Source organism: Epinephelus fuscoguttatus, linkage group LG14, assembly GCF_011397635.1.
Source record: "Epinephelus fuscoguttatus linkage group LG14, E.fuscoguttatus.final_Chr_v1".
In the NCBI taxonomy this organism is placed as follows: Eukaryota; Metazoa; Chordata; class Actinopteri; order Perciformes; family Serranidae; genus Epinephelus; species Epinephelus fuscoguttatus.
The window spans coordinates 22608224-22680312 of record NC_064765.1 but is presented as its reverse complement, the minus strand read 5'-3'; the positions used below and the strand labels follow the sequence as shown (position 1 = coordinate 22680312).

Below are 72089 nucleotides of genomic sequence, written 5' to 3'. Positions count from 1 at the left end.
CTCGACTGAAACTGTTAAAAAAAACCCATTGATATCTGCACTGCAGGAAAAAACTCATCTCCCCCCGTGACTGACAGTAGGCTATATCTAAAGCTTAGCATTTTGTCTTCCTCAAATCAAGTGGAAAACTTTTTGCCAGTGGGGTGAGATAATTCCACTTAACGGTAGATCCCTGTTACGAGAATTTGAGCAATGAAATGAGGCCGATCAGTCCACTAGAAAAAAACCTGGTTTGAGGAACAAGTAGAAACATCTTGATTTAAACTGGAAACGAATTAATAAATAAATCTGTCTTTTTTCTGTATGGATTAACAAAAATTGGATGTTATTTGCACTGGGGAAAAATAAGCCTTGTGTTATGGGTCTATATATTCTTAGAGTTTGGGTTTTATTTGCACTGTAATTAGGGGGATCTCGACAATCACATGTACCGTTGTGTGACTCTTCCAGGTTTGGTTTAAGAACCGGCGGGCAAAGTGTCGCCAGCAGCAGCAGCAGCAGCAGAACGGAGGCCAGAACAAGGTGCGACCTGCCAAAAAGAAAAGTTCCCCAACCAGAGAAGTGAGCTCAGAGAGCGGGGCCAGTGGCCAGTTCACGCCCCCCACCAGCACCACCACCGTCCCCGCCATCTCCACCACCACCGCCCCAGTGTCCATCTGGAGCCCGGCGTCCATCTCTCCGCTCTCAGACCCCCTGTCTACCTCCTCCTCCTGCATGCAGAGGTCCTACCCCATGACTTACACCCAGGCCTCGGGCTACAGCCAGAGCTACGCCGGCTCGACGTCCTACTTCGGCGGCATGGACTGCGGCTCTTACCTCGCTCCCATGCACCACCAGTTGTCAGGCCCTGGCTCAACTCTCAGTCCGATGAGCACAAACGCGGTCACAAGCCATCTGAACCAGTCCCCGGCGTCCCTCTCCACCCAGGGCTACGGGACGTCCGGCCTGGGCTTCAACTCCACAGCAGACTGCTTGGATTATAAGGACCAAGCGGCGTCGTGGAAGCTGAACTTCAATGCCGATTGCTTGGATTATAAGGATCAAACTTCCTCGTGGAAATTCCAGGTCCTGTGAACAGAGCAATCAGCTGTCAAAAAAAGTGCACAAACAGTGACGATCACATCAGACACGGCGCTACCATCCCTCAATAAAAACACATCGGACTGGTTAAAATGTGAGCCGGGCTCGGCGAGGCAGGGCTCTCAGGGGCCTCCGGTTATTTTGGCATGATGGTCTTTGGTCCTCCTAGAGGAGAGGTTTAATTTATTTTAGCACTGGCAAAGAGATTTTTGTTCCCGTTCATTCACAGGTTGTAGCCCCTCATCCATGTCTGTCAGTGTGTGCCTCTATGCGTAAAAAACACCTGTTGAGGGCCAACACAGAGTGGACTCGAAAGAAAAGTACACCACAGCCACGGAACTAATGTTTATCCAAGAACAAAACTCAAGTTAATTCTCCTGGTGAAGTGCTCGGGCTGGACAGACCTCCTTTAAGCTTCTTACACAACTTTGCCTACCTGCTGGCAGAGAGACATGAGGATGGTGTGTGGACATGGATGCACTACTTTATTTAAGAAAAAAAGTGTTTATAAGGAATCAATATGTAGTTTCTAAGAGACAATCAGTGTGTGTCTTATATAAATGGTACATATGTGTTTTTTTTATCTGTGCTAGCCTTCGAAACTGTGATCTGTTGTATTGTATGCAATTTGTGAGCCCCCCTCGCATCAGACTCTCTGCTGTGATTTTAATAGATTTCTAACTTTTTTGGAACAACGTAAAGATGCCGAATGGTTCACACGAGCCGCGCATCACAAAGAGAGACGAGACTTTCCAAGCACATGGTAGTAATAATCAAGAGTTAGCCATACTGGAAATGACTCTCGGCTGCTGAGAGCTCCACACTTGCTCCCCTTCATTGATCTCAACACACGGTGATTGTGGATCCTTTACTGGCTCCAAAGATGGTGTGACCTCACCGCTGAAAAGACATGAATAAAGGTCCTGTGAGCTTATTCTTTCATCAAGGAACGATCTGTGTGTGCGTGCGCGTGCGTGCGTGCAAGTGTGTGTGAGAGTGTGTTGGTGGGGAGACAAAATGGAGAATGAACAAAGTGACAGGCAGTGTGTGCAAAACTACAGGTGCATCATTTTCCACTACAGAAATATTCTTAAACACTAAAATTAAAATTTAATAATGGGAAAAAAGAAAAAAGACACATTTTACCAACTAAAATAATAGTGGTTTAACCGACACAACGTATATTAATTAGGCTACTTTTTAATTTTAACTTTAGATAGGTGCATCTTAAAAAAAAAAGACTTAATATTTGGGGAAAATAAAAATAAAAAATCCACTGAGAACAAGGGTTTTTTAAAAGTGGACTGCAGTTTTACGCATATATTAATTGGGCCAACACCTTCCCATACTTCCTAATGCATAATTAGTTACTCCAGCATATGTGATATTATCAGTATTAACGTAATATGGATTTTAATCACATTGCTTGTACCTATTGTATTATATAAGAACACAGTAATATGGGAAGACGTATCCAAAAATCTGCTACAGGTCTGTTAACGAAAAATAATCGAATTAGACAAACAAAAAAATTAATTTGTTTTTCCCTTCCTAGTTTCCGGTGGTTCAATTCTCAGCAAAGAGAGTGTGCGGTTAGAGAAAGCAGTGTTTAATCCCGGCCTCCAAGAGATGTTAATCCCAATATTTTGCCGGCGGGGGTTTCTCTGGGGCGCAGGGGCAGCAGTGGTCCCATTCAAAGCCCACCGCATGGGTTTACATGCCTGATCCCCAAATGTGCGCTCTAATATGGAATATTTCACCTAACAGGGAAAAATGTAAACATGTCATTAATCTATCAGGAAGCTGCATCACTTTGCTTTAATTACATCTTGTGTAGGCCTCGGAAGGAGAAGCTTTAAATCCTGAGGGATATTACAGCAACAAAGTACAAAAATGAACTAAAAATCACCGCAGATATTCTTTTTGCTGATGATTTTTAGGTAGTTGGCAGTATAGGTGATCATTTCTGCAAATATGAAGCTGGGTCGTGCATTTAAAAAAGTCATCCAAAGGATAAACCTGCAGAAACTCGGCACTGAAACCTCCAAAGTTACTGCTTAAAGCAACACTGTGCGCTTTTGAACCCGAACTCAAGAAAAAACTTGCCATAATATTCCTGTAAAATTATTATAGGGGCTCTAAAGTGTGCAGATAACTCTGAAATGCTTCATACAGGATTATAACTTTTTCACCTATATGCTGCACAAGGTGAATGGGTTTATTTGCACACTGCTCGTGACGGTAAATAAGTTGTTCTCCAACTCCACTCCAGAGAGGTTGCAGCTGCTCCAAATAAATCTGAGGAGTCAGAAGGTTAAGGATGCTTATTTTAAAAAGAACAGGGTTTGTTTGTATTTACTTTTCTTATGGCTTCCAACTCTTCAGTCCAACGTTACTGTCAGCTTGACGACAGGAGACAATAAAGTCAGAGCGGCTATGGGATCTGTAATGAGTCGACATGGCTCTGCAGTGGGCTAATTGTTAGAAGTCCAACATTCAATTAGCATCCTTGACATTGCCAATAATCTCTCTTTCATTGGAGTCTCCGCTAAAGGAGCACACTAATTAAAAGCGTTGCTTGAAATAATCGAAGCGTTAAAGAGAGAAGAGCTACTTTGATTCCACTCCTGCGTGGACAGAAAAATAGGTGTGTGCGCGTCTGTGTGTGTGTGTGTGTGTGTGTGTGTGTGTGTGTGTGTGTGTGTGTGTGTTGTACTTTTGAAAGACTTAATTACACAACAGCCCGTATCCATAACTTATTCAAGGGTGAAGCAGAAATAGCTGTTTATAATGTGTCCTGCTGGTGTCTATGTTCCTTTTTAATTTATCACACAGGCTGATTTTAGGCGTTATAATATTCCATAATCGATTATAACATCGCCACAATAAACAACGCCAAGTATAGCAGCATGCATATGCATCGTTATGGCGAGAAAACAATGCAACAATTGAACTTGGAAACAATAGGGCTGGGCTGACAGAAGCCTGAATATTCATGAGACGCGTCTCCTCTCAGTGTCAACAACTCCTCCATCCAGACTGCTCGAGCAAAAGAGACAAAAAAAGTGTTGCAGGCTGCGGGGTCACTTTTAAATGTCAGCTGCAGAGAAAAACCCCTGTTTCTAAGGGCTAGAGATGCATCAAGTGAAGACTCAAGAGAAAAGTTGCACCAAAAGAAGAAAAAACATTCCACAATCATGCGTAAAGTTCAAGTCAGTATTAAAGGATATACGTAAGGCCCTTACAGATGTAACACAAAGATTCACAGTCCGTGCCACTTCAAATTTCCACGCTCAACACTGCACTTTTGGCCCTAATCAATGCCTGCACCGATACATCCAATATCAGCTGCAACACAAAGGCTGCACCCCGCTTGCTATTGTAACCTTGGAGCCTTCAAAGTGCACAAGTCATGAGGAGGATTAGACATCCGGCCTCCACAATGCTTCATACATACAATGAGTTTTAATCAAGACCAAAGCAGCACTAAGGAGCATATGGGACCAACAGACGCTGCATTAATCCCTCTTGGTTTTCTGTCTAACAGCGGGCTGCACACCGCCCCTTGTCCCCTCGTCCCCCCGGCCTGGATGCTGTCCGGTCGGTCACAAACACGAGTCATCCTCCGCTCGGCCTGTTCAGAAGTTGGTGGTTAAAGGCCGCAGAGCCTGCAGGAGGGGAACGGGGGGATTATGCACCGAGTATGTGGTCTGATCATCAGTTGTGAAAATGATATGAGAGCAGGTTGAACATGCGATCTTATTTATAATATATCAAAAGGAATCAACCAGGCTATCATAGTCAAAATGGGGTGATCATGACAGCAGCACTCTGTCAAGGTTTTTCCTGCAAAAATCTGCAGATGTTTTCTCCTTAAATCAAGGAATCCAAGTCAAACTACGATTTAATTTTGCTGGAATTTTCAGTGGATATAAAGTGTAAGTATTGGAGATGGAAAGGCAAAAAACAACTAATTTATTTATAATTTATTATTGAACATAAAAGAGATAAAGAGATTATAAAAACTGCAGAAATGTGAAGCAGTTTATTAAAATTATACAAATTAATTTATGGCTCTAAATTAAAACAAACAAAAAAATCACAGTCGTTTAGACTCAAATTAACACACTGCTTTTAGATCTTCCAACTTGTTTGATAGCCTGCATGGTAGGGTGCATGATGTGCATGTGTATTTCTTGCTAGATGTTGTAATGGAAATAAAAATTAAAGCAATATCATAATGATGTGGGAAAATGTGCCAACAACTAATATATATAAAAAAACAAAAATAAATAATATTTTTTAAGCTAATCCAGCAGTATCCCCTTGAAAGTGCTTATCCAGGCTTAGTCGACATTTTCTGAAATTATTTAAGTTTGTGACATCATCAATGAATTTGATAATCTTGTCAAAGATTAAATTAAAAGGGTTTTGTATAGCCTACATAATAACAGATTTAGATGTTTTAAAAAATGAAGTCTAAAGAGATTTGAAGTAAGCGCAGTAAAAAGCATGTTATTTTAATTTCTCAGACTGCTCACACAAATCCGTGGATTTACAGAGATCCAAAACTGATAATGATACTAGCAGCTTGACTAGCTGGAGGTCTGATGAAGCAAAGGGCCACACATTCTTTCTACATGAGATAAATCAAAAATACTCTAAATATTTCACTGTTTCCTTCCATAACCTGCAGCCATTTACTCTCACACTGTTGCAGCTGTAGGGGCTATTTTTTTTTTTCAGCAGGGTCCTTTGCCCACATAAGTGCTCTTTCAAAAAACGGTCTCACCAAATATGCCTAAACATTTGGCTTATGATGTTCATAAGCCCCACAGGACACAGAGGGCTTATCAGTTCATTAGCCACTTGATGGCCTATTTCAAGTTATAGTAGGAGGGAGGAGGGCGATGGATGAGGATACAACCATCCATTACTGAGGCATATTTTGTTAAGCTATTCAGGAGCGCAGGAAAAAAAAAATCAAACCCATAAGAAGATTACCAGATCTCAGCATATGTTAAAAAACACATTATTACTATGCTTATGGGGTCGAGTTAATACCTAGTTAGTTAAAGCTCACCTAGTTAGCAATGAAGGACATTTTTACTGAAGAATTTACTTTTGATTTTCAGAATAAATCAACTTATTTGTTCACAAATGTTAGAACAAAAGTTACAGATATAGTCTGTATATTTATGCTGGATGACCACATTGTTCTTGGAGACGGAACCAACATATTAAAATGTTGAAATTTAGTGGTAATGCACACTAAGCTCGCAGGTCTTTCAAACTCCTTGGATTAAATATTCGCTGACCATTAATAAAAATCTCCTTACGAGACAAATGGAAATATTTTCATAGTGGATTATGCCTCGTCCTAATGGCGACGTCCCACACACAGCGGGGTAGTAAAGAGTAAAGTGCTGAAATATTACAAGTATAATCGCCCCTAACTGATGACTAATGGTCATTAATAATGCTCGAGGCCTTCAAACAGACAATTCGGCCACTCAGTGTTAAACGGAACCACATTAAGCTTCAAAGCAAAGAACAGCTCCTATTGTGGCATGTGAAGCTGCAATATGAGAAAACACTTCTGCCATATGCAATGCAGTGGTTAAAGACGAATCAATTCCCTCAACCTTTAAAAACAAAAAAGGTTATTTCTGCAATGACAATATGTGGGGAAAGCAACTATTCCTGACAGTACAAAAAAGCAATTTAAAAATTTTCAACCACATCTCACAGCCTTGCTCAGTGGATGGAAGACGTCATGAAGATGCCAGTTCCCCCCAAATTCAGTTGGACAGGAGGTCACAAGTCGTGGCTGAAAGCTCCGGAGGCAACAAGTAAGCTGGACCTTATGTACAGATATATATTTTTTGAAGCTGCTGTTTCCAAGGTCAAGAATAAACGCCCACATTCAAAATATTTCTGCATGGTTTAGCCCATGAAATGTACACAATCAGGGCGTGTGGTCCGAGCCAAAGCACTGACGGACGTATCCCACTGTAATCCCACTTGAAAACCCAGAGTCGAAGCAAAGTGAGGACTCTGGGCATCAAATGTGAGTCAGAAACAATACAGTATATAATAAACTTCAGTTGTGGTATTTAACAACATTTACATAGTAAGCTTTTGATATTCTCCTCTGGCTTAACACGTACTTTCAACTTAAATTGGGGGGAAATAGCAGGAACAACTGACATTTGACATTGCATGTAAGCCATGATCAAACTCCATAGTTAATGGCCTCAAACACACCTTTTGATCACAAATAGCTTACAAATTTAATGACTTCATGGTGAACGGAGCCAATTTCTCTCCATTCTGCCAGTGTTCTCACCACAGGCTACACGGTATATCAAAAACAGCTACAGTGTATCTCAAAAGAGGAGAAGTAAGTGCAATAATATAATTTACTCATTTCACATTAATCCCTGGCCCCGTGAATTCAGCAGTGTCAATGAGTTAATTCATAAAAGCAAAGATTTCACTGTGTAATTCACTGTTACCTGCCACAACAATGTTTAATTTTTCTTTAGCATGTTCACACTATATAAGTACACAGGGTCCCAATGTCTCTGCAGAGCCACATGATACTGTAGTTACCTGTGAAAGACCCACTTCTCTCCTCCTCACCAGGCCGCTGCACCCACGAGACTCCTCATTATAACAATTAACACAGGTGAACGTGATGAGGCCTCACTGATAATTTACACCTTTCTAACAAACACTCTATCTCTTAATCTCCTGCAAACACTATTCTCTTGTGAGACAGTGGGCCTATAGGAGGAACCAAAAATTAATTAGCTGCATCAAACAGATTAGAGCCCCCCCTAGATGGACAGTTAGTTCGACTGCAGTGCAGAGAGGGAAGAAAGGCAAATCAGCCCAAAGGCGGAATCTCTTCTTTGCTTATTTCAATATTTCATTGAGTGTTATACATCAATGAACTGTTTCAGGGTGTCATCGCACAGAAGCTAAGCCTTTTGAATTCACGGCCTGCAAGTGTATGCCTTCATCCAACGTGCCTTGAATACATGAAAGCAGGCGTCTCTGTCGTATAAGTTCGAAATATAGTTCAACTTCGAGGAACACAGCAGCCACAAAACTAAGACACTTTTGCACCAGCAGCACAGAAACAACTCTAAACTCAAAAATCAAGCCAACATAGCACATATATTGACAACACTGAATACAGGTAGTCACTTTTCTAGTGTGAACGCACAATGTAAATACTGAACTTAAACCCCAGTGTGAATATGCCTGCAGTATGGACCAGGGACAGATGCAGAGGAATGGATATAGGACATTTTTACACGTAATAGCAGGAAAAGCATAAATATAATGATGGCTGCAGGGTCCAGGCATTGAACTGACCCTTTGTTAATGTTACTAATTACACCCGTGCACATCCTGTTATGAAGAACCAGTCTCGCTGTGAAAAAAACGACTATTACTACTTTCAGTATGCACACTACTTCTTACCACTACACTTCATGGATCTTGATTATTAAAGAAATATTTCACTACTGGAAAGATCGTCTTTTCATGAGACCAGGCAGTCTTTATGTGAATACTTTTGAAATTGGTGCTACATGAGAGAAAACGGCGAAAAAGGCGGTGGCATTTGCTTTTGCTCAAGATGCAGAAAACCTACAACTACCAGAATACACTGCACTGCACTGGACCAATAAATGCTCGTGTTGATGGGTGAGTTAATGCAAGCTTAGCCGGAAAACAAAATGGCAGCTGGCTGGTGACAAACGATCTTGAATTACAGCTAAACAGTACACTAAAATATGTTTCTGAAAACATTTTAGGCAAAAAATCGGCAACACAGTGACAGAATCTTGGTATATATTTGATAAGTACTACAAGCCCTAGAGCCAGCGAAAATCCAAGCTGAGAGATAAGAATGGTTGCTGGTAAGATGGAGATAAGTTACTGCATTTCATTTACACATACTACCCACTTTTTTATTATACAAACCTGGTTGAAAATCAGCAAAGTGTCCCTTTGATCAAGGGTGTCAAAACTTTTCTGAATGGGGGCCAGATTAGATAATGTGCAGCTGCTTCTCACATCATATGGGTTATTAAAAAAAAATCCAACACAAATGAGACAAATGCAACGGTTTCATTTTCCACTGAAAAAGTATTCAAATTTTTCACCACCTCTAAAAGCGGTGGCCATCACTGTCGACTTTACGCTCCTTTCTTTGTTTGTTTACCATCTGTTCATGAAGACAGATTCGTTATGCATGCATATTACCTACTTGTTGCCTGTCTACAAACTGGATGCTAGTCCTGCCATCGTGTAGTGAATGGAAAAATGCAAAGTGATCTAGCTTGATTAACCAATATTGTATGGCAGGCCACATCTAGTATATTTCAAAAGACAAGCCGCGGGCCACAATAGGCCCCGGGGCCAGACTCTGGACATGCCTGCCTTAAATGATTTATTATACACAGTGTGTACCACAAGCTCCTGTGTTTACACTTGCAACCCATCGCTACCATTGCCAGCATAAGACTCAATAGACCTTTATCACAACAGACATTTTGGCTCATTGCAATAAAAGAACAGGTGTAAATGATACCATTAAAAAAAACACTTTCCATTTAGGTGAATAGTTCCAAGGTGTCACTGGCATGGCTCACTGGGACACGTGATAGCGCTGTGCCATTGTCAGATTCGTTTCATTTGTGCTTTCAGTGTCATGAAGAGTCAAAATGTCTGCTGTGAAAAAGGTCTATTATGTTTCTGTGCCCCACACACTGTATGCTTCCCAATACATGCTGCTCACAACTGAACATGTGTCGGTAGTCTAATACAAGTTAAAGGCAAAATTACAAATCTCTGTAAATCTAGCTCTAGTGTGGTTTGAATTATTTGTCTGTAGAGCAGCAATTGTTTCTCTACTACCATCTGTAAGTGTTTGCAGCTGGCACCGGACGTCAATATGATGTCAGAAAGACGTTGGACATTACATTGCACGGATGTTACATTTTGGTTGGAATGAAAATCAGGTTGACAATGTTTTACTGACATTAGAATTTCACATGATGTGGACGTCAACATTATGAAATTTTGCACACGTTGGATTTGTTCTCCACCTTGGAGACCTTAAATGTCGTTATTCTACATCAAGATGACGTTGGCATGAGACATTTGGAAGATGCTGGATTTTGGTTACTTCACAACTTAAAACCAACAACATATCAATCTCATCTGTCGTCAATATTCTATGTCAAATTGGTGTTATTAGACGATGTCCTGACATTTATTTTTGGTCACCTGGTGTCACAACATAAAATTTACCAAGTATCAACACCTAACAATGTTGGTGACCAGCTGACTTAGTTAGCACTGATCTACTCACAAATGCCCTAACACACACTGAAGAGATACAACTCAAGGAGGACGTGCATAAAACACAACTTAATGTGAGGCTGTTAAAAAAAAGCTTCACATTTCACAGTACAAAAGAGTTTCTGGATTGAAAACAGAGCTGGCTGCACAAACACAGCAACAGTTGCCTGTTGAAGAGACAACGCTCTAGGGCCTGAGAGCCAATATGGCCGTCAGGCAGAGACAAAAAGTGCTTGTCATAATGCAGGCCAAACATTTAATGTGGCTTAAGGGTTAAGAATCTCCTCTAAGTGAAATCTTCCGGGACGGCCAAATCTCTCTCTTTCTTCTCATACAGCTAATTTGACAGTTTCAAAATCCCTCTATGATCAATTTTACCTCCGGTAATCCCCCCTTTCCCCCCTCCACCTGTTAGTCTGAGTCTGCATGCGTGCCTCCCTCTCTCCTGAGAGCATATGGGGCAGTGGCTGACCCAGGGAGTCGTTGAGAGTGGGGACAGATGCAGCCTCTTCTCTCCCCCTCCCCTCCCTCCCCGCTCCTCGTCCCCCCTCTTCGTCCACCCGCCACAACCAGGCCTTCCCTCCTATCCACCTGTTTAGGTCACGGACCAGGGGGATGAGTGGCTGTGCGCGTGCCACACCAGCGGCTTGGCCACTGCTTTGTTATCCCACCCAAGACAAAAGGGTATTTAGGGAGGCCGGCTGCCTGCCCAAGGGGAACACAATGCCATGAGGCTGGCAGGCCCGTGGACTCGGGGCCCGTCGATCACGTGCCCGCTTTATGTGAGTGAGCGTCAGGGGGCATCTGTTGAGTGTGTGTGTGCGTGTGTCTAACCTGAGGTCTTATGCCAGACAAGGGGGCAGGGGACAAAGAATATGACGAGTGTGTGCATTTTTGTGTGTGGGCGAGAGCGAGGCAAAGGAGGGGGGCACTTATAAACAATTGCATCTATTATAATTAAATGAGGTCCACACTTGAATACACTGTGGTCTCGCTAATAACAGGTCAACTTCCACTGCTAATGAAATTCATACTGGAGCACTTACAAACTTGTGCTTCATAATGTATGATTTTAACATGCAAGAAAAACACACACAATATACTGGCTGACCCTTAGAGTGAACAGGGGTGCACTTGGGAGGTATTATAATGTGTCAGAGTATAAATAAAAGCACTAAGCAGGGTTCCTACAGCTTAAGGGAAGGAAGATTTAAGACTTTTAAGACTTTTTAGTGCTACTCTGAATGCAATTTCAGACAAATTTAACAATAACCAAAACGTGAAAAGAAAAAGAAAACATGAACCAACATCACTTACTTAGGATTAGGGATAAATTTCGCCCAAATGTTTATTGTAACATAAAATATGACTTGATGGTTTTGTGTTTCTCATTCTACATGTAAGATTCAATACTTATTGTGCCAAGTTTGAAAAACTTTTTGCATATAATACATCAAACCTAATGTGCATTGTCTTGTATCGCTTTCAGCCATGTTGCAGAATCTTGGTTAAATAGCCAATTTTCATTGAATTTGCACTTCCTCATGTCATCCAGGGTGCAGTGACAGTTAGCTAGCAGACAGTGGATCCTCTGCTCTGAGCATCCCCGCTGAGATGGTTCTGCTATCCTGATCTGTGTGACATTAATGCAAGAGGCATCCTGAAAACTATTTTTAAAATGGTAAATGTTGCCTAATGTTTTGAGATTTTACAATGCAATTTCAGAGAAAGTATTCATAAAATTCTACTTCCCACATCTTAGCATTTTTTAGACTTTTGAAAGATTGCTTTAAGACATTTTATCACCAGTTAATGCCTTATTTTTAGAATAATGAATTCAGTGCCATTTAAGACTTTTTAAGGATCTGCGGAAATCTGACCAAAAGTCCCTGCACAACATTCTACAAGCTGATCCCAATCTGTAGTCAAATATTTACGATTTTTGAAAGCAGGTCAAAACATGAACTTTATTTTATAGTGGCCTCTGTAATGGGAGTTAAAGAATACTTAGGCTATAATACTAATAATATAACAATTAGAATACTTTCCTGTTACTACTATATAGTTAATGTGCTCTGAAATTTTAACTACATTTGGTCTCAGTCTGCACTTGCAACAATCCTTGCTTACTTGCCTCTCAGATCAATACAATTGATCAGTTCTAACAAGCAATGATGAGCTGCTCCCATCATGTGCTGCTGTGTGATTTATGAACTCCAGTGGAGAGCAGCATTTCAATCAATCCTAACTGACCTCTGTGGGTCTCTGTTAGATGCCTGACTTGCTTCAAAATCTTTATTAAAAACTGATGATTATAAGACCTCTTTACAAGCGTCACATATCATCAGCAGGCAGTTTCGTTAGAATCATCCTAATAGCTGTATTTATAATTCTTCTCTAATGTGGTGTTCCTATTATTTTGTCCACTCTCTGCACACCCGCTCTGAAAACTCATTAATTCATGCGTGTGTTTTTGTTTAGTCTAGACAATGTTACATCATCCTGGCAGGGGTGTTTGTGTGTTATTGTGTCTATTGTGGCTCACTACATCGTGTCATGCTCTCTCGTCAGGCACGGTTACACATGGCTTGTGGCGCCCTGACCTACAACTCCCCCTCTTGTTTGTCAGAGGTTGTTTGGCCTACTTTCATAAAGACAAACACGGCCATTTGTTTTGTTATGCATTTCCATGAAAATGGAATAAACAAGTGGCAGGGAGGGGGGACAGTTGGAGGAGGTTTTCTTTTCTGTATGGGGTGGGGAATAACGGGGCAGAACAACTTCTGACCAGTCATGAAAAACAATAATTGCTGGGAAATTATAAAAACAAGAAAATATAAACACCAAGAATAAGCTGTCTGTTAGACGTTAACGCTACAGAATGAAAAGCTGGTTAATAATGAATAAAACTGAAGTCAAAGAATTAAAAAACTTGTCAAAAAACTACAATTACCCAACATGTATATAACAGTCAACAAAAAAATATTAATTTGCAAACTTTATTTTTCATCTCAGTGGTTCCTCCCTGACCTTCTGGACACCAACTGAACAGCCAGCCACGAGGCCAGCAGACCTTCAAACTGCATCAGCCCTCCCTCCCCTCTCCTCTCACTCACGGACAGTAAGGATGCTACAGTTCATTAATGAGTGTGCTTCATAGCTCTTTAAGAGTCCTTAATTAGTGGCACATTGACACTGGCCAGCCATGCACCAGGAGGGGCATGCTGGGAAGTTGGGGGAGGCGCACTGGGGGAGGGGAGTCAAGCTTATAAACCCTGTTGGCTTCGCTGTTATAAAAATATATCTGGTTAAAAAAACAAAAGGACATCTAACCTATTCTGAATTATCAGCCCTCCAATTGGATTCCTAAAGAAAATCAATTGTTTTGACACGAGGAACTTGATCAAACAAAATTGATTAGGTCTTTGAAAGGGTGTGACATGGATAGCACTCCAAGGCTAGGCAATGGACTGTAGCAAACACATGTGATTGAAAAGCTTTAAATGGGTGTCAAACAAGCGGGGACATAATGTTTGACTTAAATTATCAGCAGTCCCACAGGGGGCTTCTGGGACCGCTCCCCGGAGCCGGGCGTGTGTGTGGAATACAAACAGGGGATTCACCAGTGACCAGTGGGTCAGCGCTGGAAGAGGGACGGGTGCTGGTTGCTCCTCTGGGACTTGGCGACATTCCTACAGCAGCTTTTTTAATTTGCTGGACATGACCCCCCTTAGCAGGCGCTGACGGGACAGACAACACTTCGAACATACAGCCACAGTTGCTGTGAGTGTGTGTGTTTGTGGAGCAGGTGGGGGGGGTGTGGGCTGTTGTAGGGTCCCAGATGGGTTAATGGGGAGTTTAGCATCAGGATTACAATGCAACAGTGTGGCTTCAGATTGAGTAGTGATTACCCCAAGCTCACACCAGCTACCCCCTTCTGATGCTCACCAACGCCACCGCTGGGCCAACAAGACAGGGCGTGGTTAGATGTACAAATAAATATTATACTGGCCAAAATTATTACAAAAAACAATATTAGCAACATTGTTTTGATAACTACAGAAAAGGGATTGAAATATACAAAATGTTTTGAACTTAAAAAAAAAAAGTACACTTCAATTTTTTTTTTGTATGAACAAGTCTGTCTTGTGCATTGCAAAGGAATATACTAAAAAATGGCCCAATTAAAGACCAAAAAACTATCGAATTATCCAAAAATAATGTGCAGAAAACAGTGTTCCTCCACAATACCAAAAAGTATCTTCGTTTTTCTTTTTTAAATGACACTAAAATCTCAATTTTAGCTATAATTAAAGTGGAGCTAGACAAGTATTTTGCTTTAACTCATCGTGAAGTAAATGTTGATTGCACAATGTAATGGTTACTTAATGGTGCGATGATTAGCGTTTAGATTAGTTCCCTATAAGCGTCAATTTCACTGCGCAATTCTGTCTGCCACCAGGTACGATCTCCTGAACCATAAAGGCTTGCTTTATGGAACACAGGAAGTGTGTCGCATTGCACAACTACAGCAAGAAGGTAGCACTTTTGTTTTCCGTGGTAGCTATCCCCAGTTACCTAGGCCTTTTCACACATGCACAGCAAACCTGAAATCATCTAGACACTGCCCTGAGAAGCTGTGAGAATATAAATGTTCAGATCAGTTGGATCAGACATTAAATGGACTTCTCCTGCCGGCTGCCTAGTATAAAGTCAGTGTGATGTCCAATTGAGCCCATTAGCGAATAGAGAAGATAACTGTCTGTAGAATTCACAGCAAGCAAGTGGATGTGTGGATGACATTTCTTTCATGTGGAACGCCCAAAATTGTAAGGAAAAAAAAAGACACCCAATGGTGGGGAAGAAGGGTCATTTACACAAGACAGCATCAAAATTGTCTAACAAGAAAGATTACAAAATTCGGGAATTCTGGTTGGTAAGGGCAGAAGCGGAAATTGTCAGACAATTTCAAAGAACAGCAAGAGACCCTGTTATTTATGACCAAATTATGAACCAGCTATGTGACTGTGGTATAATCAGCGTCATGTCCTGCCTCCTGCACGCTCTACCCATACGCCAGTAGCTGAAAAAGCTTTTGACATGGACAATCTTCTGTTGTGTGCAACATGTATGAAGAAGAAACTCTGGACAATGTCTGGATCTGATTCTCCGTACACTGTTCGGTACTGATATGAGAAAATGGCTAATGTAAGTTCTTTGCAGTTACATTCCCCATTCGTGAAAATGGCGGACAGTGGAACAACTGGAGTAACTTTGGAAACTGGGGTAGTGTTCTTAGGAAAATGCAAAGTGTTCTGGTCATCTTTGTGACAGTCGCCCCAACAATAATGCCACTTGGAAATGGTTGGGGGTAAAAAGTGAAAAAAAGTTTTCTGCTTCCACTTTAAGTGATGAAAATTAAGATGTGCTCCCTTTCATGGCTACAGCTGGTTATTATGATTTTCAAAAGTTAAGATGTGTAGTTGTAATAATGTTCCTACTAGGTGTGTTTAGGCCAAAAAACAGTCTTTACGCTCCATCCTTCCCCCTTCTCCATCACCTCCCCCCACCAGGAACACTCCACCAGGGTGCTAGACTAATCTGTTTGTCAAACGCGTGTCTTGCCTCTGCACCCTACATCACCCCTGCTTCCTTACCTCCCTCCCTCCCTCCCTCCCTCCCCAGCTGCTGGCCATCACAGGTCCAGCTCCAGCACCGCCAGCCAGCCCAGGGAGATTGAAATGTTAAGGGCAGGGACGACAGCTCCACTAATTAAATTCCCCAGGTTAATCCCTGCCGATCCCCTCATCGCACTCTCCAACCAGGCCCTGCAAGGAGACAGGGGGCAGAGACCGGGGGAACAGCAAACAAACATTCAACACTAACAATGGGCACGAAAAATTCAAAAACGAAAAAAGTAGAGGCTGAATGTGAAAATAAAAGGAGTGAAACGCTGCATGTGGTGGGGATTGTTTAAACGAGCAAATATGTGGACAAACAAGCATCTGTGGGAAGCAGGAAGGACACACTAACATCTCCGAACAAATGTCATCTTTGTCCTATGTTTTCCTTATAGATGGTGTGAAAATATTTCTGGAACACATGTAAACTAAAACAATGCTTCTGCTGATTTCAGCATCTTCTTAAATATATATAGACTTATTAAAGTCAACCACCAGCAGCTCCTGTGTTGACTGCCTGTGTGGCTGAGTCCTCACATTCCCAGGACTTCCCTCAGACCTGTCATCATCTCAGCATGTACAGTGGCCTTGAGTCTGACCCTGTGCCACTGTACTGACATGCTGACCAACCACTAGCAAACTATGTGACCTTGGCAGCATCAGAGGAGGCGATACATTCCACTTCCTCATAAGTGCAGGGTGCAGAAATTACTTTCAAACTGGCGTGAGAGTAACATCTCGCTTTTTTATAGGGCTTTTATTCTGAAGGAGACCATCAATAGGTCATGATATCATCATCAGAGTGAGCAGACAAACTTTGTCCTTTGTGCACATCAACATGTTGTTATGTGATATCAAAATATACTAGAATGACAACATATGTTTGCCATGAATCTAAGTTCTTATATACATAGCAGATGCATCGTGAAAAAGCAGCGCTACACACAAAAATAATTCTGTCTCAACAGATCTATGGTAGAGAGTGGATGTATGGGTACAGGGAAGTAGATTTAAAAGGCAATGAATAGAGCAGGTGATTTTGCACATAGTGGGTGTGGTGTTGGGGAAGACGCGGGTGTATCACACAGTGTGGGCGTGCTGCGTCACAGACACCACGCGCCTGCGTTGTGGCTTTGCTCAGAGGTGTAATGCCTGATTAGGGGATTACAGGAAAGTGCTTCTTTGCAGTTCTGTGAGAAACAATTATTAACATGTTGGTGTCTCTAATCCTGGATAAACACAGCTTTTCAAGAACAACAGCGAGTCTTTCTTCCCCCCCTTTTTTTTTAAAATCCATGTTTAAACCCCGTAGTCACTTGAACTCCAAAGCCTAACTAATACCAGCGGAGGAGACAGGCCAGCCGTGTGGAACACTGTCATTACAGAGGTTGTGCTCTTGGTGGAAGACATAGCTGGCCAGCAGGCCTTCACATCAGAGGGGAAATCCAAATTTAGCTCGGGGAGAGAAAAGCATTGTGCTGAGCACTGCTTGTTGAAAGGGCATTAGACTGAAACATGTTCACAGCCTGTAATCTTTTATTTGTTTGTACACTTTACTCATGTAATCTGCTTTCTACTAATACAGAGACGGTTTCCTAAGTCATGCTGGGGAACCCGTGGATAAGAGATCCAGGTGGGGTAGTATCATAAAACGTATGGCAGGTTGACAATGCGGCGTACTACTAAATTTAACATGCACATGCTTTTGTCAAACAGGCCTGCCAGCACGAGTAGGGAACTCTAAGGATGGAAATGTTGATTGGCTAGTTCAAACCACTTATTTTAGGTATGACAAGCAGCACAACATCTATGGGATTTAGCCTCGGACTTCCTCTTCCATGGACCACTCATCGTTTACAGTCCAACTAGCAAGTTTAGATGCTATATACACAGTAATGACACTCTATAAACACATATCTGCATAACAATGCAAAAAAATAATAAAAAAATAGCCAATAAAAAGCTAAATCATCATTAGCTTATGGCTGATGGGTTCCAAGTTTGCATTTCAGCCAACGCTTTCCACCTCTTTTGCTCTTCACTCACTGTTTACCTGCACGAGATCAAACCTCACTAATATGTAACTGGTCAATACTACTTGGACTACAAACAGACTCAGGGTGTCTACAGATATCACACTTAAATTTTATGCTTTTAAAGACCTTTTTACGTTCATTTTTAACCAAATTTAAGAATGATTTTTGGATTTATTGATTTTTTTATTCATCGCAGGGAAGAGTATATGTGGTTCCATGCAGAGGCAGATTTTAAATAGGAATATGGTTATTAGAGTGAGTTAGGTTAATATAAATTTTGCCAATAGGTAAGTGCAAGTACACTGTAAAAATTCAGTGGTAGGTTTAAAGATTTGTAACAGCAGAAATGTGGACTTTCATGCAGAAGAGTTTGACTCATTTTGACATAAAGAACCTAAAAGATGGACAAATGAAATTTAGATTAAATGCTTGTGACAGTTAAGGCCTTACAAAATTGAATTTAAGACTATTTTAAGGCTGAATATTTATAAAATTGAATTTAAGACTATTTTAAGGCTGAATATTTATAAAATTGAATTTAAGACATTTTAAGAATTTTTAAGGACCTGTAGATACTGCAGGACTACCAACGGAAACCAAAGCTTCTGATACAGATTCTGCATATGTACAGAGATTACAGCAGTAATAACCTGTAGTGAAACTGACCTGAAACTGTATATGGCAACAGGTTACCATAATGACTATCACACCTTCTTACAACCATAAACTCCCAGTTTATGCCTCTAATATCAAATGAAGTGTGGCTGAACATGAATGTCTTCCAGATCATAAATGTAAGCATAAATATACTAAGAAATAAATACAGAAAACCTGCAATTCATGAAGTGAATTGGAAACTATTTAGAGCCAGTTGTGTGCGATAAAAGTCGAGCAGGAAGCAATCAACACACTGCTGATTCCTGAGCCACCAATCTACCCTCACACATGTACACCTGCACATACACACACACACACACACACACACACTTTATCATTTCAGTGTTGCCTGTGGCTCTGAAATACAGCACATCAAAACAACCTGTAAGTTTCATTTCCGATACCCTTGAACCTGCTGACTGGCCATACTGTCCACTAGCTGACACTTTGAAGAGTACCTCATCTCAGTCGTCTCTCTCCTGCTGCCATTCTGTGTGGTCCTGAGAAGAGACGATTGATGATACATTCACTAAACAAACATGTCTTGTTTAGTTAACCAATCCATGTCTATAATAAGATATAACGGCAATTTTAAACTTTAATTAATTAGGAAAAGGAATATTCTTTAAATTAAACAACTGAGGATTTCTTTCAAATGCAAAACACTGGGTAGACCACATATGTATTGTAGCTGAGAGGCGTACCAGTGAGTATCAACGTGGTTCCAGTCGCCTGGTTTCCACAGAGGAAGGTGCTGGTGTGCAATGCTGGGGATGTGCTGTGCCCATCTGGCAGGGCAGGGTTTAGCCCTAATCCCAGAGCCCCTCGGCAGGGGTGCCCCAGTCTGTTGATCACTGCCCCCCTGCTGGCTGCTCCACACTCCTGACCTCCTCAGCACACAAACACACAGACCCATGTTGCAAGAAAACAAGCCTGCACACAACATCAGCACATAAACTGAAGGGCGCTATGCAAGATTAGTTTATGAGACCTTCATTTTCCACAAACCTTCTCTAATCTTTCTAGGCATATATCAATATTGGGTGAAGAGTTGTGAAGTCCAGCAGAGACACACAGACTCAGCTAGCAGCTCCGGTGCGCAAATACAAACCGACACTGTGAAAGACAAGAAGAAAATATGACCTCGACCAACAGAAAAACACAGAGAAACATATCCCCACACATGCAGAGGGCGCAGAGACTTGTTTTTGTGAGGCATTGTAGAATAACACATTTATCACACACACACAAGTAGAGACCCGAGTAAATATACACACACATAATTACAAAAACATAGACAGATAGGCAAACACACAAAGACACCCAGAAGCAGTCACCCAGCCATACACACCACACACCTAACCACTGATAATCCCCTAGACACAGGAACACACTCACACACACACACACGCACACATACAGAGCATCATTATGTTTATCACTGTGAACCAGCCCACCGACACCCATCACTCTAATTCCATTTGTCTGTTTAGATTCGTTTTGCTTTAATCCTCCCTTGTTTGTGCACATCTGCAAGCACTGCAATAGTACAGACACAGCGAGCCCGGGAACGAGAGGGAGAGAGACAGACGGAAAGAGGCAGAGAGTGAAAAAGAGAGAGGGAGAGAGAGAGAGAGCACTCACAGGGAGTACTCTCCCTCCTGACATACTGGTCCCTGTAGCTCCAGCAGAAGGGGCAGACAGGCGTATCTCCTTACCCAGGGAGAAGCTCCCTGTCCCAGCCACGGAGCCGCCGCCAGGCCCGCAGGCCCCTGTAATCACTGCAAACAGTCAAACATCCAGTCACACAGGCTCTTACACCAACACAACATTACAGGCTTTTTACACAGTATTACACCACATCTTATTATCCCATTCAAGTCCCTCTATTAGCTCAATTGGATGGTGGGATTTTCATTTGTAAATTGGGGGATTTTAGATTAGCTTGTCTGTCAGCGATGAAATGCCCCCTGAGACTGTGAATTATGTGACCAATCACATATGAATCAATGCTTACGCATACTGTAGTACATGAATGGATGGTGTCAGCAGGAGGAAATGAAACAACCTTAACCTAGATTATGTACTGTACATATACGACATCACACATTTTTTATCAATGTGAGCATCACAGCTGTATGGCTGCATGGTCACAGATTAGACACACTATAGTCTTTAACTTCTTGAAATGCTAAATGCAGGCGTATGATTTAGCCTTAATGTACCAACAAAACGTGAATGACACCATTTTTGTGTAGCTGACAATAAGCAGTGTTGGCTTTTATAAGGCAAATAATATTCAGGTCTAATAGAGAATTATTAAAGAGATAAATATTAGATGCAATACACACCTAGCAGCAACATTATGCAGAACTGAAGCCGGTTGGTTGAAAGGAGGCGAATGAATTACCCCTCTTCCTCCCCAGGCCTTCCATTCAGACACGGAGTGAGAGAGAGAGGGAAGAGAGAGAGGAAAAAAGGCACCCCGAGCTAGTCGAGAGACCCGGCAAATTATGAAAATGCCTCTCTGTGTCCTAAATGGAGGCCGAGCTCTTTAATGTGGCACAAAATTAGAACCTGGGGGAGGAAGTGTGGCCCGCTTGATTGGCGAAACCCCTCCTGGCCCACTACCCTCCTTCCCTCCTCCCTCCCCCTCTCAAAGCACAGAGAGATATTATCCTGTGGCTGGTGGCACTCTCTTGTATTGGGGAAACTGAAGGACCCCAGAGAGAGCCCAGGGGCGTCCATAAAGGTGCCTAATTTGTCAGTTTACTCCTCAATTATTTAAATAGATCTAAGAAGGGAGCGGAGAATGGGGCTTTTTCTGCCTCTTCGCAGTCAAAGGCAGAGAGAGACCTTTCTCCACGGTAGCCATTTTCAATTGCGCTCTGCACTGCTGTCTTTGATATACAGAAGTGCTGTAGTGGAGAGGGGCTGTATCAAATAAACAAATGTGTGTACACAAGATAACAACGGGAACTTGGGGATAATATTCAGTTTGCTCTGAAGAACTCAAAGTTATTTCGCATTTACAAATTTACAGATTAAAACAAACTTTACGAACGTGTGCCCACAAAGTACACAGGACACGATAACACTGTGTCTGTGTCATACATGGGCAAACACACACACACGTGCATTTATGCATCTATCTGTGAGGATTTAGGTGAGGTCTGGATACAAAGTGAGGACCCCTTGTTACTCATCCCTCTGCTCCTCCATCCATCCACACTATCAGGTTTTAACCCCACCCCCCACTATCCTATCAGCACTCCACACCCAGCAGGGGTACCAGCTCACACAGCCTGGCAATGCCAGCTCTCAGCCAGAGAGACCACTGGAGGTATGTGGGGCCTGGGGCCAGAGATTACCAAGCGGTTGAAGATTGATCCTGGAAATGGAGATGTCGCATTCCCCAGCCCTCTGACCTCTAATCCCTCACATATCTGCGTCTATTGTTTGGTTTGTTTTACTAGATGGCTGAGGTTGTGCGGGCTGAGGAGGATGAGGATGCTGTGAAGGTGGAGGGGGTCCACACAGGGTCCTAAGGTGACCTTATCTCTTATATGCGTCTGGTGGAGGCAGGTAGAGGATCCACTCTGTGTCTGAATGGTTTGCCGCAGACCCCTATTGAGATGAACTCTCATCTGTGAAACAACAATCACTTTCAATAAGCTCTATATCAGCAGCCATGCCAGCACCGGGTCCAGTGGCAGTAGGACAATAGTCTGGGTGCGCCTACACAAAGACGTGAGCACCAAGACAATAACATAGTCCTTTAAATACAGGAAAGACACTTACAAACAGCGAAAACACTCTGTCCATTTTGGCACAATAGACGCATAGCAACCCAAACAGGAAACACAATGGAGCACACCACAAACACCTGTACAAATAAACTCAGTAAACCTGCAAACATACTGTACCTGGCATACAAACAGTGGCCACCACACACTGAGAAACACACACATCAAGAGTGATGGCAAACAAAAACCTGAGACAAGTCAATCATGACATCATGCCAACACAGACTGGCGTTAATGGGCCTAATTCTCCCCAATACACATCACTGAATTAATGGGTAAATATTTAGTTTAGCCAAAATAACAATAGCATAGTATGTTAAAGAGATTTTTAAAGTTAAGGTTTCACCGTGTTGACAATCTGATATCTAAGTCGCTGCGGTCAACCAAGTGAAAAGAGTTGCCATTCTGGATAAACCTGCAACTTACTGCACAAGAATAACAACAATCCAAAGCTAAAAATATGTGTGGACTTTGGCAGAAGGCATTGGCACCCTCCACAAAGATGGGTGGCACCTCGTAAACATCCTTGAAACAGGTTTCTCATGCTTAGGAAAGGGATCTGCCGGCAAAGTTTTTCAGAGTGCAAGATTCTGCAAAATCTGCGGCCAGCTCAGTATATCATGCCTCTCACACCCTCTATTCTCTTCCCAAACACTAACCAACACACCCCGGCCCTCCGCCTCCCTCCACTCCAAGCTTCCATCCAGCCAGGGAGAGGAGAGGAGAGGAGATAGGCCCAGTTGCTAAAGCTGTCTTTTCAGCCCCTGCTCCCGCTCGGTCTATCTGAGATACACAGCAAGCGGAGGTGTCGCTTTTCCGCTGGCATTTCGGACAGTATCTACTTATAGACGGGAGAAAAAGAGAAAAGAAAAACAGAAGGGGTATTATCAGGGAGGGATGAGAGCAGCAAAGGCATTTTGTCTTTTTATTCCCCTCCTAAGCCCTGGGCTTTGCTCCCAATCCGATTGGTCGATACGGCCAGGGATGTAAATGAAATGCAAAGAGGAATAAGGCTGGCTTCCCATCTCCAGTGTGTGCCCCCCTAAGTCCTCCGCCCCTCTTTCTCTGTCTCACTCTGTCTTGCTCTCTGGGCTGTTTATGGTGTTGTGTTTCTGTCTCCCCATTCACAGACTTGCTGCTCTCCCTGTTTCCGTCTCACCCTCCTCACTCTGCCTCGTCGTCGTCCTCCTCCTCCCCCCCTCGCTCCTCTCTCGCTGCATCCCTCCCCTCTCCCTGGCTGGGCTCACAGCTCTTATCTCCTCAGACGCCCCACATTCCAGCGTTGCCGTGGCTCCCTGCCTGCATCCCTGGTCACGGCGATTCCATGGGTTCCCACAATCCTCGGCAGCTTGCTGATTTAGGGTGGGCAACTGACTCTCAGAGACAGGGGAGAGGAGAGGAACAGAGGGGTTAGGGAAAGACAGGGTGAGAGGGGATGAGAGGGTGGGAGACAAGAGAGGGATGACAAAGGGAAGGACAGGAAGAAAGTAAAGTAAAAATAACAGCAGGGAATGAGACAAGAGAAGAGAAATGATGTGGTGTAAACACAAAGACATGAATATGTAAGTGAGGTTAAAAATGGTTGAAAAATATGATCAATACTTGTGATCTGAAAGGCCTCGTCTACCTAGGAAGAAAGGCTCAGAAATGTAATAAAATAAACAGAATCTTTATTGAAATATCTGAATCTGTAGAAAGCAGAGTGACAGTTTTCCCTTTTTTTTTTGAGAAACCAAACCATCTGTGCTACAGCAGGTCGAATCTCATCATCCAGCCAGCTGACTGCCGCTAATCAGGCCTGCGAACAGAGAGGGCAGATTATATTCTGAGAAAACTACACATGCACTTACTGTCCTTCGCTTTCTAGTGGCGTCTCAAAAAGAAAGCTCCTCCAAAACCTTATTGTAATTGACCGGTTTGACTTTGTCCAACAAATTTTATGGCCACGACGTTCATTAAAATCAGCAAAAGCATTGACGTTTCAGACCCTGAGAACACTCCAAAGACAAGTGACTCTGGTCCACTCGCTGTGTTTGCATGCTACGTTGTCTCTCCAGCACTCATCACAGGGGTAAAAGTCCTGGAAGCTGGGAGGCTGATGGTCCTGCGTGTCTACATGTGTCCCTGGAGGTTGCATGACTTTGTGCTTGTATGATGATCAAAGTGCTTTTCAGTGTGCCGATCTGTTTATCGACTATGTTTATGTGCAGTTCCGGCAGGGAAAAGGCTTGGGTGGAGATTTAAACGTGTTCACACACACAAATACACGTCAACATGCAAACACACAAATCAACACACGGACACACAGAAACGCACCTCTAAAAGGGTCCCTGGCATTGTGACATTTCACATTTCATTTAAATCCATGAGGGATTACAGCCCTCCCGTTAGGAAGGAAGAGAGGGGAAAAAAAAAAAAACACTCATCGAATCCATTAGTTTTAAACATTTAAAGGACCATCTAAGATAGACTGATGGAAGGATAGAGGGGTGGGTGGGTGGGTAGTGCTGGTTATGCAGAGTGAGGACTGTGTGGCACAGCACAAGTCTGTCCTAGATTAAACAGCCGCTCTAATCCCCCATTTCTGCCCCCAAATTGGTTTTCCCTCAATCTCGGCCTTGCCATCCTAATGTGAGAAAAAGAGAAGTGGAGCAGTGGCTGAGGCAAAATAATCAGCACGTTAAAAGCTGTGAGAGCAGAAGAGGAGAGGAAAAAAAGAATGAGATGTAACGATAAAGCAATCGAATGAGTGTTTTTAAGGGGTGCACGCACAGTTTGACTGGGGTCAGTCAAGGCTCGCTGGAGTCAAGCTCTGTCCCTGGTCAACTGTGAACATTCATCCAGTGAAGCTGTCTGTCCTTTATGCAGAGTCCTGCTACCTCGCAGTACTTCCGCATCAGCAGTCCTCTCAAGTCCCAACTCAGAGGTCCAATTTGGCCAAAACTTTACCTAAATGTCATTCTGTCCTTCTGGAGCACCACCATTAAACCATGAGAAGAGGCACATTGGCTCAGACTTTGTCCCCAGTGCCTCGCACTTCGGCTGGGCTCGCGGTACACTCGGCTCCATGTAGGTCTCTCTGGATCTTGTCATGGGGTTGGCCTCCGGCTCTTACGGAGCTCGCCTCTCTCTTTGAGCAGATGACCAATGGCCAAGCGTATGGCGGGTGCCTGGGGATCTGTGGGTTCCTTCTCTAAGTAGAGACTAAAGTGCTGGGTGCTGCAGGTCAGCAGGCTGTCTTGACTGTAACCTCGGTGACCGGAGCGGAGGAGCCTCTCACAGGCCAGTGCCAAGTTCTTGTCCCAGTTTGGAGGGTAGTCTGAGTGGGCCTCCACAATCTCCTTATACAGCTGCCCAGCGAACACACACATTTATACACACAGAGATACACACATAAAAGCAGATGTTACGGCAAATAACAACAAAGCCCCTGAATATGTCGTACTTTGCTTTGTGCAGCTCTTAAATCTGCCCCATTATGGTAAATGAGGGTGTTGTTGCATGTTTGTCGAGGTCAGACTCACAGTGTAAGACAGCTCAAAGAGGCGAGCTTTCCCCTCTCCCTGCATCCTTTCTGCCAGGTCAAACAGAAAGAAAGCCGTCTTCATCCTGAAACAAAGCACGCAGGCTCAGGGCTAAGTGCTGGATGGATGAGCCATGCAGATCCACACTCACAGACGCACCACTCCAATGGAGTGATTTATGTAGATGCCGCCACCAAATAGAATGTACATGTAGATGCTCTACCACACAAGACTGGTTTATGGAGATGTTCTAGCGGGCTGGTATGCATCGTGACGCAGCTTTTTATCTGCACACTAAAGTATACAACCTCTCCAAAGAGGAAACCAGCGTCTTTTGTTGAAAAAATAAATAAAAAAGTTCAATATACCTGGCTTGCCACATCTCCTCATTAGCGACACGTTCCCAGGACGCAGGATGGAAACTGTTCACACATGGAGAAAAAGAACATTTCTTTATCTAAACAGCTTCAGGCGTTGGCTTGTGCACAGTTCCACTAACTATAAATGATTATTTATGTGAATATATTGTTCCACTCGACTGTGCAGGTTTTGATACACTAAACATCAATGTTTGCTGCATAAACATTAAATGACTGAGCAACAATACCAGCTAGCACATTAGACATGGAGTAAAACCACATCTCCCTTTTTTCACTTTGTTGACTGTAAACACTTGACCTCTTCTTCAAAAGAATATTTTAGCAGGTTTCCCGAGCTAATATTTGGCTTGTGGGCATCGGCGGACACGCTTGTCGCGAGAGTGCGGGAAATAATGTCACAGTATTCAGTCGTGGATATCTGAGTGAATGAAGGGCTGCTGGCAACAGCAACAGAATATGGAGCTTTGACTAATTCTACTTTTGACACAGTTATTGACAAAATGCAATAAAAAACTCATTATTTTTCATCTTCAGTTTCATTTTCAGATTGCTGAGGGCCTAATGTCTTGCTCTGGTTGAATTCACAAAGAGCTGGATCACAGCATGGAGAACAGAGGACAACCTCACTAACGGAAGCTCTGTGGAGTCTGTGGAAGGATGATTGAGGAGACCACAGACAGACGAGGGGGTACAGAAGGTGTTGGTGATAAAATACATGGCAAGGACTCATTAGACATTAGATGGGGTTCATTATCTTTCTGAATATTTCTAGTTTCATCTAAAGATCATGGGCTGTTTTAAACAATATGCAAAATGATTCATTGAGTAGGCGTCCTGGAAATCACATTGTTAATTTAACCCCTTAAACATCACTGACTTAAATCTGGGCCAGCCTTTACAAACTCACTGTCGAGCTTAACAGTGTTTAAACCAACAGAACTTGATTTTAAATTCTAGTCGAGATCCCAAAGTTTCCAAAGATGACAAATATGTAAGGCTGAACTTTGGAAAACTGTGTATTAAATGATTCACAAAACAAATAACATTTCTATTTAATAGAATGCTGCTGCCGTAAACAACATGGACTCCTGTGTTTGAATATTTCACTCTGTGTTGAAGAGGTGGAACAAGACAATTCAGGGGGACAGTGTTATTGTTAACAGTGTGGAAAAAGGTGATTATTTTTGCCTCACATTGCCGTCATATTTGCTGAAACTGTCACTATGTTCTGAAACGAGTACATGAAACAGATAATCTGTGTAAAATATAATGTCCCTCCTCCTCTTCCTACTGCTGCCTTCACTAGAATCTCCTGCAGTGCACCGAAAAACAGACAGTGCCGAGGAGTCTCTAATCGCTGCTTGTGGACTGCGGTCAACCTGTCAAACTAGGCAGAGCAGATCAAATGTGAATTGCGATTCTGTTTCTGCATTGCCTATTTTTGTCTCAAATGTTCTCAGAAACATATTTTAGTGTACCGTTTAGCTGTAAAATGAGAACATTTGTACCCTTGCCACAAATAGTCGAGGTGAGTACTAAGCAGCAAACACCAACTGCGCCACCTTTCTAGCTCTACAACTAAACAGTACACTTAAATATATTTCTAAAAACATTAGAGGGCAAGAAATAGTCAACACAGTAATGGAGTCTTGCTTCATATTTGAGTTGCGAGTCTTGATAGGCATGATTGGCAGCTACTTAGAGACTCTTCAGCACTGATTAGTTGTTTATTTTCATGTGCAGTAAGGCAATTAGAAGCACAACAAGGCAATAAACTAGGCAGAGGAATATGATTTTTTTGTCTCATTTAGTGCTGTGTGAATAAAGAGACAGTTTCAACACATATATAAAAAGTTACTTTTTTATTAGAAGTTACCGACTACAGCTTTAAGAGGAGGAAAAGGGTAAAACTGTATGTTTAGGGGTTAAACACACACCTGTGGGGAGGCATTAGTTATTCTGTTTATTTGTATATGCACCTGTCGTGTGGCTCACTCCAGTTGTAGAGGTTGCGAGTTCGATGGGCCCACCTCTCAGGGTCAAACTGCCTCTGAACAGGCACCAAGTAGTCACACACACCCATTGGCCAACGAGAGAAACTACGTTCCCAGCTTGGGTCTCCATCAGGCAGCCCGATGCAGGCAAACACATGCCTCCTGCAGGAAAGCAATCAGTTAAGAGGCTTGCTTGCATCCTCAATTATTATCCATGTAAGCACCCCATTTCTCCTCGCAGGTAACTGGTGATGATGTTGAGACACACAGGAACACCATGCAGACAAACATTACGCACATCCCAAAACCTTCTAGCTTCCCTCCAGCCAGGTGCTGCTCACCAAAGGCTCAGGCCCTGAGGGTTAATCCCACAGGTCAGTGTTGCCCCACTGAGAGACAGGCATGTTGGCCTGGCAAACACTGCCCCCTGGTGGGCTTGGTATTAACAGGTCTCCAGCCAGTTTCTGGCTCTCAATTCCTCTTGGAGGAGTGAGTGATGAGAGCAGGGAGCAGCAATGAGTCCGCCTGAGACTGTTTAACCAAATCAAGTAGATTAGTCGACTTCTGTAGTTCCTCAACAGTTCTATAGGCTTATCTTCTCCCTGCACTCACCGCTGTGCCGACCATCCCACTGATCTCTGCCTCATTAGATCACCCACTTGTTCATTTGGACCATTGTTGCCCTTCCAATTCACTCGCTCTCCATTTTACACTCTCTATTTATCTGTTCAGACCACCCTTTCATTCTCTCTCAGCTCTCTCCCTGTGTCTCAGCGACTCACTGCGTGTTGTGGGACAGAAACTGCTCCAGACTGAAGGTGTCTTTCACCTCAGGGTGGACCGGGTCCCACCAGCGGCCGGGAAAGTGCACCCCAGGGTGGTGCTGCGCCAACTTGGCCACATACCAAGTGTAAGTCATCATCTAGAAAGAAGACAGAGTAACACCACATCTGTTTAATTCTTTATATTTCTGTGATTAACAGTTAAATTACCACTCACTTTACATCCACTTAAGGAAAAGGCTTTATTGACTATTTCAGTGGGTTTCACTCCATATTTCAAAGGGGCTTTTTTTTCTTACTTAAAGCTAGTCAGTGTTAATAAACACAGTCATCAGCAAAAATAAATTTGATTGCCAACCCCAGATTCGCTGTCGTTTTGGAATGAGCTTTTGTCAGCCTGTTTTTTTGCCTCACTATATTTTCGTGTTTTCAGCACTCCCAGTAACATTGCGACAACAGAAAAATAACAACAAAAGTAATAATATACAGGCAGAGTAAAGGGTCTCTGCAGATAAAAACACTGCCAAACACTTCTAGTGGGGCATAAATGATGACTAAATGAGATTATTTCTGTATTGATTTGTTTGATCAATACATTGTTTTTTAGAAAATTCTACATACTATAACTTTATGGGCTCTTGTTTAATTTAAAAGCTATTGCTTTCACTTCTCATTTTTATTACATTGCTGTCTTAATGCCCTTTATGATTTTGACATTGAAGAGATGTACCAACATACGATGTATGTAATGACAATGTACCCACTTTAGAAAGCCTGCAAGAGACTTACGGACATCAGGCTGTATCTGTGTATCTTGTATCACTTTAAGTCAGTTATTACACAGTCAAGGTACATTGTTATTTTGTCCATAAATAATTTGCCAGACATTTATTTCTTTTTAAAAAATAAAGAAATCTGTCTTTTCTGAATTCTATCTTTCCTACTTGACATCCAAATGAAACTGAAGCATTGTGTTAGAAATCAAATTTAGCAGCTTATATCATGAAGGACAACGAAAGACCATAAAATGTCAGTACCATTCACACAATACAATAATGGCAAACTTTCTTTTTCTAAGATTATTTTTCAGGCTTTTGCCTTTTTTTTTTACAATGCAGCTGGAGATTGACAGGAGAGTGGGGAGAAAGACGGGGAATGACACCTAGTAAAGGGCCACAAGTTGGAATTGAACATGAGCTGCTGCAAAGGACTAACATTCTACAAGGTGAGCTAGAGGTTGCCATTTCTTGCTCCGGTTGGCCAGTGAGTCATTCTATTTTTGTACCTGCGTATATAATTTGGGACTGTGTTCAGTGGAAACTTTTACTTCAGTTTATTTTGGGTTCTGAAATTCAACTGTTCCTAAAAATACTTAATTGCCACTAGAGTCACAGCCATATATCGTAAAACTCTAAACTGTGTTTTGAAGACCAACAGTTGTCATATCGTGAACATTTGCCTATCTATGGTACTGAAAAAGATATGCAACTGGACATAGAATCCCACCTGCATGTTAGCACCTCCTTTCCTCCCCCGCTGCCTTTAAGACTTTATACAAATGCTTACATAAAAAAATGGTTTGAAGTTTCAACTATGGTAAAACATTAGTTCAACCAAAAAGAAACCTTCTGTTTTAATTCCTTTAAGAGTCACTGTGACTTCTAATACTAATACTAATACTAATAATCATAATAATATTGTGCACTGTGATTCCGTGAAACCAGGATATTTTCTGAGATGATTAAATCTCATTTTGTTGCAACCCTAAATCTTACTTTTGATTCATATCAAAACTTTAATGAGAACACTTCAACACAGTAAAGAGAGTGGAGAAATGAAAGCTCTGACCTCCTGGTCGACCAGACGTGCATCAGGCCGTACACCCTGGCAGTAGTATAAGTAGCGCATGGAGTTTCCAGGCAGATCTCCCCTGGTCAGGATGATTGAATCTGTTGGGACGGAGGCCAGAAGCTCCCTGCCGAACCTCTCGACCACACTGTTCCTGCTCTGATCGCACTCCCTTGAGATTATCAGCACATACACCATCACACTTTATAATATCATCAAAACACAACTTGTGTTTACTTGAATATAAAAAGGGCGTTGAGCGCATCCTTACTCGCGCTTAGAAGTGTGTGTGATGTGTACATCCGTGTGTATGCGAGTGTTTGTAGGTACGCTTTCAAGGTGCTCTGAGGGTAAGTTGTCAGTGCCCCCGCCCCATCCCCTCTGCAGAGCGCTCTGGCTGCCTATCTAATCGTGGGGAGACAGGTGTGATGGGTCTGACAGCACAGGCCATGCTCTCCCCTTGATCAAAGCCGCTCAGTGATGGCTGTCTGGCACTCCCCAGCACTACGCTGGTGTAATCTTCCTTCTCGGACAGCTAACATCTCAGACTGAGCTCTGTGAGTGGAATCTATGTGCTAACCGTGCCTCTCTTTAGCCCCTACCATGGGGTGAGCAGAGAAAAACCTGACATGTGGAGTTCAGACCTGCGGTATGAAGCGCAGAGGAGAAACAAATCAGGTTGACTCAGGGAAAACTTATGCATGGGGATTTTAGAAGGAACTAGAATGAGAGGGGAGTTTTTATTTCACTTTAACTTTACCAAACAGAAGAATTTTAAAAAGTAACTTAGGGCACATTTGGTTTTAGCGTAGTTACTACAACAGGGATATTATAAAGTAAAACTGAATCCACAGATTAATTCACAGAGATTGTACAGAGTGCTTTTTGATGTCAGAACAACCAAGAGAAACTTGGTCACTAATAGCCTGTAGAAGTACGATACAATGCAACTACAGTTATGAGTAACTTTTTCTTTTCATCATTTTGTGTGTATTTTCTGTCAAGTTCACTGCCATACTGTGATCTCATTTTTGCAGGTGTAGAATTTGATTTTATAATTGTCTCTAAAGTGTATGTTGCAAACTGTCTTTATGTCTTAACCCCAACAAAGTAAAGACTCTTATGGCAGCTGCTTTTTGGGATGGGCTCTATTGAAATATAACAACCCAAGGACAAAACGAACTATGAGTCCTACACTGTGAGTCCTAACCCAAAGGTTAACACCAAAGGTTTCACCTGTGAGAAATAATCGCTGAAAACATGATAAAAGACTGGGGACTATAGAGTGCTGAATTGTGGAGTAAGACTGTGAAACAGAGTTCACCATTTTTGTGTTCAGGATTTTTCAGGAAGGACTGAAATCATGGCTCAATTATGCACTGGAGCCATCCTTATCATAACCACTCATCTACACTACTATATCAACACTAGAGCATCGGTGGTTCTCCCGTTCAATCGCGACTTACAACACTTACTTCCTGCAGCCTACAGTTTGCTAGCTAGCTATTAGCTAATGTCAACACAAACTGTGTGTGTGTATTCTATCCTGTATCTATACACCCATGTAAACCATATGAGAACCAATCTGCAAAAGTATGTGTTAATGAACCACCTGAGCCAGACCAGCAAGCCACAAACTTTATGCATTATATTAGCACAACTATCAGGACTGAGACAGATAAATACAAAGGACTGAATGCCGCAGTGCTGCTCTGTGTGTGTGTGTGTGTTTGTGTGTGTGTGTGTGTGTGTGTGTGTTTGAGAGAAAGAGAGAGTGAGACGGAGACGGAGATGGGGGAGAGAAGGTGGAAGGCGGACTGTTGCACACAATGTTTCTGTGAGTTCTTACCAACCTATGTGGACAGCTGCTTTGTCACTTTGTTACACATAACAGCTGCACTGACTGCTTTGGCTCTTTACTGAGAGGCGTCAATGTTGCCACCATATTGGACGGGCAAGACTGGCCTGTCAGACACACCCCCAGCATGTCAGAGCCAAGAATACTGCTCATTTTTGCATTATTTTTAAAACGAACTTTATATACTTGGCATGTTGGCTGCGTGGTTAATGACACATTTTTCTGTGGTGTGACAAGCGTCGTTTTTTAAACATGGGTTTTCCTATTCCTTTTCCTTTGCCAGTAGACCAGAGCTGTGTGCACAGCTCTGCAGCAGATGAACATGCCTTTCTGTGAGTGGGTTTGTTTTTCTTTTGGTGTGTCATGTTCGACATTATGGATAGGCCGGAGAACAGGTAGAGACGGTAGAGAGAAGCATGGAAGCCTGTGAAAACTTTACGATGGTTATTTCTTTTTCTCAGATCTCTTACTAATTCAGTCTCTCTGTCAAACTTGGTGTACACTAATTTGGATCGATGGTTAAGTGCTGCCTGGGCAGAGACAGACGGTAATTTGTGGCGGCGCGTCATTGCATCTTGCCGGTAAAGGAGCTAAAATTAGAACATTTACCTGGGTGTTGTGTTCCCATTAATGCTGATCAGAGCCAGAGACAATAAATACCTGTGACTACACAGAGTCATTTACACGGGTGTGAGTGCTGATTAAAACCTTTCCCATTGCATCAAAGAGCCAGATGTTAGCAGGTGTTTGTGGGGGTTTTGTGCAGTGGGAAGGGGCTTTATAGTCATTGTTTGATTTCAAACCCCATGTGTTTTACCCAAAGAATGGAAAACATATCAAAACACTGTTCAGATATTTGTGGACTACGGTGCATGTTTTCATCACACCCATCAGGAAGTTTATTACTGTAACTGAGTGCAATGCTCACCTGTGATTGGTGCGCACCATATGTGCCAGCAGAGCCATGGTGAGGACCCAGCCTGTGGTCTTCCACACCCCCCCACGGCCCAGTCTCCTCTCCAGCTCAGTGTGTGTCCGGCTCAAGCCAAGGCCTGCCAGCACACACACTGCAGCATCGCTCTGCAGCCAGAAACGCTCAACCTGCAGGAAGTGAGTGTACAGGTGAATACAGACAAAAACACACACACGTCAGTGTTTCCTGTAGTTTTTTTTAGTTCAGTCCTGGGGTTACTAATGTACCTATTCCAGGATCTGCACCATATATACTGCTGTTTCAGTGCTTTAACTCCAAGATGTGTGTGCTGCCTACTGTATATAGATTTCTTATATGTTGAAAATTGCATTGTAAATCAATGTATAGCACATATAGATACATTAGAAACATTTTGGCTTTTAATGAGAATGTCAAAATGGGTTTAAGTGTCATAGCTCACCACTCCAAGCAGAAGGGGTCTGCTGATGTCCAGGTTGGCTCTCCAGGCAAAAAACAGTGAGTAGACCAGCAGCATGGCAGTCAGCAGCCAGGACACTGAGCGACACGTCCTAACATAGGGAACGCCACTGGTTATTCAACAGTGTTCCTGCAGCTTGTGGTTAGTTTTTAGATGTTTTTAAAACTTTTAATGCCACTTGCCATGAAATTTAGGATCAATTTTACAATCATCAAAACAGAAGGAAAAATTAAAATGATCTTAGGGTTATGGACAATTTTGTCCCAATGTTTATTATGACAGGGTTGCATGGTGGTGCAGTGGTTAGCACTGTCACCTCACAGCAAGAGGGTCCCTGGTTCTACCCCAGGGTGGCGTAGCCCATCTGTGGAGTTTGCATGTTCTCCCCGTGTCAGCGTGGGCTTTCTCCAGGTACTCCTGCTTCCTCCGACAGTCCAAAGACATGCAGGTTAATTGGTGACTCTAAATTGGCCGTAGGTGTGAATTTAAGTGTGAATGTGAGTGTGAATGGTTGTCTGTCTCTATGTGTCAACCCTGTGATAGTCTGGCGACATATCCAGGGTGTACCCCGCCTCTCGTCCAACATCAGCTGGGATAGGCAGCAGGATAAGCAGTTACAAAAAAACAAGCAAACAACAAACACATGTTTATTATAACTTTAAATGTCACTGTTTTGTCCTTTTTGTCTGTGAAATACCTGACACTTGTTGGCAAGTTTTTTGGGGCATGAAATCTTGGTTAAACAGCAAATTTTCATGGAATTTTCACTTTCCCATATCATCAACAGAACAGTGACAGCTAGCTAGCAGACAGTGGATCCTCTGCTCTGAGTATCCTATCCAGAAACAAAATCTAAGCATTGTTGGTTCCACTATCCTGATATCGGTGTGTTAATGTGAGAGGCAGTCAGTATATATTTTTTTTAAATAGAAGTTACCAATTATTTTGCGATTTTACAATGCAAAGTAAAAAAAATACTCATAAAATCCTACTTCCTGTGTCTTAGCATATTTAAACCATTTGAAAGATTGCTTTTAGAAATTATAATACCAATTAAGGCATTTTTAATTAATAAATTCAACAGCATTTAAGACTTTTTAAGGATCCACAGGAACCCTGTTCAGTATACAAATATTTTCTAATTTTATTATCACACATGAATATTGTTCTATACACTCCTGGACTGCAATTTCCACATATCTAGTCTAATGTATTATTTTGTCTGTTTACTCTTCCAAAATATTCTTGTTTTGAATAAGTCCATAAAAACATTAATGCAGGGATGGAGATCACAAGCCCTAGAGCAAATGTATACGCCAGCCAGCTAAGAGGTGCATGATTGATTTTCTAATGCAGACTGAGTCATAATGAGCTGGTGCCAACCGCTGAATCACAAACTCATTACAGTACAGCTGTAAAATGTACTTATGCACAAAAAAGAAAACACGTTAGCCTCATGGCAATAACAAATCATCATCTGAACCTGAAGAGACACTTTCAAGCCTGAGAAAATGACTTTTGGTTTCCAACAAATTGATCTGATGGGCTCTGCTGACTGGTCACTGATACATATGGTCTAGATTCTTGATTTTGTTTTTTCTTAATATTATGCAGAATCAGTTAAGGAAAATAAATGCTGATTTTTTTTCGTAAATAAGGGTTGTTGTGTTTTTACATACAAACAGTTTCACTCCACATTTCAACATTAGGTAAATCAGCATTTGCATGGCTTCCTTTTGGCATCCTATGAAATGACCTTGCTCTTTTTCATCTGTGTGTGTATGCAGCCAAGTTTATCAAAGTGCACCCCAGGAGAGGGGAAGCAGGGGGTGGCTGGCCGGTGCACCACAGAGCCCCAGGGCTTCGCTAGGCTTTATCAGCTCCACCCCACAGACCCTAGAAAAGCCACTGCTGTAATGAATTACTGGATCACAACGCCACACTGCCACATACAGATACATACAAGCAGCGATTTACTCGTCCACACAAACATGTTTTTGAAAATCCAAAATACACATCAACCTCTCTTGATTTGAATGTGGAGCGTTGCGACAGCTTGACAGTTAGGTGCCTCAGTGTTTTTTTGTATTCTCTTTTTCTAAGATCAGCATTTTGTCAGTGGTTTTGTTCCCTGTCTTTTACTCCAGGGGATTAGGTTTTTGGTTGAAGTGGCTGCTGAGATGTATGTGACAGAGTTTGGTGTTTTGTATGCTGCCGTTTCGCTCATCCTACCTGTCCCATGAGGAGAGAAGAAGGCCTATTCCTGCCAGCAGCAGAACAGGAAGCGAAAGGTCTTGCAGGCAGTGGTCCAACTGGGCCCTGCACACACACACAAACACACATATTAGATATATGATGGACACCAAAGACAAGCTCAATTACCCTCCCTGCTACTGAACTCAAGGACACCAATTATTAAATGCCCTCCATCCCCTATCAAAACAAACTCCTTGGACTGTGCGCTCCTCCTTTCAATCGGATTGACAGATACGAATGACTGTGTCATCCACCCCCCGCTGCCCCATCCTCTCCTCACAGTGCCTGTCAGTCACAGAGCGCTTGCTCAGAGCAGAGAGATAGTTTCCTGCCTCTTCCTTAATACCCATCTCTATTTGACAGCTTATTGAGTCTCTATATCTCCCAATGTACACTATGTGTGAATGTGCTCACGAGCGTGTGTTTGTGGGTGTGTGTGTCAGCTTCTCCAGCGGGTTTACGTCTCCAGTGCGACATGCCTGTCATGTTCGCCTCTCTTCCCCATCTTGAAGGTGTGCTTGTCCATCAAGCAGCAGGGGTGATGGAAAGGGGTGGGTGCCTGGCAGAGGGGGGGCTGGTAGTGGGGGGTCTTAAGACGCACATGCACCCCCATCCCGTCAGCTGGAGAAAGATACCAGGAGTGGGATGACTGCGGTGGTGGTGGCAGTGGTGGTATCGGGGAGCAGGGGAGGGGGATCGGGTGGAGGAGGTGGGGAGGGGGGGTTTGCTGGAGTGGAAAAATACAATTTCTCCAGCTCTATTGCAGTGTCTGTCATCACAGCTTGTCACGCTTAAACACCAGAGCTGAGTGATCATTTCAAACTGCTGGAGAAACAGAACACAGCGATTTGGCCCTCTAAGCAGGTTCAGTTCTGCTTTGATGGGAGAGAGTGGAATGGGAAGAACAAAAGCTGCTGGGGAGGAGAGAGACTGAGAGAGAGATGGGCTGCAGAAATGACTCTGGGCTCTCAGAACAGATTGGAGTGCCTCTGGTTAAACCTGTGTAAAACACCGCAACCGGCGCAAAAAGTGGTTGGGTCCTTCATTTGTAGAACCACGTGTGCCCTCACTGTGCTCAGATCAAATCAGTTTTCTCTATTGTTTGTTTTCTCACTCCATCTGAAGGCCTAACCACACTGAAAGCATCTGACCCACATTTGAAGTACACCTTTAGTTTGAGGCATTATGAGATATGTCTAACTGCTTTGACACCCCTACTCTCAATTTTGTAACATGAAATGAGGACCCAGCAACCAAAGGTGTTTTTTTCTGCAGCTGCAGTGCCTGATCAGAAGGCTGGTCCCAAGTATCTTTATTAGTGTTCTACTGCCAACCAACTTACGCAGCAACATGCACCCAACACTTGCCCTCCTGCCCTATGTTTAAATTAATAGGGATATATGTTAAGCATACAAACTTGTGCCTGCCTACAGTCAAATAGCGACCTTTTCCCAAAATACTGTTGGTTCTGTGGTGCTGGGACTTCATATTACATTACTCAAATAGAAATGTAAAGAGATGTAGAGATAAGGTTTCTCTAATATACAAAATTGCTTAAATTGCAACCTTTTACTAAAATGCTGATAGTTCTGTGGTGTTGGCATGTCAAATCTGATGCCTGCAGTGCGCCATAGGAGCATTAGTTGACATGTTTCAAATGAGGTGCATTGATTATCACATTCAGTGCATTTGGGCCTTAAGTAGGAACAGAACACAAAGGTTGTAAAGACAACCAATAATATAGTATAAGAATACTACGTAATTACTGTTCATGGGACACCCACCTCATGCCATGAGCGTTCCAGGAGAGGCTGTCTGAAGATGTGCATGGTCAAGGGCGTCCATATCAAGAATGACAACTATGACAGTATATTGTTTTAAAAGAATTGTTTTAACTTAAGTGGATGGTGGAGTCCACACTACAACTATAATGACAGCAGTGGTGAATGATATCGTTAGGATCGATTTTATGGTTCATTAAAAATAAACACTATCATTAACCATCTTCCTGGGCTGTAGAACAGCTGGAGCGCACAGCGTGTTCTTGATGCCACTGTTTCGTTAGCGTGGATGCTCACATCGTTATTGTTATAGTAATTGTTCTTGGCGTGAATGACCCTTTATCCCCATTTTTAAACAGTGTCACTACCATCCCAGGAATCCTGTTCAATTTACTTCAAAATACATAATAAATGGCTGCATTTAGTATTTAAATCATGTGGACAATTTAGCAGAAAGACAAAAGACAAAAAGCTGAAAAAAGGCCAAGCAGACTCACTTTAGCATCAATGTCAGGTTGACAGAGCTCTCCGTCTTTGCCTGCAAACACAAAAAGAATACAATTAAAACCTGATGCTCTGATGAAAGCAACTAGGTCGAAACATCAGCGTGTTTGTTTGACATGGCCAGAATAAACTGGTCAAATTGAGATCAGTCAGCTTTGTCCTGAATGTCTGTGTGCTACCTTTTTATCTTTGGGTGTAAAACGTTAGAACTAAAATGAAAACCACTGAAATACAAGATAAAAAAATGTCACCAGAGCAAATGTACCAACAACTGGCACATGAGAAAAACCACTTAGAGTAGTATGTTAGTTTAGCAGGAAGTACCAGACTGAAGGTGCCATATTCAGCCCTCAGCAGGTGGGTCAGCAGGCCTGACAGGGTGGTCTGATCCCCCCAGCTCCAGCGGGCTGTGTTCAAGTAGGAGGAGATGGGCAGGTAGATGTATGGCAGAAAGCCAGTGAGGAAACACACTCCCAGAGACACCAGGCCACGCAAAGACAGCTCCTGTCGGGATTGTTTGGACAGTGATGCTCTCAGTTTTTTAATATAAATATGGAAGCAAAATTAAATGCATCCCAAGAAGCTCAATTTTGTTATTACACATGACTTGATTTTTAATATCGATATGGCAAGTGTATATGGAATGGAAACAAGGCCTACTTTCCTTACTTGTCTTGGGGTTTCTTAAACACACATTTCAAATCTGTTCTATGTGAGCTTCTATAAATAAAACCCCAGAACTTACCCGGAGAGAGTAAAGATGGTGAAGGACCCAGGGAATGATGACCAGCACATAAAGCACCAGGGTGTGCTGGTTACAGAGCCCCAAACCGCAGCACAGCGCTCCCCAGTGTGCAATCTGACAAGGTCAAGCATTTGAGCACAGCACTGAGTCCAATTTGAAGTTATCTAAGGAATGATCAGAGGAAACTTAAAGACACAGGCCCCCGATGAGGGTCGCACTGAGTTACCTTCACTCTCTGGGTGGTGTTTTCAGCACAGTGGAAGCTGGCAGTCAAGAAGAAGAGCAGACCAGTGAAAAGATTGTTGAGGGTGAAGACCTCTGCCACCATGGACCACTGCCAGCTCAGCCTGGACACAGCAAACACGCCCCCAGCAAGTACTGCTCCGGGGCCGGGGCCTACCAACCTGATGGTGAGGGAGGAGAGGCCTTCATTATACACAACTTTAGAAAGACCTGGGACTTGCCACACACACCCAAGAATATCTTAGGTGTATTTTGAATCACGTACAGTACCTGGATCTAACAAAATTCAGTAATCAGACAGGCTAATATTTAAATACACCGATCCTAGCCTTACTTTTCTTTCACTTATTTTATTTGATCTAAGTTTTACTGAAGTGTCACAAAAAAGGGAGAACAACAAAGTCAGCAGCTTCACACGAAATTAAAATTTTGAAAGCCACAACTTCCCCCCAGACTAATTTGGGGACCCATTATAATCTTCCCTCGACCCGAGTTTGCTTCTCGGACAAGACCTTGAAAAACACCCAGTAAACTGGGCCATTCACATATCATGAGAACTCCCTCCCCGGCAGCCGGTTGATCTCGAGCAGACTGGCACAGAAACCACCGTGGTAGAGATAGCACTTTATCCTCAGCTTCTTAAATATAATGTGTGCACAAAAGTTTTTCCCCTTCCTCCTCTCCTGTACTGTCTCCATCTCCTTTGCGGTAATTGAAGCAAACTTGGGATAATCTGTCATACGCTAAGACCCACCACTTACTAAAATGAGAGACAGAGAGGGAGAGAGAGAGGCGACAAATGATGGGGAGAAGGGAAAGAAAAGAAAAATAGTGCAGAGAAGTGTGCGTTAAAGGGGTGAGACAGTGTGCGGGATAAAGGATGAAATATAGAAAAGGGAAGAAAAAAGTTCAAGAAGAGAGAGGGGAAAAAAGAGAAAGGAGAAAAAAAAAGCAGCCCAGTCCCCGGCATGCTGGCTCTGAAATATGAGCAGGCTCGACAATTAGGGAAGTCAGGCAGTATGGCCCTTTCCGCCATTGTGTGGAGTGGCTTAGAGTCCTCATCAGCCTATCAGCTAACTGACAGGCAGAGAGCTGCTCTATTCAGCACCGCAGATACAAGCTGCAGGCCAAACGGCTGCCAGGTCCCTTATGACCCCACAATCCCTTGCCGGTGACAGCTTCAAGCTCCATAGCAAATTAGGCGCTCTCACATTACAATCGCAGAAGACAGATTCCATTAACGGTATCTGAAATTGAGTAGAGAGCAGGCCCGTTATCAGACCTGACTCATAAGCACCGCCATTAATCACAAGGCATGATACCATTTATACATTTCCAGCTCTCTGCCTGCCGCTGTGATAGTCAGCCACAAAAGGCCTGATGAGACTTAGGCTAGGGGAACAATGGAGCTTTCTGAGGAAAGCGCGGTAAATCAGGAAAAAAAGGAGAGGGAGAGCGAGAGCAGGGTAGAAAAAAAACTCTTGCTTGCTGACTACTTCCCCTTTTTTCTTGGGCTTTCTCTCTCCTTCTCTCCACTATTTTTCCTCTGTGTTCACTGTAAGGCGAGCTTGGTGAATGAGTGTGTGTGTGTGTGTGTGTGTGTGTGTGTGTGTGTGTGTGCGTGTGTGTGTGTGTGTGCGCGCGCGCACTTTAAAGGGGGGGGGGGGGTTGGCTGTGTTGATGGGGCGTCTAGGAGTGGGTCTTAATAAGAGATAGCAGCGTCTTTCTCGCTGCACCGCTCCAGGAATTAGTTGTAACTTGAAGGAAGGATGAAGGAGGATGGGGTGGAGGGGGGCAGATGGGGACTTTTGTTGAGGTGCAGAGACCCCCCGCACCCATAATTTTACCTCCCTGCATGACAATTAACCCATAGCTCATACACCTAGCAGGGGGGCTGATTTCGGGGCAGCACTGGGTGCAGAGCAGTCATGGGGGTCCACGGACGAGGTTATTACACCGAGTGTGTCCCTGCTTCTGAAGCCTCGCCTGATAGTCAGGCAGCACTCGTCACATATTCAGAGACACACACACAAACATGCACACACACACATTCCTGTTCTTCAACTTCTTTATTCTCCCCGAGTGCCTGACAAATCTCTCTGTTAGAGCTTGTCAGTCCGTAAGAGCCCAGTGATGTGTGTACAGTGCGGGCTGTAAATGACCTGTCTGTCTGCGCAGGACCACCTGGGTCCCAGTCAGCCTCTCAAGCCTCTCCACAGCTCATTCTCCGGGCTGGCTGCTCCCAGGGCGTGCAGATAAAGCAGGACACATTCTGACACCAGTGTGGCCGTGTTCCCTGTTATCATGACTCAATGCGGTGCAGGGATGCTGCTGTGCTGAAATGTTGTGGCTCAGTGACAATGGCCTGGTTGAGATGTGGCAGGAGAATAACACGGCTGACAACGAGACTATTTTACCCTGCACTGATCCACCCTGCCAAAATGTCTGTGTCATCACTTGGGTAATTAACTGAATGACAAATATTATGCATGAAGTCTGGAATGAAGCACAAACTTGGTAGTAATGTACATGGATAGAAAGAAAATTACCAATAATTCAACTTTTATTTATTTATTTATTTATTTTTGCTAAAAATCACACATAAGGAATGAAAACGGTGAAATAGAAAAAAATTAGAAAATATTTAGTATAAAACTGTCCTGAAGACAGGTTAAACAAAAAAGATCAAAGGTAAATAAAAACTAATGAATGACAATGATACAACAGGCTCTGGTAAGCGATGCCCCCTTCAAGGACACAACAAAAGCTCAGTATAATCACTTTGAAGTGTCAAAATGGGACCTGCCTCATTTACTCCCTCAGTTCTACAGTACGGGCCAGAGACGTGCCAGCACCAGTCGTCTGTGCTAAATAACAGCACACAAATAAGCCTACACCAGCACTCTGCGCTGAATGAGGCTTCACAATGGAGCTGGCCAAGGGAGCCACTGTCGCACACCACCCCGGGGAACAGACAATACCACAGCTGTGCCATCGCGGATCAGCGCTGCACTGTTCTCTAACCGAGTGGTGGTTTGGGGAAGCAGCGCTGGAAAAGAATCACACATTCCTGAAGAGGGTAGAGAGCCCGAGAGAGGAGGTGGCCTGCTCGGGCTGAGGCGGAGGTTTCCAGCTGGCCCTCGCTGACACCCCAGGGCTCTCCTCTGGCCAGGACACCAGGCAGGGTACTTAGTAGCTATTATATGACAGTGGTAAGTGTCTGATGCACTGCATTGAAATTTCAAAGCCAAGCAGCGACTGATGTACAAATATAGGCTTTGAAATGATACAATATGTATATGTGTCAGGAAAACAAATGCTATTTAAAACACCAAAAAGTATTTTAAAGTCAGCCAGTGTATGGACTCATGTTATCATTTTTAAAAATATGTTTTTTTCTAACCAACACACACATCTAGTTACATTTACTTGACAAACAGAGTGCTTGTTAGCGTGTGAATGTATCATGACTGCATCCGAAATCACATAATTTGCACTACATACCCCATGTGTATAATATCATTCAATGTACTTTTGTGTACCTAAAAAAACATGCATCTTTGCAGACACAGAGAGCTGTAATTTCCATGTCACTTCATCAGAGCCTTCTTGCCGGGTGGAGATGCGTAACCATGGTAACATGTACCAACCTCAGCTCTACCAGTAATTGAAACATAATTTTAAAACTATATTATTATACCAAGTGAAATGACATCTTACAATTCTTACTTACTTACACTTAAATTGGGTCTTTGTTGACATTACAGAGCTGTCTTGGTCATTGTCCATTATGAACGTTGTCCACTAGTGCATTGCATTGTGGGATAATTACTCCAGCGTAGTGTCAGTGTTATACTATAATATTTCATCAGAAATAGTAAGCAATTCATATACTGTTGGTTTCAGAGATAATGAAAAATTCAACATACTGTTTTAGCCTACTACTGATTTTAGAGACAGCTAATATCTTCTGTGGCTATGTAGGAGCTTTCCAATGTTAAAAATGACATCATCTGGGTTCTTTTGGTTTGGGATTTTTAGCAGAAAGCCTGTTTTGCAAACTGGGGAACAGACATGAAAAGATACGGACGCTTACCAGGCTGGGAGAGTTTAATGAAAGATGCTACTCAGTTGCATTATAGGAAATGTGGGATCCAGTGTTATAGGTGCTTGACACTAAATGACAGGATATTTTTGGCCTCTGCTGCTTTGATTTTGACTCTTCTTATTCAAAATTCATCTCTTGTAAGTCTCCTAACTTTATGGAAGTGCAAGACTAAATCACTGGAGTGCTCCTTTAAATAAATGATTTCAAGTAAACTGTAGTTAAAGACTAACATCTAACACGTTATCAGTGTTTTAATTGTGAAGAGCATGACAGTATCACATCATTAATTGCACTGACATGAATTTGCCATATCATGACACTTATTGATATCATCATCACTTATATCATGATATTGATTTCAGCCATACAACCCAGCTGTTTTAAAGACATATTATTGACATAATTAAATTCTATTTTAAACTAGATACCCAGTAAATGCTTCTACTTATTTGTTTTTGATGTGAAATTATGTTACAAAAGAACCAACAGTCATCACCAAAATTTCACATTATTAATGTTGAGGTAAAAATAATACATGTTATTTCATTCCTTCAGCATTGCTCAGCCCTAATCCTTTTTTGTAGCTGACTTTCAAAACAGTATATTGGAATCTGGGATGCCACAGCCTAATTTCCAACCAGTCACCAAACCAGGCACTTCCCTGTCTTCCCTGCCTCATTCCGTTGTATGAAGAGGAGGCTGTCTGCTCGAACAGAGAGGAGGGTAAATAAGGGTCCCGGTGCTGCCGCTCAGACACCCCTCCTCCAGGAGAGTGCTCCAGTGCTCCGAGTGCGTGTAAAATTAATCACCACAATTCTGCTCAAACAATGCAGCCACTGACATGACAATTTCTTCCAGAATGCCATCTTAATCTCCACCCAACACACAAAAATTACAGGAAGAGGAGAAAAAAAAAACAATTTACAAAAACCCTATGTTTATGCAATTCACTGAATGCCATTTTTATTGCTGCCTTTTCCAACAAAGTCATTAGGCACACACCAGTGATACATAAATGTTGCTGTATAGATTCCATTAACTAATTCTGGGTGAATTGTAATTGCCGAGTCTGATCCGTCTCCGTGCCTGGTGCCTTAATAAGACTGCCTGTGGTGGGTGAGGAATGTAATATTGACGTCCGAGGCAGACACAATCTCGGGCCCACGGGCGAAAGGAATATTAAACTGGTACTGTATTCTGCTGTCTATCTAGCCCTCCTCCCTCCTCCTCTCTATCCCCATCCCATAGCCAGTAATGAGGAAATAACATCTTCATTAGACATCTGTTTAACTGTATTAGAGGATGAGTCCTGGGGGAACCATTGGTCATGCTGAGGATGGGGGGAGTAAAGGAGGTCTGTTGGACTACAATATGACGGATGAGATACTGCAGAAATGGAACAAAAGGTCTAGAGATTGAGGCCTTTTAAACAGACAAACCTAAAATTGTCCTCTGCATTTTCAGAGGAAAATAGGAATGGGTGTATTCTCTATAGCCACTTGGAATGAAGATTTTATCCGACCATAGCAGATGTGAGACAGAGGGGCAGCTTTGCCACCTGCAGGGAGACGTGAGTACATTATCCAACAAAACAACTCTATTCAGCTGTTTCCGAGCCACCGCAACTCACACTCACAACAAAACTATGCAAATAGCTGCAAAACACGATCCCCACACACACACTGCTCCTGACATGACCCTGACAAGACACACGCAACCCCACCCCTGTGGAAAAACAACCCACCTGAGTGAGGAGGGAAGGTGCCATCAGGACCATATGGTGAAGGTCCTTATAAGGAGCTGGGGACGCAGCACAAGGCAGGGGATGGCACCACGCCCATTCTCAGGTCCACTGAGGTATCAGCTGTGCCACATGGGCCAGCTCTTGGCGGGGGAGCCTCTCGCAGGTGTGCATTTTGTTTCGAGGGCCGCCAGGGAAAGGGGAGGCCATGCACGTTTGCTGCGCTTCAACAGCCCTGTTATGTAATCATGTGATCAAACCAAAAAAGTGCTGATGGCTGAGCGTTGCGAGGTTGTTTTTCTGCTCTGATGGCTGTCAGCACGCTAACGTGTCTGCTCCTGGTTTCTCAGGATAAGCTCAGGAATGGAGAGAGATTCCTCCCAGGTAGCAGAGATTCAGAGCAGCTTTAGCAGATAAACTGTGAAACGAGAGAGCACAGAATACCGAGCTGTCTGGATTATCCTGCTATGAAGGGTGCATTCCTCTAGAGACTCAGGGCTGAGGAGGCCTTTAGCATTCCACAGGCAAAATGTTTCTTTCTGTGAACCTCCGAGTGCAATCGATAGTAATTATCATTACGTCCACCATCCTCAAAGGCTTGTCAGGGCATGGTGTGAAAACATAACAAGACATGCAATTTGGCCATCAAACCATATGATCAAGCCAAGAGAACTGTAATTGACAAATCAAAGGGAGGCTAAGTGCTACATTTAAACTTATGCAAGAGAGAGAAGTGGCTTCCAAGCCTATCAACTTACATTCCCCCACATTAAACACGGCAATCTGGCCGACTAATTTAAATTGATACATCAAAGGCTTGCCATGTTGGGTATACTCCAGATGAATTTCAAGGTCTTACAATTTACTATTTGAGAGAAACTGCCTTCAAGTACCCGTATTAACTTCAATACATTTTGCCATCTGAAAATAATCACACAAAGTGATGATTTGTTTGGGGAGGGGGAAAGTCTACTTCTCAGCTGATGCAAACCCAAAAATAAGAAGTAGTGAAAAACTTTATAAGGGCCTCAAAGGAACAAAAACAACAAAATGCATCTCAGAAGTTAATTATGTTGGGAGAAGACACAGCAAACTGGCGTCTCTGCAAGGACAGAGCAGGTATGAACGGGTGTCAACTGGTCAGTTTTGGCATTTCATCTGAGGGAAAGGCCTGGCCAGAGAATCCCTGCAGGGATGTGGCATGACATCTATGCCAGTCGTCTTAGTATGGTCAAAGCACCCAACGCCCTCCGTGCCAGAACCGAGATGGAGGTCTTGACCATCCGGAAACACCCCCCGCCCCCACCCTTCACCCTCTTCATCTTTTGCCCTCTCTGGTAACCCCTCACCAGGCAGAGTCTGCCAGCTGATTCACAGCCACAAGCTCATCCCAAACTAGGCCCTGAGCAGATAATGACTAAAACCTTTTATGCTTATTTTTCAAATTGAAAGCATAGATTATATGTTCATACTTAAGAGCTTATATGGTGTGACTGTGTGCTCTGGCTGGAGTCCTCACTACCCATCATCCCTTGTTGGGGAGTGGGTGGGGTTGGAGGTCCTCATAATGACTTTTCACTTGACCATAATCCAAAATTGGATCTAAATCCCCAGAGATTACAAACAGGGCTACAGTTAACATGCACACACTGTGAGCCAAATATCACCCAGACTGCATGGATATTTTCTGGCCCCAAAATAACTGTCTGTAAATGTCTGGCCAAGAACAGAGTCCAATCCTCCAATTGACTGGTAACTCATCAAATGTATTAAGACTAGGGGGGCAGTACAGTTACAAAGCCAGAAAGCCCCAAAAAAGAAGCAGTGTTTCCTTCTCTTTCTTGCTGTCCTCTCCTTATTTTTTTTCCTGTCCTGTCCTGGGAAGATTGGTTGAAACTGGCAAGTTCTGATTCACCTCTGAGAAGCAGTAAGGCGAGGCAGGGTGTAAGACTGATGCAGTCTGGGTTTAGGGCCAGTCCCCTGAGTAGCACTTCCTCCCAAGCCCCTGCCCTTCTGCAGCAGGGCTGGCCCTGCACCCTAACCTACTCCAGACCACCTGCCACTTAGCACACACTGGCCAAGCACACAGGAAGTAGGCCCAGTGCTGAGCACCTGGGAACACACAAAACTCCATTCTCACCTGCTTTCCCCCCCTACTATCACTGGGTCCCTCACAGCCTGCCAAGGTGTACAGCAGGAAGAAATTACATCATATTCAACAATTCCTATTCTGGATGAGTAAATTAGAAGTATATGACATGCTTGGAAATGTCCCAGTATGCACAAACAGTGACAAAAAGGAAAAATGTCGACACTAAGCTGCCACCAACAATGCAATGTGGAAAATTACTAAGATCAGCAAAAGGGTGATGTAAGGTAGTGCGGCCAACCACAGGAGATAAACACACACACAAAGAGGGAAGGGGTAAAATACTCCTTACATGATAGGGTCAGCAGCAGGCGAAACTGCAGGGTGGTAGATGGCAATGCAGAGACCGTAAACTGTGCTCATGAGCGTGGGGAGAGATGGTTGAAGAGAGGGAAGAGGGAGGAGCAGAGTTAGTGATCCTGTTCCTCTCAGACCCAGGAGGCAAGAAGGGGGGAGATAAGAAATCGTGCCATGTCAGGATTGAGAGCATGCTGGGCAGTGGGGGGGCAGGAGAACAGGGACGTCAGGGTGGGGGTTGGAGGGCGCGATAATTGTGATATACATACACACACACGCACGCTCACAACGGGTGGCTGATGGGTAAACAGGCAGGGCAGGGCGGTGGGAGGGAGGAGTGCGGCTGGGCTCTGCTCCTGAATACTGAACAGAGGATCAGGGACGACACTGCCAGTCTGTCAGGACCCAAAAATACCACTCTCTGTTCCAGACAGCATCAAGATGCAAAACATCAGTGAGGGAATGTTTGAAGACCCCCTCCACTCAAAAACGTCTTCTTTTCATTGTTACTTCCCTCAGATGTTTGACTTTTGCTGTACAGATTGATGCATATGTATAGTTTGTTACTAAATGGCTGCTGTCAGATTCCTTGGCTGAAGGGGGGAGGCTTCTATGTGATTTCCTGAAATCTAAGTTTGACAAGTGCAATTTTGTGACCTAACATTATCAGAGAGCTGCACCGCTTAAAAATGCTCTGTCTGGACATTATTTTCAGTCAAGCACATTCTTTAACGTAAGAGCGCAGTAATCACAGAGCACAGGAACAACACAAATATGACAACAAATTATGGAAAATGACATAGTGAACTTATATTTCATGTGCCTACCTGCAGACAGTAATGCAGAGGGCACCGCACGCTGCAGCCCCCAGCAGGCTACTCATCAGATTGACACTGTGGGCTGGGGAGAGTGAGGGCAGGAGACACATAGCCAGGTGAGCTAGTAGGGTAAAGACAGGGTATCCTGGAGGATGGGCCACCTAAGAATAAAATGACAAAGTGTGAAATCAAAATCCAGAGACGCAATGACAAATAAAGTCACAGCTTCAAGAGAGCAGCAAAGTAATGCCTCATTCAAGATGTGCTTTTGTGGATGGCAAGTTAACAGTTGTGCTTCTTTGGATAAGAGGCATGAAAAGGACACAAGATGCAGAATGAGAATATAGGACGAGACCACAGTGAAGCAGTAAGGATGTTATTTTTACTAGGCCCCCTTCTGACTAAATGGGAAATCTCGTTACTCTTTTGCCCACAGTAGGCGCCAGTAGTGGTGTGCTGTAGAGCTGCAGTAATGGAGAAGCAAGACACATCCCGCCTGGCCTGACCGCAAACTGACTCTGCTATGATACCAGAGCCCTCCTCTCCCTCTCCTCCACCCTCTTCTCACTTCTTTTCCTCTGGCCTCTTCCCAAGGACAGTGCAGCTCCCCGGAGCCCGTGGTAGAGCACGTGGTGCTCGCCAGTCCCAGCCCCCAAACCACCTCCGAGCCGCAGTCATTCTCGCCTGGGGGATCTCGGCAATCACAGCAATTAGCCGCTAAGTCTCCTCCACCCAGATAAGGGCTCAGTCATTAAACACAGACTCATTCCCTGGCACTGATAACACGAGCTATGCAGGCAGTGAGAAGGGGCAGCTCTTCAAATGAGCACAGAGCTGAGGTGAGAGTGTGGATACCTCACCAGTCACCTCAGACACGACAAATGCTCCTTGGTTACATTCAAACATAGAGACAACTCCACCCAAATCAGAGGGACAGGTCGCCCATAGAGCATGTAGGTCAGGAGAAGTCAAGGAGCAGCAAGAGAGGACGTGATGTAGAGAATATAATAAAGAAAAGCAACTCAGCAGACAGCTTAAGTGTTAGTATCAGGTAGCTCCACCAAAATGAGCATCAGCTCAGAGCATGTGGAGACAGGACTGTGTGGCCAACAGGAGTGGACAGATATGCAGCAAAAGGACAGCTGGGGGACGAAGGCCACAGAGAGCACGGGGAGGCAGAACTCTGGAGCTCTGGGGATCAAAAGGGGGGGCCAGCAGCCTGGGGCCCAGGGACGGTCTGCGAGGCCCTGGGGAGGCCTGAAAGGCAGACAGGCAGGCCACACGGACTGCAGCACTAACGGCAGGATTACTGGCATAGTGACACCGACACAGCCTCCCTAAAAGGATCACAGCGGCGTAATAAACTTTATTAAATAATAAAACTTATTATAACTGTTAACCCGATTTAGTTCATTCTTCGCGGCTTACACACACACACAAAAAAGAGGGGTGGATATAATAAGCCTTATACCGTACATAAGGCAAAGCCTACAAAAGCCATCGCCTTACCATTGACTTTAATTGGATTTGAAAAACGGGTTGCAAATTATAGCATTCTCTACTTGCAACTTAGTAAAATAAGTGTATAGAAAAGAAGGGGAAAAACCTGTGGACTGAAAGTAAATTAATCTGCTTTCTGCCCATGCTTAATTAAACTTCCTTAATGCTTATAAGAGTTAATGAGTGAATTGATTAAACAATACAGCTAATACTTACCCCCAGCTCACAAGCAGTGGTGATCAGCTCTCCTGTGGAAGAGAATAGGGGAGGAAATTAATGTAAACCCAATAATTATTATTAAGAGACAAGTCTGCTCCCAAAGTTTTCCCAAATCAAATACTTGCACTGGGGTTTTGCATTAATTTGCCAGGATCAAAACCTACAAATCTTCCCAGTGTGACATTTCCTAAGCGGCACGCTCATTCTCTTCATCTCTCGCTTCTCCCCTGATGCCTCCCTACCCATCTCCAGCACATACACACAGTCATAAACACACACACAAGCCATTAGACTCCCTCTCCAATGCTCTGTCACACAAAGACACACACATATGCTGATCTGAGAATAATGCTTCCAGTCCCATCCTCCCCATGCATCAGGGTCCTTTCCCTTCCTCTTTTTTTTCCCCCCTGCCGCTCTACGTGCCTCTCTCCTGCTCCCACACTCCCAATGCCTCAATGTCTCGTTTAGTCCGTTGGGCACAAACAGAAAGGCAACGTTGGTGACAGTCACAGAATGAGGTAAGCTGTAAAAATAAGAGCCGGTTGCACAATTTTTTGACAAGCTCTGTGTGAGGCACAGCACAAAGTGAAAAGAAAACCCCTAAAAGCTATTTGAGGAAGCTTTAATGTATCTGGGCACAAACCCATTTGTGCCAGAATACACCCAGAGCGTTTCAAATTATACTGATTTCTCACCCAATGTTTGCATCTCCCACTCATGAAAATTGAAATTTGGTTCAGATTAAATGACATTGATAAATGTTTAGGTTCAAGACAGCTCCCTCTACTGGTACCAGAAGGGTAGTCATATCCTCTGTCAATTCAGCCAAAAAAACAGTGGCCTTGTTTCCTGCATCAGTACTGACGGGAGTGTTAGTCTGTTACTGTACCAGTATAAAAGCTAGAAATACGCCTAATAAGTTAATACACATAGCCTAGGAAACAAATGACATTAAAAAGGTTTTTAAATTACTTTTTTTAACTAGACGCTAAAAACAGCAACAGAGTTGAGGTGGTTATTTTCAAACTGTGCATTTAAATAAACATTTGAAGAGCAAGGACATGGACCCCGATGCAGCATCAACCATTATAGAACAGCTGAGTTTCAGATGGCATTGGCTGCATCACTTATTTTGCAACCTTACGGATACAGTGAATTATTATGCCTAAATTCCTGCCACATGAGGGGCCCTAACTCTTATCACTCTAATGGACCATGAAGTCAGAACTCCTCCACCTGCACAGCTTAAATGTTTCACAGCTCCATTTCACCTGGCATGAGCCGCCAGCTACCTGCCATCATTTTACATCACACTTTCTCATCCCTCATCGGTTTCTCAATTTCACTTATTTTCCCTCAGTAGTGGCACACTTTTACACCATTCAACACAGAGGAACTCAAACTAATACTGAGCCAAAACATCCATCTCAGTGCCACAGAGATGCAGTTCTGCAGCCCCAATACTAAAAAGGGAAAAATATTGACTCAACGGGGTAGCAGCATGGGTGCCAAGAGTCTTTGTGATAGTGGAGCATGGGCACCCACACCAGTCTTCCCATAATCCCCATCATTTCCACACTCCACATTCCTAGACAACAGCGTACCCGCGGGGCTGTGCTCAAGCCTCTCCAGGGCACATCACACCTAAAGAGATTAGGACACAGAGACGGAGACCTGGAGAATTCGGAAGGGTGTTCAGCTGGCACTATCAGAGCGGGCATCCTGCACGGTCCCTAAACACTGTGGAGAAGGGGTTGGCCATTTTTTCAAAGGCCCCGTTCGCCAGACAGCAGCACAACCAGCAAGGCTACTCAGTGCTCCAATTGCCTGCTCTCTCCTCGTCTCTCCTCGCTCATATCTGGCCGAGCTTTTCACACGCTTTCATTCTGCAAAATGTGCATTCCCCTCCACAGCAGCTTGTATGCCAGAGCAGCGCAAACCTAACAAGCAGAGCCTTCATGCCCTCAAGTCCACATTTACAAGTTTGTAACCTTGCTATCACTTCTAAACACTGTTTGTAATTGTGCAAGGCAGTCCTTCATGAACTGAATTACAAGAATGTTGGAAAACATGTTGGCCTACAACACAGGAAGGTACCGGGTGAAATACATTTGGAAGCACTGCTATGGCTGGTTCCAGAAAAGTGTAAATTCAATTTATGCAATAAACATGATATCAAATTTACACAGAGTACTCATATTATTTTGTGGGTGAAGATCAGCAATACATTGTCACTGCAAATGGTGTCTATATTACCAACCACTGCAGTGCAGTCAGTATTAGAAATAACGCTCTAAGATATTTTTCCATGTAACCTCAACAGAAAAAACAGCAAATATTGGTTAAAACAATCATTATTGTAGGTATATAAACTGGTAAAATGTTTGACACTAGTGTTGTCACGATACCAAAATCTTTGTTTCGGTAGCAATAACAATATGAATTTCCATACTTTTCGATACTCTTCGGTACTTTTCCTAAGGAAAAGTCCTTTTGGATACAAACCTTTAGAACAATAAATAGTAGGGGTGTAACGGTACCAAAAAATCATGGTTCAGTAAGTACCTTGGTACGGACGTCACGGTTTGGTAACTCAAATGTCCCACCAAGTTTGTGTTGTCTCGTGTTGTCTCCCTTTGCGAGGCAGACTTTCTCTTGTCTTTTTTCACATGCGCCAGCTGCGAATGTTGATACAGGTGTTGTCATACACACCACTTGTGCAATCTATGCTCCAATAGGAACAAGAAAGGCGTTTGTGTGCATAATTGAGTAAAATAAATTAACTGAATTAATTAATTGAATCAATTTCAAAGTACCGATATTTTCCAAATGCAGTATAGTACCGTTTGGAATACTCCAGTACCGCGGTACTATTTCAGTACCGGTATACCGTGCAACACTATTTGACACAGTCAATAACTTTCTAATAACTTTATGAATTACAAATTATTTTGGTACAATTGGCTGAAAATAGTTGCAGGTCAAGTTAATATTGTGATAATTATCATGGAATAAATTCATGTTCATCCACTGGGCCATATTTGTTTTTGATCCTGACATCAGAGTGTCATTAGAACATTTTTAGATTTCAGAGAAACCTTCTAATCACATTCTTTCAGTCAATGGTAACTCAAAAAAGTAACTACATTGCAAAACTCATTTATATAATATAATAAATACGCTTAGTTGCCCAACAGGGCATGGAATTCTTCTTTGCCTCACCAACAGTAATATATGTGCAACGGTTTACATGAAATTGAGGCTATCTAGCAGGCATTATCTCAAATGTATTTACTTGACATTCATTTTTACCTTCAACATTAAATCAGTAGCACAGAGTAGAGTGTGAAAACGGTGCTGGTGTGTGAACTATGTATGTATGTTCTTGCAGGTCAATCTAAAGATATTAATGATGAACACTTTGGAAGCTCACTGAGAACATAGCTTACGTTTCTTACGTCAATCATATATGTATTTTTAAATCAATGCATTAGTGAAACTCTTATGTATGCACATTAGCAAAGTTTTCTGTCTCTCATGTACCTGCAGTACCACGGACAGCACCCGCTTAGCTGCAGCAGCCGCACCAACAAGGCGCCACGCGATTGGCTGTCTGGCAACACAACAAAGCCACATGACCAGAGAAGCATTAGCTAGCTGGCTAGCACCAACCTGAGTCTCCACCGGGGACGGTTCTCTGCACACAGGGCACATACAGGGCGGTGACACAGGCGACAGTAGCGCCTGTCAGTATCCAGCTTGTCCTCTGCTCCGCGGACATTTTTCTTTGTGGATAAACTTCGACCGTTTTCAAACAACCGCTACAAGTCTACTAACTAGCGAGCTAGCTAACGTTAGCAACCATACATTTCGGGCGCTGGGGGCTGTAAATAAAACGGTAAGCTACCAGTTACATTAAAACTGATGTTAGTCAAGAGCTGAAGTAAAGTTAATGTGACACGAAGTAGAGACTTAACTTTACAGTTTTGTTTGTGAAGGTTTGGCAGTTGGCTAAGTTGAAACGTTTCGGTTCCCGGGAAGCAGCAACCCAATTCACGCCAACGATGTAATCTCGCGATATTAGCGAGGCACCATCCTTTAAAGTTACAGCAGTCAGTGAAGTAGCTGTGATTCATTTTGTAGCTGAACCACTGACGACTTAAGGTCGTTGCAGAGGAGGAACCGAAGAGTGTTTTTTCCCTCGGACGTGCTGCCTGTGAAAATCTAATAATTATACTTCCTGGTTAACTGCAAGGAAACTATAAAAGTTTAAAATATAATATAAAAAGGATAAAAAACATTTATAGTTTTATTGGTTCACTGTGACTCAGACGCTAAGAGTGAAGAGCTGAGATCTCATCACTTCTGTTCACATGGCTGACTGAGGGTATTTATTGTCTACACAAGCACAACATCTCTAAATATAAAAGTTAATACATTAATCTGAAAATAGCTAAAATTATAAATACCTAAGCCTGTTTATTTCTTCTATATTTGTGTTACTCTATGTTAATATTTATGCTTGGTTGGCTATTTTTCAGGTTTTTCAAATAGGAAGTATGGATGCATGTTAGATTACAAACTGTATCGACGGTCAAATGAATAATTATGTACTGAGTTTTCTAGCTGCTTTTTATAAGGTCAGGAATGAACTCTAAATCTTATTTCTATGGATGACAGCAAGTCCTTTATATCCACAGAGGAATGGAAGTTTTAACATTTTTATTTTTTATTTTATTTTTTTCTGAAAAGAGAAAAAGCAGACAAAACCAAATCAATAGGAAGGGAAATCATAGGTTAAGGTGAAATGCTTAACATCTTGTAAAACAGAAAAGGAAAAGAAGCAAGGTTACTTTGTAGTATCATGGATAACAGGTCCTTTATGTCCACGATCATCCTTTAAGATCACAAAGGTCCTCATGATCCATGACTTTGAATTCATGTAAAACCTGGGGGGAATAAAACAAAATTACCTCAAAAGAGTAAACATATAAATAAAAGATCACTTCAAAGTCAAACAGGATTTGCATTTTATCCAATATTTTTCACATTTTTAGTGGCATGTCTCAGAGAAAAAGTCAGTTGTTACATTGCATACATTTTCATAACTATTTCTGTCCATTCAGAGGTTGTTGGAGACTCTTAACTTAACATTTGCATTTTCATAACTGGGCAACTCAGCTGCCTTTGAGCATCTACTGAATGCACTTTGTGGTAAAATTAACCTCCAGTCTTGGTTGTGAAGGATATGTATTTGGTAGGCAGTCTTTGACGAATTCACAATAGGTCTCAAACTGGACTGAATGGCACAGCCCCCACTTCCCTTACATTTGTTTTAAGGCTACAGCTAAACGTGTGCGTCCTTCTCTCCACCATTGTTTTCTGTTGTCGTAGATGCAGATGAAACCTGTTTTCTCAGTGGACTGTGGTGCTGTCGAAGAATCAGGTGAATGATGCTCAATGCATTACAAGGGGCTCAATACAGAGGGCCAGCTTAAGAGTGTTGACATTCCAGGTAAACCCAAACTCAAACATAGCTGCTTGTCTCATCCGATTTTGAGCCTTTAAAAAAAAAAGAAAAAGCTCCACGCCACAGTCCCTGCAGACTCCCGGGAGTTGAAGTATGATGGATGGAATTTGTCTGAAATTCCAAATAGTTATTTTAAAAAGAAAGAAAATGTAGTTTTTTTGTGGTACACTGCCACACAAACACTTTGATTTCCCTCTGAAACTATACATTTCGATCTCATACTGCTTCATTTAAACACTATCACTACTTTACCTGCTGCTAATACACAATTGTAGCAGAAAAGAAGTAGATTATAGCTGAAACAAGATAAATGCACCCATAAATGTCTCACAAGTGTCCATATTTCACAGGTTGAAGGGTGACTGTAATAAAGAAATTGCCCTATTGAACTGATAATAATCCCAGCCCACCATAAATGAGTCTGATCCCTCAGTAAATTGAGCCCTTGGTGAGGTGGAGTGGTGTCAGCACCTAGCCAACTCTCAGATGGCTCTCTAATCCTCGCTTCCCTCTCACCACCACCCTCATCGTCTAATCAGTCTTGAACACACACATAACGCTCACACCCATCTGAGACACACACACGCGCGCGCGCGCGCGGGCGCACCCAAGTACTCACCCTTCCTCACACTCGGGCTCAGCCATCTCTTCAGTGTGATGTCACTGCTAATCCACGCTTGGTTATCCGCTGGGCTGCAGTGCTGCCAGAGGGATATGGGGAGGAGAATTTTGGGGAGGTGGTGGTGGTAGTGGAGGGGAGTTGGGGGGGGGGGGGGGGGGGGGTAAACAGGCACTTCATAAAGTTTTCTCTCTAAAACCACTACTTCCGTTAGCCCCCCCCGCCACATAGGAAACCAAAGTCTTGCACCCAGCCAAACTGAACAGCATATGCACAAATGCTCAATGGAGTGCTAATGTGAACATATTTCAGCCGTGATAGGAAAGATAAAACACAGCTGCGAGTACATTCAGAGGCCTGTAGCTCCCATTCGAGGCACAGACGCATCATTAGAGAGTCTGCAGGATTAAGCACCCCTCTCACACACACACCCCCGTACCACATGCATCCACAAAATGCAAGGCCTTTTTATTGACAGCTTGTCCAAAAAGAGGAATTACCCACATGGTTGAGGCCCTCGTTCCATATGGCACCAGGCTATTAACAAACATTAGTTGACTGTAATAGCAGTGGTATTAAATTCATTATCTTTTCTATGTGAGGTGTGTGAGTTTGTGCATGTGTGTGAGTGGTGCTAGAGTGCATGTACACACACTCAATGTGTGCCAGTGTGTGTGATTAGAGACTTCTAATGTTCCAGCTCCGGGGATTTGTAGCATGAGATAAGAAAGGGCATTAATGGTGAATTCTGACGGTCCAACAGAGCAAAACTGTTGTTTGAAATGTGCGTATGTTTCCCTTTGCTGAATGTTTTTTTTTTTACACTAACAATCTACATATTGTCTCGCATAGAAAGGCACCTGATTTTTTAACTCGGCGCCTCGCAAAAACACACAGGATAGCCACGCATGAGCAAGTGGCTTACGAGACCAGTGAGTGAAATTCAATCTATTTGATTTTGTATTTTCCTCACTTACCACATATCTGTTTTAATCTTACCTTAAGCATCCTTGAAATGAGTTGTAATCCAGTTAAGCCCTTTTGAATCAGCTTCACAGCCATATTACACCCCATTCATCGTCCCATAAACATTCGCACTGCTAAACAGTAGCTCGCTGAGAGTGTCCACAAGCCAAAATTCACATACTGTAGATGTTAAAAGATCAAACGCTGTGGTGTTTGCGTTTGAGCATGTGTGACACAGGCGTGCAAAGACAAACCACGCAGTCGACTTTAAAAAGTTAAAACAAAACTACACATCACACATTTCAGGCACAAAGTGGTACAGTGAGTCAGGGGCGTAAATATAGACAGTGCTGGCAGTGCGGTTGTGATGGGGGGGGGAGGGGGGGGGGGGTTAGGCCCTTGTGATCAGAAATAATAACTCATGTTAAAATAAAAACAGTGCCATCTGCTTTACATGCCCTTTTTTTCCTTTGTGTGTGTGTGTGTGTGTGTGTGTGTGTGTGTGTGTGTGTGAAATAGTCAGTAGGAATCTACTTATGCGTTTATTCTACATAAACTGTAAAAATATATAAATGAACTATAAAAATGATGCAATTAATTGAATCATCTCCCATTTTATTTGGTATTTTTGTCATATACAGATTTGCAGTAGTGATTGCTGGGTAATATGTATGTTGATATTGTCCAATATCAAGTTTATATTTGATCATGTGACAAGATACTACAGTATAGCTAAATCTGCCAAATCTGGCACTAGGACCCATCATTGTAGCATGCACTGGGGCTCATTTTAACTATCATACACCACTGCAGTGAGTCAAGTCATTCTGGAGACCCACCATTGTCTATCATGAACAGTTGTCACTGTCAGGGGCGTCGCAGTAGGGGAAAAGGACTGATTACCCAGGGTTCAAATGGGAGTGGGGCCCTCAAAAGGCCTGGAATGAAAAGTGTGCTTTGTTTGCAATTTTTTATTAGTACCATAACTAAATTAAAATTAGCTGAGAAATTAAATTATGAAACTGACCTTTGTATAAGAAAAAGTAGTGGAGGCTGTCTGATGCCCCTCTCATCCTTTATAAAATGTGTCACATGGTTTAGTCCACCCTGCACCAAGACTATTCATTGAGGGCCGGGACACCGTCTTCTACCCCATCTGAATGACGGGGTATGACACATGCGCAATGTAACTGAAGCTGCATTGTTGGAGGGTTACAGCAGACAGCACAAGAAATACAGGGACTTTTAGTTCCCCTTGTGCTTTATTGTTTTCTAAATTTTGGAATGTTATATGTGGGGGAGCTACATGGGTTTCTGATATATATATTTTTTTATTCTGTAAATCTTTTCAAGCTTAACCATAAAGTGCTTTCCAGATTAAAAGTGCTATATAAAAAATTATTATTATTATTAGCGGGTGCGCTCAGCCTAAATGAACATTTGGGTACACTCTAATGTATGGTGGCCGATATACAACAGAATGTTTTCATATTGAAGGCATATGTTTATGGTCCTATGTTCAAGAACTTCCAAGAACTGCAGAATTGTATTTCCAGCCATAACCTTGTTTTTGGTAAAGGCAGACTGTGGACGCTTGAGTGAAACAAATGAATCATCCCCATGTTCTATGATAGTGTGCCAGTTATTGAGCCTTTCCGCAGTTGCAGACCAGATTTCATTGTGCATGTGTTGTACCCCAATGACATGATGTGAGATGACCCCCTTGACCTCTCCTCTTTTTAACCTACTTGCCCTGCACTAGGATTCATCTTTAAATGCAGCTAGAGCTGAGTGATTGACTGCTTATGGAGCTGGAGCACCACACTGTCATATCTTTCCCAGAGCAGTTGTTCAGATTTAAGGCAGTCAGACATCCAGGAATCACACACGAGAGACAGGGGGGCACAGAGCCTGCTCATGCACAGGGCCCAGGATTTTGTCACTGCACCCCTGGTAACCGTCTCCTTTTACTCAGGCAACCGTGGAGCAATATTCTGGGCAAAAACTGTCAAGCGAAAGCTGCAAGACACTTGACACGTGTTTGCATTAATATTCCAAACCTTGGATCAGATGCCGGGCCGACAAAAATCAACAAAACAAGTCAATTTCTCTGCATTTTCTCTAAAATGCAGTGAGGCCTTGAACCAGTGAGTAAGTCTTCAGAGAGATTAATTCTCCTCTGTGATCCTGTTCTCATTACAAGAAGCAGGGGACTCAAACACACGTAATAACAGGGCTGACTGCTGTTCCTTTGTAACATGTGGCTACCTAAATGATCCTAAATAAGATAGATGACAAGGATAAAGCAAATCATAATCGGCATTTTGCACAATGGAACATAATAGTCTGTAGAGAACAAGGGACTACATACAGAGCTCCTGTTTCCATCGCCTGGAGCAGCACACCTAGTCGAGAGCAATTAAAATGAGAGGATTCAATTTTGTCAAACACCAGGAACCTAAGATAAATCTTGTATCTCATTTTCCAGCGGAGGACACTCCCTCACGCCGGTGCTATCATGTTTGTTATGGTATTTTTGAAGAAACAGCTGGCTACTGACAGAGTTGGTGAAACAAGCCCCCCTCTTCCCCAAATGATGCTAATCCCAATCATTTCAGTGTGAGACCCAGGGGTGAGAGCGAAAGAGGGGGAGTCGGGTGAGAGTGGGAATAAAAGATGGTCTCAGGCTGTGGTGTTGAAAATTTAGACAGAGCAGAAGGGGGGGAGAGCAAGACAGCACGTCTCTGCATGGTTTCCATGTGGGAGAAATCCACTTACTTGAACTGATAAAGATTTAATTAACACAAGACTCTGCAATTACTCCATAATTAAAGTAATTTGTCCCCTTGTTTGGATGAGTAGGCAGGACGCCACATGCCTCTGTAAGAGCAGATGAGAGAGAGAGGGCATCAGAGGCTCAAAGAGGTACACTCTTAATGTTTGAATTTAATGCTTGATCTTCCAAACCTATTTCCCCCTCTAATATTTTCTAATAAAATATTTGTACCAGCTTCTCTTTAGCCTGTGTTTATTTGCCTTTTATTTGACAACTCATTTGTTATTCATTGAGAAAGTAACAAGCTGAGTAGGCTGAGTACAAAGTATCATCAAGAGCCACATGAAATAGTAAATAGGCCTGATATAATCATAATCCTCTTCAAACTGCACTGCATACAGCTTCACTTGTGTAATGTTAGCGCTGCAAAGCTCGCTGAAAGCTAGGAAATGCAAAAAAAAACGTGATGCCTTTGTTTGACAAGATCAAATTGCGTGACTCAGAAGTGAGAGTCCTGTGTGAGGTGTTTGACCTTGGGCATGGATAAAGAAAGGTGGACCCAGTTTAGAGCAAAATATCAGTGAAGTGTTGAAAAAAAAAAAAAAAGAAGAAGAAGCAGTCTCCCGTAACAAATAGTGACTAACCACACAAGACAGAAATAGTGAGGAATTAACAACATCGTCCAATATGTGCCACCGTGCCATGGCAGTCCAATTTGCCAGGAGATAAAAAAGAAATGGCTGCCAAGTTTACTATATTAAAAACTGGGGAGACAAATGTGTCTTGTGTTTGCTTCTGAGGGTTGTTACTTAATTTACGGGAGGGGAAGAGCACTATCTCTTATTTACAGATGATGATCTGCATATAATTTGCCTCAGTTGCATGCTGGGTAATTGAGGTAAATATCACAGCCTTATAACTTGCCAGCTAAGGTGTCCTGCTGATAACTTGGCGCACAGCCCACAGACACCTGTGGCATTGCACATGTCAGGTCCTGGAGCAAAGAAACGGAAACCTTTAAGACAGATAGTTGAAGGTGTCTTCTGCCATGTGACAGCTGGATCACAGACAGCTGTTGCATATGTGTTCCAACCATGGGCGTAGATTGCAGGGGGGGGGCGCCCCCCTCAGTATTTAGGTCATGTACATTTGTCCCGCCCACTCCAGTAAAAACATGAAAGTAGCAGAGGGCTTTTATTTTGACAAAATTAAAGACATTTACACCATAAATTGATGCAGAAAATGCACAAATTGTTGCAGAAAAATTCACCAGAATGCAGGGAATTAAGTGTTTGATGCTCCCAATTGCTCCCAATGACCCCAACACTCCTCCCCCAGTGTCCTACCTACATATTACAGGCTGTTGTCAGGTGAAAACCACCAATGTGAAAATAATGTTTACCTGAGCAAAGCACTCTTTTGTATTTTACCGTTATAATAGTTTTATAAATGCAAAGCCTCCAAAATTTCCTCATCTCATAGAGCAGAGGTTCTCAATGTTCTTTCAGTTTAAGACCCCTTACAAGATATCAGGGACCCCCATATGTATATCCCTTGGAATAATTTGACGTACAATATTTTGTACATTTAATCCTGAACAACACAAGACAGCAGTTATAGATACGTTAGATTGAAATGTATTTTATGAACTATTTTAGATGTAATTTTTAAAAAATATTATTCAAATTTTAATTTTGATTTTGGTTAGGTTGGCACATGACAGTTCTACACATCAAATGAAACATTCAATCTTGACAAACAAAAATAAAATGCAGTAAGCCTACATCAGGCTAACAGAGGTCCGTACAAGAGGAGCTACAGCACTGGTCCCAGTCCAGGAAAAAAAAACAATCAAAATAACAAAATTAAATTTGAATAAATAAACACATTTAAATGAATAGTGATAATAACTTCCAGGCCCCCAGACTATGCAAAAATAATTCCAAAAACCCCCCTCAGATTGGTCCTTGAACATGACTAGTCATCCTAGTCAGCATGGATTTGTAAGAGGCAGTTTTTGTCATACAGCTGACCCATTCTCTTATTTCTGGCGGTTTCATTGACTTCCAACACCTGAGTATAGTTCTAGCAGATGTAATGACTCCAGCCATCCATCCAACAACTAAGAATTCATCCCTTGACACATTATGCACTTGTGATCTGTCCCCCAATAAACACAGCCGTGGAGACACTGCCAATGTCTTACCTACCCATTTACTCATGTGTCGAAGAATTTTTTAGAAGGGACAAATGAGTGGACACTCCCAAATACAGTGTGTAAAAATATAGTTTTATTTATTGAACCATATAGTACTGGAGTAACTGTACTTACACAGCAACAATATTTTAAAGCCTTGTCTAATCAAAGATGCTATTGAGTTGCATTATGGGAAACATGGGAGTCAGCATGTTTGGAGCTTACCCATTCTATAGGAGCTAACAGTCAGGATATCATGGCCTCTTGATTTTTTTAATCTGTCTTTTGTGAGTTTCCTTATAGATTTGCAATACTAAAATGCTGGAGTACCCCTTTAGCATCAAGAATTTATTGACTGTATTCATTGATACACCATCTCTCTCAGCACTTCACTCATTCCACAGGCAAATTGCCAGGCTAAATAATAATACATGTGTATGTGTGTGACTTATCCAAAGAACTTTTTAGCACAATTATAATGCAACTGATGCAGCTGAAAAATATGATTCTGCAAAATTGAGTTATGTGAAAAGTGTTAGAAGTTAATTAGGTTTAAAAAGGTGATGATAGAAGTTCTAAGGTTTGTGTCAATCTATTACAAAGACCCGCGTCAGTACAGCACATGAACCTTACTTTCTCATCCAGGAAGCTGGTACAAGAAGAAGAAAAATATTGTATCATTCCACTTTATTTGCATAACCCTGCCCTGCTTAAGGCAGGGGAGCCACCGAGTGATCTCAAAATTAGCATGCTGTCACCTTCGGTGTCTCTTCTGTCATTCAGAAAAACAGGCAAGTGTGCAGACATATGAACCCATCTCACATCTACTGCAGAAATGTTAATTAGGAAGCATGGCATCCCACAGCTCCATTCCCCTCCAAACGCCTAACTGACATGTTATGTATTTAAATCCCTTTCATGTGCCCTTATTATAGAGGAGATGAAGTCACATGCAAATGATGGGAAATGTCATCATCGTCATCGTACAATATTTTTGCATGCACATAAAAATAAAAGCTAGAAATTGCTCACGACTGTGCATATTTGTCTGCCATGCCTCATGTATGATGCCAGGGTTTAAATCTGGAATAAATCTAAGGACAGTATAATTAATTTGAAAAACATACAAAAGCAAAGACACAGGGAATGTTTAAGATTAATCAGTCAAACTATAAATACACAACCTACATATATTCTGCTGCAGAGTAACTGCACATATAGAGGATTTCCAGGCATCTATGAGCATGCAAATTTAGTCAATTCAATTTCTCTTGTTTCAAATGTATTTGTAATGTATTTCTACTGAGCCCTTTTCATAATAAACATCAAACTTCCATTTCTTTGCTCTGTGTTTTGGGCTATTGAATGCCGCAGGCTCAGTGGTGTGGTGGGCTTACTGCCAACCTCTCTATTGTTGATGAAATAGTGCCCTCTTGTGGCTCCAGAGAGGACACTACACTCAGCACTGAGCACCAGGGATTGTTGCTCATGCAGTCATCTTTAATGGTAAATAAGATAAGGCTGATAAAGTATAACGTGAAATGTGAATAAAATAAGACTTCAAGAAAAATGTGCCCCTTATCTCACAAAATACGGCGTTTGATAGAGCTATCAAAATCCAGGGCCATTTTGGCAATCGAGATAGCAGAGAAATGCTCCGTGCTGAGGAATGATGAAACACATATGTAACTGTGATTAAACATCACTGCTATGTTGTGCACACACAGCTGAGACATCTGGAAGTTCAAAGGCAGTAGCTTCACAAAAGCAGCTTCGTTAAAGTGTACGTACCTTTACAAGCCACTGAATCAACATCACAGCCGGACCTCACATGACTGTCGGGCTTTGCGAAGGCCTTAAAAAATCAGAGAGACGACAAACTTCACTTGGAGTTATTTTTAAAAAATATTTTATTCTTTGCAAAGGAGGCATTGGGAGCATCAGTGCGTTCTATGGCTTGTGTACAGAGTTCCTGTAGGAGACAAAATCATAGAACAGGCCCTTGGGTGAACCGAGGGCCCCACCCATGTTTACCAAGGAGGAATGTTTGAGGCAGCTACTCTGCAGCTGTTACAGAACACGGTCTTAAGCAATGGGCACAGTGTTTGAGCTGAAAGTGTTGGAGAGGAATGCTACTGTACAATACGTGGCTTAGTACTTGACCTTGCTCAGCAGTTACATAAAATCTGACGATAGAAATGCTCTGTGGTGTGAGTGAAGCATAATGCTGCTGATACTTTTAAAGAATGCTAGGTTTGTTTCTCTTACGAAGGAACCAAAAGAAAGCAATTCAATGTTAAGGAGCCCTTGTAGGGATAGTTTGGGTCTTTTGAAGTGGGGTTATATCAGATACTCATCCACAGCCATTCCTGGCTGTGGATGAGTTATGTTACTTTGTTACATAAAGTAGATGTCATTCGGCACACCCCCAGTTTGGAGAAGCAGGCTGGATACCGACACAGAAGCTAAGCAATGTACTGCTGTGGATGGGGGCAGCGCAAAACGTATTTAAGCCATCTAAAAATATCAACATCAGTGTAATGTACGCTGTGTTTGGAACAATTTCACTGCTTTATGTTGACATGAGACAGCAGATTTCACGTGAACTCCCTCCCCTTCAGAACAGGCTTTCTGACACAAAAGCTAAAACACTGAATATACCCTTCATATAGCATACACATAAACTGTTAAAGAAGTCCATGTCGCTAGTCCTGCTGCTTCTCCAAAGTGGGAGCACGCTCACTGAGCTCTACTGTAGGTAATAAACCAACTATGGACAAGTACCCTATACAGCCGCACTTCAAGGTAGATTCTGCCCCTCAGTGATACCTCTGAGTTTTAGTTGTCATAATCCAACCTGAAGAAAATTCGAATGCTATGATAGGAGCGTTACCTTCAATGTCTTATAGTTTTAATGCTCAATATTTGCTAAACTAAAGGCAGGATTAATGCCTTCAACTACACTCTACATATGGGCACAGTCTGGTGAGCTACCATCACAGAAGAATGCACAGATTCGTCCCAGATTTTTTAGTTTCAATTGATCTGCTACTTTGTTTCCGGACAACTTGACTCATCCACACACAATAGAGTTTACCAAATTTGGCATAGCGTGTGATAATATCATTATTCCCATGGAAGCTGGTTGCGAGCGACTGAACAGCCTTGACTGTAATCCAGAGCCGTCAACACTCCACCATAGCAGCAGTTTGGGTTTAGGGATTGTTTACAGAAACACTTTGGATCGGAGAGAGTGGTCGTTACATCTCGCGTGTGGAGGGGGAAAAAAAAACTCCTCCTTATATTTGGTATAATCTCTGGATGCTGCTGAGACTGTGCCCAGGTTTGACAGCGTACAAATCATTGGATCAGACCCAGCATGGGATAAAGCTAACAACAGTGCAGATTGAATACAGTACATGTGTGTGTGGGGCAGGGACACAGCTAGCTAGCAAGGTAGCAAGCAGGATGATGCATAATGGTAGTACAGTTCCAATGTTGTCTTTCACTGCGAATAGGCCGTCACCTTTACCTTTAACAGCACAGCCACTGAGAAAGCAAGTTGTATAATCGAAGCACCACCAGTGAGGAGAGTCGATGTATTTCAGTACATTCATTGTCAAACCCTGCGAGGTTGGTTTAATTCCTGTGTTCTCTCTGGTAGTGTTTTGGGTGGTGGGCGAGATCATAGAAAGGGGATTGGGGTGAAATGATGCAGGGCGATTTAAACAAAGCCCAAGGGCACCCACACGATCCAACCCACACACACACAATCACACACGCATGCACGCACTCTCAAACATTCTCACACACACATTATTTATGCAGGAGAAAAATATATTAACATTTGCATTACAAAACAGTACAAGGGCCTCAGTGTAGTAAAATACGTCTTCTGTCAGATAAAAATGTGTTGAAGAATCCATGTGGGCTGTCGTTTCCTCACGTATGCAAAACTATCTCTCCCTTTGCCTTCGACAAAATATCTTTTCTCGTTTATTAAAAATATTCCCACCGTTTAATGGGATTTGAGGCACTGGATTATATCTCTGTACACAAAAAGTCTTTTTTCCCCCCTCTTCTAAGTTTGTTCAGCAAATGGAAGCCAAAATCCGGAGAGCTACATGATCTAGATGCCATTAGGGGGTTCAGGGCTGACAGCAATGGGGAGCACTTAACTAGTAAGCCATTAGACCCCAAGTTTCTCCTGGCTTCTCTCCCAGCCAACAGTCCAGCTGTCTGGCTCTGTAAAAACTTTGTCTTATACCCTCCAGGAATTGAACTATACCTCCCCCCCCCCCTTTCTTTCCCAATAGAACCAAATACACCACTGTTATCTGGTTCAGTCTGATTCAAGAGTAAAATCATTTCATTCCTTCTACAAATTTAAATCCACGGCTCTCTGATGGGAAACCAGCAGCCATTGTAGTTTAAAACAGTCTTTTTTTTAAAGCAGTTGGTTTGCAGGACAGCTGAAACAGTATTTCATTCTGGAGGAGCAAGGCATCTGTGGTCCAGTGTGCTCCACGTCTCTGTATCCCACAGTGGCCATCCACATAGCCACAAGAGGCCCTGAACAATCTGTAATGGCTCTCTGTTGTGCAGAATCCACAGTATATGACCAGAACTCAAGAAGACTTGCTCCTTTCCACAGCTGGCTTACACGAACAAAAGAAAGCACAAAATAATCTGAACAGTTTCACAGCATGTTGGCATTCCTGTCTAATCTCCTCTGCCAGAGCAGGACCTGTTAGCTCAGTCCACCGGGCCCTGGAAGATTAGCTTGGAACAGCCCTGAGTGAGGCTGAGCTGGGTGGCACAGAAGGGGCAGGCGGCATGGAAGGCGTGGGTGCCGTGGGGCAGAGGGATCTCCGCCCAGTACTTGACCGATTTCTCCGAACACACGTGTCCGCATGGCACAAAGGCGTGAGTGGGCGCACCTGTGTCCACGTAGAAGGCGGGCTCGCAACCCAGCCACAGTGGCACGTAGGGCCCCACCACCCGGCACATGGGACACTCTCGCTGGGTGTTGGGCTCGTGCTCCGACCGGTGGCCCCAGTTGTGGTAGCCGTGCACGTGGCCGCAGGCCAAGTAGACCCAAGGCTGCTTGTCTTCCAGAGAGGAGAGGGCGCGGCTGCGTTGCATGCTGGGGAAGGCGAGCGTGTTGAGACCTACAGGGCACTGGGGACGTGCTGCGTTGATCTCCTGCCTGAGAGCCTCCAGATGCTTTTGGGTGGGAGTGTGAAAGAGGCCTTCCGCAGTACGCCACAGCAAAGTGGCTCCGCATAGATCCACCAGGGAGCCGTCCTGCAGGATGTTACTCTCATGCTCCACCTGTAGAGGGTGATGTAGCAGACACACGTTTAGTTTCACTTAGCTAAGATTGCTTATGTCATGCATGTAACCCTCATAACCATAATCTATTTGTGAACTAAGAAACATCTGCTTATTACTACATCTGCTTCATAGAAGTCACAGTCACGCTTCTGCTATATACATGTGGTGTCTGTATGGAGCTACTGACCAGTTTGCCTGGGGTCTGTGCTGAGCGAGTCTCTCTCAGGGTGTAAACGTCCCCACAAACAGAGATCTCCCTCCATACACCAGGCTTTGACTCCTCCGTGAATCCACCCCTAGGATGCATCACCAGCACGCCGTTGGTTGTTAGTCCGTCCATGTGGCCGTCAGGGTTCTTCCATTTTGCAGCTTTCTCCTGTGGGTGAGACGAAGCATGTATGCAAACTGATCTGCTGTGTGGAGGTCCACTTTGTATACAGCAAGATTTACAGGCACAAACTCGACATCCCACCTTCCATTAAGACAGAGGTGTGAATAGAGATACAGTATATCACAGTAATTACCCCAAGGAAGATGTTTTTGGAAGAATCAAAACCTGCTGCGTAGATGCGTGCGGTGAACGGTGGGTTACGCTCGCAGACAACTCGGCAGGCAAAACGAGAGATGGTGCTCTGTGTGATGGGAGTCTCCTCTCCCTCCTGGCCGCCTGCTACTGTGTCAGTCACCACAAAGTCTATGGGACTCTCAGTGGAGCGCCCGATCTACAAAGCAACACAGTTATTAATCAATACCATGCTGTAATACATTATCGTTTCTTGTGATCCCTTGTCATATATTGGCATGGGTGAAAAGAGGTTTCTTTTTAATTCACTGCAGACATTTGAACTGAACTGTTCTGCTTCCCGGCAGTTCTGCCTTTTGTAGCAGTTTGATATTTGAATAATGGCAGAGAAGATCATGTTGCTGTGTGTGTATCAAAGTGTGTCGTGTCTCAACGTTTTCTACCAAAGTTTCATACAGCGGTGTGCTGTAGACAATCCAAATTTCTTTTGCCTTTTTTCTTTTTCAAAAATAATATCTCAAGGTTATTCTAAAGCAGGGGTTCAACAATGAAAAAAATGTCCAAACAGATCTCAAGCTGAACAAGCAAAGGTAAAAATAAGCATTTCCCTGTTTCATTTCCTCATTTTTTTCCCCCCATCTCAAAATTTGTGTCTTGTGTTTTTTTAATAGTTTCCTCTCCTCTGCTGTGCCCGTGTTTCTATTTATTCAGTGTTGTTCTAAGACACATGGACACAATACAGGGCTGGATGTGAAACACGTGTCTGCAGTGCTGACTTCCCTCTGGTCATTGTCTACATGCTGTATGTTCCAATTAATGCTACAGACAGGACATATGACAGGACACATACAGGGCACATGTACTCACTGGTGTAAGGGAGTGTAGGATTAGGGAGGGGAAAACAACTAAATGTGCACAGATTTTTTAAGGCGTAGCTGCAAATATTCTTGTAGAGCTTAAAAGTTCAGTCAATTTAACCATTAGTCAAATTCACAGAGAATCAAGGGGCAACTATCTTGATAATTCCTTCAGTGTCAAGTCAATTTTCAAGAATAAATGTTAAACATTAGCTAATTATAGCTTCACAAATGTAATGTTTTGATGCCTTTCTTCATCATATATAATATATATAGATATTTTTTAAGTTTGGAATGTAAAAAAGTACAGTAAAACTAGCTATTTGAATAAGGGCTGACGGATTAATCAAATGCAAATCAATATCCCAGTGTAAGAGAAGCAGAGATTTTTTTGATGCAACGCAATTTAACCAACCAGAGGGTTAGAACCATGTGACCCTGTGGGCTTCACGTGGACACATGCTGCCTAACACTCCATGTGACATATGCAAAGAAACTAGAGGATGAAAACAACTTGAAAAATGTCATGTGCAAGCTTGATGCTCACAGCACTATTGTGTAAAAAAAAAGCCACATGTTTACATACTACATTGTTATAAGAGAAGTGTAATGTGTGCGTAGAGGGTCTGGCTGAGAGAGAGAAGGTAGATGAGCTCAGAGCAGACAGGTCCTGGAAATCGGAGCAGAAATGAGCGGTAAAGTTGTGAAGTGGTGGTGAATGTACAGTGAAGGTTTCAGTTTGTCCATGTGCTGCAACTCAGACCAAGTTAAGTTATATATAGATATAGATATAGATATAGATACAGATAAGTAAGAAGATAAAAGGAAGAAAAGAAACTTAAAATATAGCAAACAAATCATAATCACATTATTGGTCTTAAAAAATGCAATTAGATCATTTTCCCATATCGCTCAGCCCTAATTTGAATATATCCCCTTGGGCTCTGGGAAATTAAAATGAATCAATAATAAAGGTAATTGTTAGCTGCAGCCATAATCAAAAGTTGTTAATTCAACAGGTTATTCAAAACACAACAGTGTCATTTACCTGAAACATGTCTGTGTCTTTGTCATGGCTGTACTCCACCACTACTGTATGGTTCCTGGACAGTGTGTAGGAGATACTGTGTTGGCCTTTACAGCTCACAGCCTGAAATATAACAAGCAACTTGTTACAAACATGCTACACATTGTGATGCAATATTAACCACACAAAAATTACATGTTTTAAAAATGTATCACAGGCATACCAACAACAAGGGAGTGTTTTATTGTTTTGTGTTATCGTGAAGTCAGGAGAAGTCTTTGATGTCTTGGTCTGTGGTTTTAATACCGGATCGGAGAGTGCCAAAGGTTCACAAACAGGAGTGACACAACCGTGCCTTATGCAATCATTGCATCGTTGCCCAGGTTAAATTACAGCTCAGGGAAAAACAAATCTCACTATTAAAATGCATGACATTGATGCGTCACATCCTAAGAGTCAACAACAATGTGCCTGTTGGGAGAGCATATATATTTGTCCTCATTTCCACTCTGTTTTTAACAACAACAAAAAAATTCCAGGCTTTTTATTACAGTGGATTATTATGGTGTTTTTACAGTATACTTTTAAAAATATTTCTTCATTGTATTGCCTACAACCAAAGATCTGTGGCAAGAATTTCTGGTAGGGGAACAGAAAACAGCGTGTAAAGTCACACTTCCATGACAGTGACCATAAACTGCCCACTGGCCTCAGTTAACATGGGCTTGCCTACCAGCTGAACTGCCTCAGAGTTAAAGCCACTCAGACCCAGCTCCCATCAACACTTTACCACATGCCACTATCATCACGCTCTAATCTGCGGATTTCCATTTTCCCCAAACAGCCCCCCGCCCCCCGCTTTGTCACGTGCAGGAGGGAAAGAGGGATAGAGAAAGTGGGTCATCAGCACGACCACACTCTGCTGTAACATCAGAAACAGACGGGTACAAATGTCATCATCGCATGTAGCCTTGTCTCGACTGCGCCGCTACAAACAAATGGTGCTCCACCTGTTCTACGGCTAAAAGAAGTTCATGCACGCTCCGAACGGAAATGTATATCTTTACAAGCACAACACCACCACTCCTTAAATGTCACACACGCCCTCCCTCGGTTGAAGGAGCGAAAATAAAAACACAGCCACGAGCCATGCAGCCCCCCCAAAGGAAGGCCGACGTGAAACAATCACACTTGCACAAATGCAGTAATTGAGATCAAGTGGGGGAGATGAGAAAGCAGGGGCAGGATCTGAATAGGAGGCTGGCAGTGGCATCATGGGAGCTCCTCATTATCTGTCATGAACACCAGAGTGTGCACAGACACGTGAGCGTTCCCTCTCAGCTTCAGAGCCACAGAGCACTCTCAGTTCATTCGTATGAGACTGCGACACTGCGAGGGAGCGGGAAAAGGCTGGGGGTACTGCTGTAGAAAAGAAAAGAAAAAAAATGTGAGGT

At 42.9% G+C, this 72089-nt stretch overlaps 3 protein-coding genes and 1 long non-coding RNA gene across 5 annotated transcripts in view; 1 reads left to right on the top strand and 3 right to left on the bottom strand.

Annotated features, from left to right (window-relative positions):
* Positions 1-950, bottom strand: part of LOC125901144 (uncharacterized) — a 9133-nt gene extending 8183 nt beyond the window's left edge. Inside the window, exon 1 of the long non-coding RNA XR_007450941.1 lies at positions 817-950. This is a non-coding gene — a long non-coding RNA (uncharacterized LOC125901144). The remainder of the gene's footprint in view (positions 1-816) is intronic.
* Positions 1-1997, top strand: part of otx2b (orthodenticle homeobox 2b) — a 5681-nt gene extending 3684 nt beyond the window's left edge. Inside the window, exon 4 of the mRNA XM_049596568.1 lies at positions 451-1997. Within this exon, the coding sequence (XP_049452525.1) occupies positions 451-1074 (624 nt within the window). The 3' untranslated portion in view covers positions 1075-1997. The remainder of the gene's footprint in view (positions 1-450) is intronic.
* A 17936-nt stretch (positions 1998-19933) lies between these two features.
* On the bottom strand, positions 19934-54855 carry tmem260 (transmembrane protein 260). 2 transcript variants are annotated; one of them, XR_007450940.1, is made up of 17 exons: positions 54476-54855; positions 50798-50829; positions 49091-49242; positions 39952-40129; positions 39726-39839; positions 39305-39484; positions 38974-39014; positions 36672-36758; positions 34422-34530; positions 33956-34128; positions 31170-31341; positions 29322-29461; positions 28525-28701; positions 26534-26587; positions 26166-26250; positions 23889-25991; positions 19934-19951 (listed from the first exon to the last, which is right to left on the bottom strand). XR_007450940.1 is itself a non-coding variant. In XM_049596567.1 (16 exons), the coding sequence occupies exons 1-16, from the start codon at positions 54582-54584 to the stop codon at positions 25731-25733; spliced, it is 2064 nt and encodes a 687-aa protein (XP_049452524.1). In that variant the 5' UTR covers positions 54585-54855; the 3' UTR covers positions 23853-25730. The 2 variants fall into 2 exon arrangements, 1 of the variants encoding a protein (XP_049452524.1); XM_049596567.1 differs by lacking the exon at positions 19934-19951 and having other exon boundaries at positions 23853-25991.
* A 10432-nt stretch (positions 54856-65287) lies between these two features.
* The window catches only part of peli2 (pellino E3 ubiquitin protein ligase family member 2), a 13293-nt gene continuing 6491 nt past the window's right edge, over positions 65288-72089 (bottom strand). The window contains exons 3-6 of the mRNA XM_049596063.1: positions 70657-70758; positions 68753-68950; positions 68416-68604; positions 65288-68225 (exon numbers count right to left, since the gene is read on the bottom strand). Coding sequence (XP_049452020.1) covers positions 67647-68225; positions 68416-68604; positions 68753-68950; positions 70657-70758 — 1068 coding nt within the window. The 3' untranslated portion in view covers positions 65288-67646. The remainder of the gene's footprint in view (positions 68226-68415; positions 68605-68752; positions 68951-70656; positions 70759-72089) is intronic.

Coding starts and splice junctions, on each gene's coding strand:
- tmem260 (XM_049596567.1), bottom strand. CDS start 54,584: ATGTCCGCGGAGCAGAGGACAAGCTGGATACTGACAGGCGCTACTGTC. Junction 39,485..39,725: donor ACCATCTTTACTCTCTCCGG/GTAAGTTCTGGG, acceptor CAATCCCGACAG/GAGCTGTCTTTGCGTGGCCT. Junction 39,015..39,304: donor AATATGGCACCTTCAGTCTG/GTACTTCCTGCT, acceptor TTGTGTTTGCAG/GCAAAGACGGAGAGCTCTGT.